Genomic DNA, 72,089 nt, shown 5'->3' with positions numbered 1-72,089 from the left:
GTTTAGGTATAAAAGTAATTGTGGCTTCGTAGAAGGAATTCGGTAGTGCTCCATCTGTTTCAATTTGGTGGAATAATTTGGATAATATTGGTACGAGGTCTTCTATGAAGGTCTGATAGAATTCTGCACTAAACCCGTCTGGACCTGGTCTCTTTTTGGTTGGAAGACCTTTAATGACTGCTTCTAGTTCCTTAGGAGTTATGGGGTTGTTTAACTGCTTTATCTGTTCCTGATTTAACTTTGGTACCTGGTATCTGTCTAGGAAATTGTCCGTTTCCTGAAGATTTTCAAGTTTTGTTGAATATATGTTTTTATAGTAAGATCTGATGATTTTTTGAATTTCCTCTGAATCTGTAGTTATGTCTCCCTTTTCATTTCTGATTTTGTTAATTTGGATACACTCTCTGTGTCCTCTCGTTAGTCTGGCTAAGGGTTTATCTATCTTGTTGATTTTCTCAAAGAACCAACTTTTGGTTCTGTTGATTCTTTCTATGGTCCTTTTTGTTTCTACTTGGTTGATTTCAGCTCTGAGTTTGATTATTTCCTGCCTTCTACTCCTCCTGGGTGTATTTGCTTCTTTCTGTTCTAGAGCTTTTAGGTGTGCTGTCAAGCTGCTGACATATGCTCCTTCCTGTTTCTTTCTGCAGGCACTCAGCGCTATGAGTTTTCCTCTTAGCACAGCTTTCATTGTGTCCCATAAGTTTGGGTATGTTGTATCTTCATTTTCATTAAATTCTAAAAAGTTTTTAATTTCTTTCTTTATTTCTTCCTTGACCAGGTTATCATTGAGTAGAGCATTGTTCAATTTCCACGTATATGTGGGCATTCTTCCCTTATTGTTATTGAAGACCAGTTTTAGGCCGTGGTGGTCCGATAGCACGCATGGGATTATTTCTATCTTTCTGTACTTGTTGAGGCCCGTTTTTTGACCAATTATATGGTCAATTTTGGAGAAAGTACCATGAGGAGCTGAGAAGAAGGTATATCCTTTTGCTTTAGGATAGAATGTTCTATAAATATCTGTTAAGTCCATTTGGCTCATGACTTCTCTTAGTCTGTCGACATCACTGTTTAATTTCTGTTTCCATGATCTGTCCATTGATGAGAGTGGGGTGTTGAAATCTCCCACTATTATTGTGTGAGGTGCAATGTGTGTTTTGAGCTTTAGTAAGGTTTCTTTTACGTATGTAGGTGCCCTTGTATTTGGGGCATAGATATTTAGGATTGAGAGTTCATCTTGGTGGATTTTTCCATTGATGAATATGGAGTGTCCTTCCTTATCTTTTCTGATGACTTTTAGTTGAAAATTGATTTTATTTGATATTAGAATGGCTACTCCAGCTTGCTTCTTCTGACCATTTGCTTGGAAAGTTCTTTTCCAGCCTTTCACTCTGAGGTAGTGTCTGTCTTTGTCTCTGAGGTGTGTTTCCTGTAGGCAGCAGAATGCAGGGTCCTCGTTGCGTATCCAGTTTTTTAATCTATGTCTTTTTATTGGGGAGTTGAGGCCATTGATATTGAGAGATATTAAGGAATAGTGATTATTGCTTCCTGTTATATTCATATTTGGATGTGAGGTTATGTTTGTGTGCTTTCATTCTCTTTGTTTTGTTGCCAAGACGATTAGTTTCTTGCTTCTTCTAGGGTATAGCTTGCCTCCTTATGGTGGGCTTTACCATTTATTATCCTTTGTAGTGCTGGATTTGTAGAAAGATATTGTGCAAATTTGGTTTTGTCATGGAATATCTTGGTTTCTCCATCAATGTTAATTGAGAGTTTTGCTGGATACAGTAACCTGGGCTGGCATTTGTGTTCTCTTAGGGTCTGTATGACATCAGTCCAGGATCTTCTGGCCTTCATAGTTTCTGGCGAGAAGTCTGGTGTGATTCTGATAGGTCTCCCTTTATATGTTACTTGACCTTTTTCCCTTACTGCTTTTAATATTCTTTCTTAGTTTTGTGCGTTTGGTGTTTTGACAATTATGTGACGGGAGCTGTTTCTTTTCTGGTCCAATCTATTTGGAGTTCTGTAGGCTTCTTGTATGTCTATGGGTATCTCTTTTTTTAGGTTAGGGAAGTTTTCTTCTATGATTTTGTTGAAGATATTTACTGGTCCTTTGAGCTGGGAGTCTTCACTCTCTTCTATACCTATTATCCTTAGGTTTGATCTTCTGATTGAGTCCTGGATTTCCTGTATGTTTTGGACCAGTAGCTTTTTTCGCTTTACATTATCTTTGACAGTTGAGTCAATGATTTCTATGGAATCTTCTGCTCCTGAGATTCTCTCTTCCATCTCTTGTATTCTGTTGGTGAAGCTTGTATCTACAGCTCCTTGTCTCTTCTTTTGGTTTTCTATATCCAGGGTTGTTTCCATGTGTTCTTTCTTGATTACTTCTATTTCCATTTTTAATTCCTTCAACTGTTTGATTGTGTTTTCTTGGAATTCTTTCAGGGATTTTTGTGTCTCCTCTCTATGCGCTTCTACTTGTTTATTTATGTTCTCCTGGAATTCTTTCAGGGATTTTTGTGTCTCCTGTCTATGGGCTTCTACTTGTTTATTTATGTTTTCCTGGAATTCTTTCAGGGATTTTTGCGATTCTTTCAGGCATTTTTGCGATTCCTCTCTGTAGGCTTCTACTTGTTCTCTAAGGGAGTCCTTCACGTCTTTCTTGAAGTCCTCCAGCATCATGATCAAAAATGATTTTGAAACTAGATCTTGCTTTTCTGGTGTGTTTGGATATTCCATGTTTGTTTTGATGGGAGAATTGGGCTCCGATGGTGCCATGTATCCTTGGTTTCTGTTGCTTGGGTTCCTGTGCTTGCCTCTCGCCATCAGATTATCTCTAGTGTTACTTTGTTCTGCTATTTCTGACAGTGGCTAGACTGTCCTATAAGCCTGTGTGTCAGGAGTGCTGTAGACCTGTTTTCCTCTCTTTCAGCCAGTTATGGGGACAGAGTGTTCTGCTTTCCGGCGTGTAGTTTTTCCTCTCTACAGGTCTTCAGCTGTTCCTGTGGGCCTGTGTCTTGAGTTCACCAGGCAGCTTTCTTGCAGCAGAAAAGTTGGTCTTACCTGTGGTCCCGAGGCTCAAGTTCGCTCGTGGGGTGCTGCCCACGGGCTCTCTGCAGCGGCAGCAACCAGGAAGACCTGTGCCGCCGTTTCCGGGAGCTTCAGTGCACCAGGGTTCCAGATGGTCTTTGGCTTTTTCCTCTGGCGTCCAAGATGTGTGTGCAGAGAGCAGTCTCTTCTGGTTTCCCAGGCTTGTCTGCCTCTCTGAAGGTTCAGCTCTCCCTCCCACGGGATTTGGGTGCAGAGAACTGTTTATCCGGTCTGTTTCCTTCAGGGTCCGGTGGTGTCTCAGGCAGGGGTCCTGCCGCTCCTGGGCCCTCCGCCACGGGAGCCCAGGGGCCTTATACAGTTTCCTCTTGGGCCAGGGATGTGGGCAGGGGTGAGCAGTGTTGGTGTTCTCTTCCGCTCTGCAGCCTCAGGAGTGCCCACCTGACCAGGCGGTTGGGTCTCTCTCTCACAGGGTCTCTTTGGTTTGTTTTTTAACCTTATCATATTTTACAGACACTAACACCTATAATACGTAGCATTAATCATATATATATTATATATAAAAAACTGAAATAAAAATGTATTTTATTACAAAGTCAACGTACTGCTATGTGTCTAGAGAAAACACAAATCATGGAATAGTGTATTTTTTGTATCAAAAGACACTACACGCATCAGTAGTTCAATTTGAAGAAGCTAACACATCAGACGGTATAATTTGAATTTGACATTTCTTAGAAACAATACCTTAATAAATCTATAGTCTAAAAATGGTTGCCAGCAAGTGAACAAAGAATATAAATATATTCGTATTTGATTTCCTTATTCTTTTTATAGTAAGGGTAGAATCAGTAGAGGACTTACACTTAATCTTACCTGAATTATGCTGGATAGATGTTTTCAGAATGGATTTTAGCTGTCTTGGTGATCTTACTCGACTGTGGGGTATTTTAAGAATGTTATGTTAATATTCATATTAAACATTAATCCAATGCATTGAATTACTTCTTGTTTGATTTCCTAACTTATATTACATTACAAGTCTGGGAATACTTTCCTTTCAACTTTTCCCCATGTGGAAAAAAGGGAAGGAATTTAGCAACACAAAATTAGCCTAATGAAACCATTACACAGTTACACACACACACACACACACACACACACACACACACACACACACCTTTCCAGCTTTTGCTCTCATAGCTATACCAAGTGATATTTTTAATCTGTAGATGCAATGGAATTAGTCCCCTGACTACATTAATCATAACAGTCTCTGCCCCTGATGCAACAAAGCACCTTTTCCCATGATACTTTGTGAATATTTCACTATCTATGATGGTATCACCCAAGTGGTTTGCTTGTCGAACATCAAGTAGATTTCTGTTGCTGCTAGAACTCTTCAAAACCCACCACTGCTTTTGTAATGTTCAAGCTGCTCCTTCTTAACTCATGCATGAATGAATCCTGAAGTCACAATATGCCTGTTTCTGTGCCATTTATGCATTAAGGTAATAACAGAAAAAAAGAACAATAAGACTAAGCGCATTGAGACTGTGAAACTGTTTGCACTTCCAAGTATAAGTTAAAATGCATATTTTGCAAGGAGTCTTTGAACAGTTTTAGTATGGAAAAGTTTGAATCTTGATTTTTGACATTAGCTTGTATGATTTAGGAAATTTTAAACATGGAGGAAATAAGTCATTTGATAGTATTTATAAAATGTTTTCCTGATGTAGAGCCCAAATAAAGAGAACAACATAATTGTCTTCTCTTGTGGAGGTAATTACTCTTAATGAGCACATAATTAGCTTGAAATACACCTTTTAATTTTCTACCGAACCAGTGTCTAACCTAGCATCCTGGACAGGAATGGATGGGCCTTCACCTGTATGTTCATGTCCAACTGATGTGGAAGGCAAAAACCCCTTTTATACAGAGATAAATAATTGTCACATGGTCATTTAGTTCTATACATTCAGCTAACCTATTGAGATTCAAAGGATCTGTTACTGTGGAAAGCAGATCATATGAATGGATAATTGACGGGTGGAACTTTCAGGAAGACATGGGACTTGTGGAATAATTAAAAGGTGAATGATTCCCTCGAGTTCCCATGCCAGGTGGAATCACATGCTCTAGATGTTTCTCTGTCCTCCATTTTCACACACTGTCTCCATAAAGGGTTGTTCCCAACCTGAAACCCACATCATGTTCCGTGGGCCATGCTAGTGTGGCCAAATGTCAAGCTAGCCCCAAGCATTCTATAGCCTAGCACGGATTCCTGACACAGACTCTTCTCACACTCCCAACAACCCAGTGAAGTCATGACTCAACAAACTGTAACCCAGCAACCAGAGTCATATGTTAATTACTTAATGAACAATACATTCGCACAATTAACTTATAACTAACTTATAAGGACATAAACCGCCCACCAAGATAAGATATAGTTTGTTCATCTAGACACACAAAATCCTGTACATATCCATCCCTTCAGAATAACCATAACACCCAATAAATGTACAGAGAGAATTCTTAACATCCATCTTCAAATTCTCTCAGCCTGTCATTGGATGGACTGCAACTCATGGGTGTCTTCCAACATCTATGATATATGCTGCACCTTTGCATTCATAGCTGGTGCCAAAGGAGGAAAGAAATTGTTGCCATCCTCTAGTAATGACTGACTGAGAATCATTCCAAATTATGTAACATGTCAGACAAGATGAATGACTGAAATGATAACTATGAGTGTGGGTCTTATTGCACAAGTATTTAGTAAGGCTTTGAAAAGCCAAAGAATCTTAAGTAGACACTAACTTGCACAGTTAATCCTAGCAGGCTCTTTTTAAAAACTGTATAGTTTGTTCTTGGAAATGGTGGGTGAGTATAATTTTCATTTTCCTATGAAATACACCGAACAAGTTTTCAACCTAAAATTATATTCAAAATATTGTGGGACCTGTAAGACACAAGTCTCAAAGTATACCCAAAATAATTTACTTATTATCTTTGCATTTCTCTAGTATTAATGTATTGTTAAACCTTACCGGGACAAAGGCCTTTCATCGTTAAAAACAAATACTTCTGAAAATAAAAAAAAGAATGTATTATTACAAGTATAGAAGAATATTACGAATAATCAGACTCATTATTAGTATCAATGTCTATAAGAGCAATCTAGAGAGTATTCTAGAGTAAATATTCATTTGTAGCCAATTACTTCACTTAGAACCAATCCATTCCCTATATATTTCAAATCAAGGATGACAGCAATTTATCAAACATTAATGTCTAGAAATAAATAGCCGTAAACAATTGCGATGATCCTAACTGAACTCTCTCAGAATGACAGGAAGCGCAATCCTTACCAGTATGAATATAATCAACTGTGATTCTTTTTACTCTGGGCTAATGATTCTGGAAAGAATAACAGATTGGGTCTGGTGGTGCATAACATGAATACCAACACTGAGGAAGCAAAAACACATTGATCACTGTGATTCCTTAGACAAACAGAACTACAATTTAGTGAGACAATGTCTCAACTTCACCCGTAAAAAGAGAAAAACCCAGAGCCCACCTCAGGACACTGCACCTGAAAAACACCCAGGGATAAACAGTTGGCTGAGGGCCAGCATGAGAATACATTCAACAGGAGCCAAATCAACATGACACATCCTGAGCCCAGATATCCTACTACAGCAAGACCTGGATATCCTAACACAATCAAAGCACAATGAAATTACTTTGAAACCAATCTTATTGATATGATAGAGGAATTTAAAGGAGAAATTAATAAATCCCTTAAAATGTACAGGAAAATATAATCAAACAGGTGAAAAATGAATAAAACATGTCAATACCTGCAAATGATAAAAAAAGAAATAAAGGAAACAAACTGATGGAACCTTGGAGATGGAAAATCTACAAAAGAGAACAAGAACAGAAGCACAGCCAACACAATAAAAGAATTGGAAGAGATGATCTCAGGCATAGAATATATACTTTAAGAAATTAATACATCATCCAAAGAAAAGGTTACCTAAAAAAATGACTGACCCAAAATGTTCAGGTAGTCTGAGACACTGTGAAATTTCCTACTAAGAATAATAGCCATGAACAAAAGTGGAGAGTACGAGCTCCAAGGATGAGAACATATGTTCAGCAAAATCATAGAAGATAATTTATACAACGTAAAGAAAGAATGCTTATGAACATAAAAGAACCTCACAGAACACCAAATTGATTAGTGTTCCCAACACATAATAATCTCTTCACAAAACGAGAATGGTAGGAATTAACACTCATTTGCTATTAATATCTCTCAATATAAGTGAACTCATCTTCCCCACTAAAAAGACACAGCCTGACAAGCAGGATGTGAAATTAGGACCAAATCTATGAAAAATAGGAATGGAAGAAGTTTCCCAGATTAAAGGCACAGAAAATATCCTCAACAACATCATAGAAGAAAACATCCCAAACTTCAAGAAAAAGATGCCTATCTACACACAAGAAGCTTAAAGTACAAATAATACTTTATTGTGCCAGAAAAGAAAATCCTCCAGCTACATAATAACCAAAACAGTAAATCCGCCAAAAAAGAGAGAAAATTAAAAAGCGGCAAGGAGAAAGAGGCAAGTAACATATTACATATAAAGGCAAACCAATCAGAAATATACCGAACTTCTCAACAGAGAATTAAAAGCCAGAAGAGCCAATGAGATGTCTTCTAGACCCTAAGAGACTACAACTGTCAGCCCAGACTACAACACTTAGCAAAATTTTCAAACAACATACATGGAGTAAAAAGATGTTTTGTGACAAAACCAAATACAAACTATATCTTTCTACTGATCCATACCTACCAGGGATGCTACAAGCAAAACTCCAAGACAAGTAGAGTAACTGAACTCAACAAAACAGAAGAAATTAATAATCACACAGCAAAACCAATAGAAGAGAAAGACATGCAAACCAACATCAAAATAATAAGTAAAAGCAATCGTTAGTCATTAATACCTCTGAACAGGAACAGATTCACTTGCCAAACAAAAAGACAGGGTCTAAGAGAGCAGATGTATAAACAGAATCTATCGTTCTGTTGCATATCGAAACGGAACTCAGCCACAAAGATAAAAACTACCACAAAATAAAGGGCTGAACAAAAGGACTTAAAAGCAAATGGACCCAAGACACAAGCTGAAGCAGTCAATCTAATAACTGGTAAAATAGACCTTCGATCAGAAATAATCAAAAGAGATGGGAAAGGACACTGCATACAAATCAAAGGAAAATACACCAACATGATGTCTCAATTCTGAACAATGCCTGAGATGCAAGGGCATCCTGCTTCATAAAAGAAACATTTACTTATTTGGCTAAAGCTTAAACCACACCTCAAACCTCACAAATTAAGAGTAGGGGGCATCAACCACATATTATCACTATTATGACCAAAGGACATGTCACCAAAAGAGAAACTAAACTGAAAAATTATGCAACTCATAGATGGCATGTACCAAATGGACCTAACAGATATCTACAGAACCTTTCACACAAATAAAAAATATGTACCGTCTCAGCATCTCATGGAATGTTCTCCAAAATTGAACATATATAGATACAGATCTACATCAACAGATGAAAGAAAAGGGAAAAAAAGAACCAATAACAATCCCCCCAAAAAACTCTTGCATCTAATAAGGTCACCATGGACTAAAGCTGGACTACATCAACAAGAAAACAACAGAAAGCATACAATCTGATAGAAACTGAACAATGCTATGCTCGGTGACCACTGGTGCAAGAAGGAATCGAAGACTTTCTAGAATTCAATGAAAATGAAGGCATAAACATCCCAACTTAGGGAACACAATAAAAGCAGTGCAAAAGGAAAGTTCATAGCACTATATCCCTTCATAAAATGGAGCGATTTCATAAAAGCAGCTAAACATCAAATCTGAAATATTGAAAAAAAGAAGCAAACAGGCTCAAGAGAAGATGGTATGAAAATTAAACATAGAAACATGGCAAACAATACAGAGAACAAAACCAAGGGCTGCTTACTCAAACCCACTGACATGTGATTTGACACCCATCACAAAACAAGGTGACAAACTCAAGTGAGAGTAAATGCTGGCAGGATGTGGAGCAAAGGGAAGTCTACTCCATCACTGGTGGGTGTCAACAACAACTGGATATCAATTGGGTGGTTTCTCAGAAAACTGAGAATAGTTCTACCTCCAGGGCCAGCTATAACTCTCCTGGGTGTAGTCAGAAAGATGTCACACGATACCAAAGAACCATATCTTAAACTATGTTCTAGTAGCTTTGCTCATACCAACCAGAAACTGGAAACAACCTTGATGTCCCTCTACTGAACAATGGATAAAGGAAAAGATGTGTACCTACACGATGGCATACTATGCAGCCATTAAGAACAAGGGCAGCATGAATTATACAGTCAAAGCAATGGAACGTGAGAACATCATCCTGAGTCCCAACAGGACATGTGTGGTATGTACTCACTTATAGATGGTTATTGGCCAAAAAGTGCAGGTACCATAGAACTATCCACAGACTCAGAAAAGCTACACAAGAAGGAATGCACAAGTGAGGATGCCTGAATCTCACTTAAATGAGTGTACAAAGCAGTCCTAAGAGGAAGTCGGAGGGAGTGAACTGGATAGAGAAGAGATACAGAGGGGTAGGGAGGGGTTCAGAATCAGGTGTGGGGAAGGAAGAGGAGTGATGGGTGGAAGGTTCTGAAAATGAATGGAAATCTGCAACTGACAAGGGTGAAGAGCAGGGGGCATCTCTGATGAGACAGAGACCTAGAATCATTGAGGCACCCAAGAAAAAACTGGGATGACCTTAGCTGTGACTGACCACGTTGGGGATATGGCACCCATAATTTATTTTGTCTACCAAAAATATTGCAAGTCCAAGGTTAGAGCAGAGACTGAGAGTATGGCCAACCAAGAGCAGCCCAAATTGAGACCAATCTCATGAGCAGGTACCAATCCCTGACATTATTAATGATATTCTTTAATGTTTGCAGGCATGAGCAAGCTGTCATCTGAGAGGCTCCATCCAGCATCTCACTTGGACACATAGATACAGATACCCACAGCCAAACAGTGGAGGGAACATGGGAATCTATGTGGAAGAATACAGGAAAGTACTGAGTACCCAAAATGGGATAGCAATTCCACAGGAAAACCAACAGAGTAAACTAACCAGGACCCTTGAGGCTCTTAGGCTAGGGACCACCAACCAAAGTACATACGTGGGCTGGGCCTAGGCCTCCCCGACCTACATAGCAGACATGCAGCTTGGTCATCATGTGGGTCCAAAGAACTGGAGCGAGGGCTATCCCAAAAGCTATTGCATATCCTTGGGATATGTTGTTCTAACTCGGCTGATTCGTCGGGACTCAATGGGAAAGGAAGCACCTAGCCTTGCAGACACGTCAAGTGCAAGTCTCCTACCCACTCAGGGGAGAAGGAGTGGGAGATGGAGGAAGGATTGTGTAAAAGGAGTGACCAGGAGACAATAGATGAGCTGAATTTAAAGTGAATAAGTAAAGAAAAATTATATTAAGTTAAGAATAATAATTTATAGACCTGAGATATGGGTCAGCATTTAAGCACACATGGTGCTCTTCCAGAGGACTACAGTTCAGTTCTCAGTCCCGTCTCTAAAACTCTTACTCCAACTCTATGAGAGTGACTACTTCTGGCTTCATAGGTCACATGTACACATACTTTTTTTTTATTAACTTGAGTATTTCTTACTTACATTTCGAATGTTATTCCCTTTCCCGGTATCCGGACCGACATCCCCCTAACACTTCCTCCTCCCCTTCTTTATGGGTGTTCCCCTCACCATCCTCCCCCCATTGCCGCCCTCCCCCCAACAATCACGTTTACTGGGGGTTCAGTCTTAGCAGAACCCAGGGCTTCCCCTTACACTGGTGATCTTACTAGGATATTGAATGCTACCCATGAGGTCAGAGTCCAGGGTCAGTCCATGTATAGTCTTTAGGTAGTGGCTTAGTCCCTGGAAGCTCTGGTTGCTTGGCATTGTTGTTCATATGGGGTCTCAAGCACCTTCAAGCTCTTCCAGTTCTTTCTCTGATTCCTTCAATGGGGGTCCTATTCTCAGTTCAGTGCTTTGCTGCTGGCATTCGCCTCTGTATTTGCTGTATTCTGGCTGTGTCTCTCAGGAGAGATCTACATCCAGCGCCTGTCGGCCTGCACTTCTTTGCTTCATCCCTCTTGTTTAATTGGGTGGCTGTATATGTATGGGCCACATGTGGGGCAGGCTCTGAATGGGTGTTCCTTCTGTCTCTCTTTTAATCTTTGCCTCTCTATTCCCTGCCAAGGGTATTCTTGTTCCCCTTTTAAAGAAGGAGTGAAGCATTCACATTTTGATCATCCGTCTTGAGTTTCATGTGTTCTAGGCATCTAGGGTAATTCAAGCATTTGGGTTAATAGCCACTTATCAATGAGTGCATACCATGTGTGTTTTTCTGTGATTGGGTTACCTCACTCAGGATGATATTTTCCAGTTCCAACCATTTGCCTATGAATTTCATAAAGGCATTGTTTTTGATAGGTAAGTAATATTCCATTGTGTAGATGTACCACATTTTCTGTATCCATTCCTCTGTTGAAGGGCATCTGGGTTCTTTCCAGCTTCTGGCTCTTATAAATAAGGCTGCTATGGGCTGGAGAGTTGGCTCAGCAGTTAAGAGCACTGTCTGCTCTTCCAGAGGTCCTGAGTTCGATTCCCAGCAACCACATTGTGGCTCATAACCATCTGAAATGGGATCCGATGCCCTCTTCTGTGTGTCTGAAGACAGCTACAGTGTACTCATATAAATAAAATAAATCTTAAAAAAATAAATTTTTAAAATGAAAAAAGACAATGTGGGATACCATTCACCTACTAAGGACAAAGATACTGAATTTTGCTGGTGAATGAATAGAACTTGAGAGTATCTTCCTGAGTGACATAACCCAGACCCAAAAGACATGGATGGTGTATACTCACTTATAAGTGGATATTAGCAATAAAGTACAGGATATCAATACTATACTCAGGACCAAAAGAAGATGAGCAAGAAAGAACCAAGAGAGGATTTTGAATCTAACTTAGAACATACTGTAAAATAGTCAGAGGAGGCAGAGGAAGGAAGAACCTAGGTGGGAGTGGGTAAATTTGGGACAATTGAGTGTTTCAGGATCGGGTCTGGGGAGATACAGAGGAGATGGCTTGACAGCCATGAAAATGAATGGATAGCTGCAGCTGGTAGGGGTGGGGTTATGGAAAAATTTTACTTGATCATCACATTAGATGCTGATAAAGCCATATAAAAACAAACACCCCTTCATGTTAAAAGTCTTAGAGACCTCAGTGATCAAATTTGCATACCTGAACCAGCCAATAGACAATAACAACTTAAATGCAGAGAAACTTAAAACCAGAGAGTAAGCAAAGCTGCCCACATACAAAGGAGACCTCGCAAAATCTACCAAAGTACACCTACACCAAAGGTGATAAACCCTTACAGAAAAGTGTCTGGATACAAGATTAACTCCGAAAACCAGCAGCCCTCCCTCATACAATAGTTAAAAGGGATAAGAAAAAATTTAGCCAAGCAAAACCCTTCACAGTAACCACAGGGAATATTAAATAGCCCAATACAACTCTAATCAAGCTACTTAAAGTCCTGTCTGTCAAAAACATTATGTCTCTGAAAAAGGAATTAACAGGACATCTGAAGATGGAAAGGTCTCCTATGCTACAGATGGATAGGATTAACAAGGTGAAAATGGCCATCTTATAAAAAGCATCATCACATTCACTGCACTTCCCATCAAAATTGCAAGACAGTTATTTACAGACCTTGAAAGAGCAATTCTTTCAAAAAAAAAAAAAAAACCCAAGATCGCTAAGACATAGATAGATAGATAGATAGATAGATAGATAGATAGATAGATAGAGTTAGATATCGATATAGATATAGATCTTGAATAATAAAATAATTCTTGGAGGTATCACCATCCCTGATCTCAAGACATATCACAAAGCAATCATAACAAAAGTTGTATAGTATTAGTACAGAAACAAAAAGTTGATCGGCGGAATCAAATCAAAGAAAAGACACACATATCTACCAACACATGATTATGACAAAGAAGGCAAAACCATACAATGGGGGAAAAAATGAAAGTATCTTCAACAAATGATGCAGGTGTAACTGGATGTCTGCATGAAGAAGAATGCAAATAGATGAGTATTTATCACCCTGCACAAAACTCAAGTTCACATGGATGAAAGACCTCAGCATTGAAGCAGAAACATTAATATCCTTGGAACATTAGTACAGTAGACAATTTCCTAAACAGAACACCAATGTCCCAGCCTCTAAGACCAACAACTGATGAATGGGGACTCATGAAACTGAAAACCTTCTGTAAAGCAAAGGAAACCATTAAAGGACAAAACAGAAGCCTACGCATTGGGAAAAGATCTTCACCAGTCCTGCACTTGAAAGAGAAATAATGGTCAAATTATATATAAAAACCCAAGGAGTTAGACACCAATAAACCAATTGGAAAATGAGGTAAAGTGGTAGATGGAGAATTCTCAACAGAGGAATCTCAGGAGGCAGAGAAATAGTAAATGTTCAGTCTTCAGTCATCACTGAATGCAAATAAAAAGAACTCTTAGATTCCATCCTACCCCAGTCAGAATGGCTAAAATAGAAAACACAAGTGACAGCACATGCTGGCAAGGATATTGAGCAAAGGAAACACTCCTCCATTGTTGGTGGGAGGACACATTTACAACCCCCTTTGAAAAGGAACTTGACAGTTTTTTTTCTAAAAATTAAGAATGGATGGGATTGGCAAACATCATAATGGATGAGGTAACTGAAACCGAGAAGGACAGGCATGGTATGTACTCACTTAAAGGTGAGGACCTTAGCAGCCATAAATTACAGAATAACCAGGCCACAGTGCACAGACCTAAAGAAGCTAAGTAATGAGGGCCCAAGTGAAGATGCGTGAATCTCATTCAGGAGAGAAAATGAAATAGATATCAGGATTCAATTGAGGGAGGGAAATTTGTGGGAGATGGGGAGGGGAACTAAGGTGCAGAGCAGGTGTGGTGTGGGAGCTGGGACAGAAGATACCAGTGGAGAGGCATCTCTGTCATGAAACAAAGACCAGGAACCATGGGGGCTCTTAGCAGTCTATCTATGGAGCTGAGACTCGCTGAGCCTACTAGCAGCAGGTGATATGCAGCTTTCAGTGGTCATCTTCTGTACACAGGGGAGACTTCCAGGAGAAGGAGGAGAACACCAAAGCACTCAGAAAAACATCAACCCAAAATTTATCCTACCAGCAAGATAGGCAGGTTAAAATGGAACGGACATTAAGGAGATACCAAACCAATAACTGGACCAACTTGAGACCCACCCTGTGGAAGAGAGCCAATCTTTGACTCCATTAATGATATTTTGCTATGCTTGCAGACAGAAACCTTGGATAATTCTTCTGAGAGTCTTCATCAAGCCCTGGATAGAAACAGATGTGCACACCCACAGCCAAATAAATATCAGGTGGAGATTGGGGCGTCTTGTGAAAGAGTTGGGGGAAGGATATTGAATTCAAAGGAGGACAGTGCCATTGAAGGTTCAGAAACACAACAAGAAAACCTACAGATTAACCAACGGGGGCCCATCAGGGCTTACAGGGACTGAACCACCGATCAAAGAGCACGTCAGGGCTGCACATAGACCCCATATTCACAGGTAGCAGACGTGCAGCTTCACGTGCTCTTCATGTGGACTCCTGGTTTACTGAAGTGAGGGCAGGTTCACATTCTGTTGCCTGCATTTGGTTTCCTTTCTGCTAGCTGGGCTGCCTTGTGTGGTCACAGTAGGAGAGGAGCTAAAATGTCCGCACTATTTTATCTAGGGTGAATAAGACCAGCTACAATATAGTAAATTTATATATGATATAAAAAATCTTACCTTCCAAAAATCTTACATGCTTCACTTCTTTTTTATGTGCTGGTCTTCTTGCACTGTGGCATAGATTTTAAAGTTATGGTTATCGTACTATTCATAAGAAAAACATTTAGCGAGCATTTGAAGCCCTTTATATTTGAGTCCCCTGTGTCTTAGTTTAGATGTTTACAAACATTCTTTTTTGAAACCGGATCTCACTATGTAGCCATGCTGGTCTGAAACCCACCCCATAGACCATGTTGGACTTAACTCACAAAGGTCTGTGTGTCTCCTACCTCCCACAGTCTGGGATGTAATTCATGGAACTACAGGTCTAGGCAAATAATCTTTAATTCATTTTTCAGCAAATGATTATGATTATTGAGTGGTATCCTCCCGAATTTCACAAGAGAAAACATGAGGCATGGTTAAGTTTTAAATAGAGCACAAACTAAAAGGCTCGAGAAAGCATACACACAATCTTTCCCTCTTTCCCTCCCTTCCTCCCTCCCTTCCTCCCACTTAAAAACTCTAATGACAAGATTTGCCTTGCTCAGGGATGTATGGCAGTAGACTCTTAGGGAACACTAGGAGGAAAGATTCCAGGTCTGCAAGGAGATAAGAACTCCAGAGGACAAACAACAGAGTGAAATAACCTGGACACCTGGGGCTCTCAGAGACTGAACCACCAACCACAGAAAATACACGGGCTGGACTCACACCTTCCCACTCATATGTAGCAGAAGAGCAGCTGGATTTTCATATAGGTCCCAGTCAACTGGGATGGGGCCTATCAAAAAGCTGTTCCTTATACATGGGATACCTCCTTCTAGCTGAGCTGCCTTGTCTGACCTTGGAGAGAGAGGAAGTGTCTACCCTTGCAGAGACTTGAAGTGCCTGGGTGTGGGGATATATAGGGGATCCATGACTGCTCAGAGGTGAAGGGGAAAGGGAACCGGAAAGGACTGTAGAATAGGGAGACTGAGACAGGGTCAGTGAGTTTGATGTAAAGTGAATAAGAAAAAATAAAATTAAATATTTCAAAGAGCATTAAAGTTTTGAAATGAGAGTGAGCTCTCTCTAGAAAGGCTCACCTTAAAGCACAGATCTGTTGTCTGGAAATAATGGCTCAACATAAACAATAGGTAAACATGTGTACTAAACAGGGAATTTCAGCATAAACAATTTTATTTCATATGGAAAGGAATATAGCTTTGTAAGATCATTTTGTAGAGCTAAACATTAACAAAGTCTAGGACAAGATTTATAATTCTACAATACCAGAATATGTGGAAGGAAATGAACTATTTATATATCCACATTGAAAGCTCCATCTGAAATATGACACAAAAATGTCTTGGACTGCAGTATCAAGAACATTGCTAGTTCATTACAGGATGAAAGTTGACAGAAAACCTCCTAGCAAAAGGTAGTTTTCTGCTGCATTGGACATTTCAAAACTCAAACAGATCATTAGGAAACACTATTTATTACCTGTGATTATGTATGTATAATTCTAAACATGTGGCTTATGCTGTCATTTTTAGAGTTAGAAATTATAAAATTTCAGACTCAGGGACTGGGGGTGTTTATTCATGGTAGAACATTTGCCAATGACACACATGACCTTTAATTCAGTGGCAAACTGTGTCAAAATAAAAAATACTGAAGTGGACCAACAGCTGATCTAGCTTATTCTTTGTCTTGGTTCATGACTCACGAACTGAACTACTGAACTATGTAGTAATCCTGGTACTGCTGTTCTTTTGTTGTGTTGGAACAGTCTCCGTATTTCCTGTGTCATAAGCTTTCTAAATATTTGTCCCTGAGTTTTTCAAATCATTTAATATCATTTTAATATTCATACTTAAGTAATTGTCACCATCAAGAACAACACTAAGATTGTAGGGAAGGGAGAGGTAGCAATGAATATCCTAGTAAGAGCACCAGTGGAAGGGGAAGCCCTGGGTCCTGCTAAGACTGAACCCCCAGTGAACTAGACTGGTGGGGGGAGGGCGGCAATGGGGGGAAGGTTGGGAGGGGAACACCCATAAGGAAGGGGAGGGGGGAGGGGGATGTTTGCCCGGATACCAGGAAAGGGAATAACACTCGAAATGTATATAAGAAATACTCAAGTTAATAAAAAAAAAAAAAGTACCTATTCTGCATACAGGCAACATCCTTTAGGATAACCCATGCTGTAATTGTTTGGGACTCACACAAAGATCAAGCTGCACATCTCCTACCTATGTGTGTGGAGGCTTAGGACCAGCCTCTGTATGTTCTTTGGTTGGTGGTTCAGTCTCTAAGAGCCCTAAGAGTCCAGGTCAGGTGATTTGGTTAGTCTTCCTGTGGCGTTCTTATCGTCTGAGGGACTGCAATCCTTCCACTTATTTTTCCATGACAGTCTTCAAGATCCATCCAATTTTAGCTGGGAGTGTTCATCTAAGTCAGCTTCTGGGTGAACCCTCTCATGGGACAGCTTATGCTAGACTCTGTCTGCAAGCATAACAGGATATCATTAATAGTGTCAGGGACTGTTGCTTGACAATGTGATGGGTTTCAAGTTGGGTAGGCTAGTGTTTGGCTTTTCCCTCAGTCTCTCCTCCAGTGTCCCGCGTGACCTCGCCAGCAAGAATACATGGGAACACACGAATCCTTACTGCAGCTAAACATTTTTTGAATCTTAAGGAGAGGCCCGGGACGCCGGCAGGGCGCGGCTTATATACACCCTAGCGCGGCACATCCACACCTGATTGGTCGCTTACCCAAGGTCTCATTAGGCACGCCCCGGAGTGGGCAAAGACCTGGCACGAAGGCACTCTTGCACATGCACACACAGTTAACTTCCTGAAAGGAAGTCGGCTGGCGCGGCGGAGGCCCGCGCCATCTTGTGGTGGCGAATGTTATTGCGGCCCTCTACACTCCAGCCCTGTTCCTTCATTGACTGTAGACAGGAAAAAAATTGGATGTAAAGTTTTGTGGTTGGGTCGATGTTCGAATTGCTCCAGTGGGCTTGCTGCGTAGCTAGAAGAGCCAGTCACCCCAGGTTCTGTATCCCCAAGGCTATGATTCACAACCTCCACTGATTCTTGTGTGCCTCCCCTATCCCATTCTCTGTCTCTCTCTCTGAGGTTGTACCCTCACTCAACACCCTTACAAGTTACAGATCTCCATGTAAGGTTTGTATGTAAGCTTGTGGACATGACCTGTGGATGATTAACAGACTATGGCCATTTTTTATGCGTGATTGACAGGCTGTGAAAATTTCTTCTGGATGACAGAGAGTTGAGAGTTGCTTGTAGATGACTGACAGGACAAGGAGGTTTCCAATGGATGATTGACAGGACTTAGCCAATTCTTATTGATGATTGCCAGGCTGTGGGATTTCCCTATGGATAATTGACAGACTATGGAGGGTTTGCGTACAGATTTTTTGATAAGCTGTGGGTCTTGTGGATGAGTGACAGGCTGTGGGTCTTAGGCTGGATGATTGACACAATGTAGACATGACCCACTGATGCAGTTTTCAGACCACGTGTATCTATGTAAATTCTTACCAACAAATGAACAAGGAAACCCCCAGTCACTAGTACTTTGATTTTTTTTTCATTTCCAAATTTCATTTTTTATGCCCAGGAGTAATGTTTCTGTATTTGCTTCCATCAGGATCACAACATGCTTCTTAGGTAATAGATAAAGTATCAATGGTAACACAGGGACTAAAAGGTAGCAAAGCAGGACTTCACGCTTTATGGTAAAATGGTCAGTGTGTGCCTGGACTTACACCAAAATTGGTAAATATCACTATGAGGTGAGAAACAATGGCACCCCAGCTCCTGGATTTTAGATTCAAAATGGTTTAAGCAAAATGAAATGAGGGTCCCAAAGACCAGGGTTCATTTCATAATATTTAAATTTATGAACTGTAAGGATCTTGACTGGCTAAAGAAACAAAAAGGTGTAAGAATGGGACAATCTTGAGAAATAGTAGAATGGGGATTCTACACAGTACATGTGGGAAGTTACATGTGGGGAGTAAATGGACTGACAGAATGAAAAACTACAGTTCATCAAGTCGGAGTATTTAAAGAATATGTTCAATAAACAGAGGAATATTTTGGAATTAGAATGCATAATTTATTATTTATATGAAACTGCAGCTTAAAGACTAATTAATTAAGCCTTTAGAACTACAAGATGATCAAGAAGCATGTGGACAATGGAATGTCTACTACTGTGCTACTGGTTCTCCTTCCTAAGCTAGTACAGCCTAAAAATAGGAAATAAGGGATAGAGACTGGGGTGCTTGGTAAAACTCAATTGGCAAAACACTTGTCCTGAAAACCTCATTGCAGATGTGGGTATAATGGGATCCCCAAAGCTTACTTTCCTGCAAGTATGAAGATAATTTTGCTCCAAGACAGAAAATCAAACACACTAGGGATTTGAGTGAGTGAACAGTCTCCAAAATGGAGGGACCAGGGGTGGAACGAAAATGAGGGTTGATGGTCTGTATTCAGTCCCTAGAACCCACAGTATAGCAGAACAGAACTGTAAAGTGGCATTGTCCTTTGGCCCAAACACAGTAATCCACGTGTGGGGGGTAAAGTGAGAGAAAGACAATATCAGTCTCTATCTTTCATATGTGGATCAATGCACAAACAAGATGTACACATGTGCACAATGTGAGTACTGGGGTTCAGGGTCATAGATCCAATTCAAAATGTCTTTGACCCATCTGCAAACACAGGTCATATTAGAGTAAAATGTTCTTAGTGAATTTTTTTTACATAAACTAGACAATGTATTGAAATTTCATAAGATTTTATGATAAAATTTACCATGTTGAGATATATATATATATATACCTTTAGAGATGGATGGGCTGTTAAGAGTTCTAGTTTTGACTGTAGAGCTCTCAGTTTTAATTGCTAGCACATTGCTGGTCACTCACAACTATCTGTAACTCCAATTCCAGGGGAACCAGTACTGAATTCTATCACACATACTGCATAGAAAATGCACAGCAGCAAAATCTCCTACATATAAATCTAATCAATTTAATGATATAAAAAAATGTAATTTCTTTAACTTAAACATGTTAAAGTGCTGAATAGATGGGCTCTAAAAGAAACATTGGAAAAGTATTTATGACTTAATTCAATGATTATGTTTTCTTATAGAAGGCCTAGGATTGGCTCTCTTTAGTTATACAGGCCTCTTATGCCTAGGAGCCCTAAATAGGAATGCAATCCAGTGGGGCTCAGTGAAAAGGAAGGTAAGCATGACCCCTCCCTCTCAGGAGGCAGCCCATAAAATACAGGATGCCCATGATAGACTCTACAGACCCAAGAAGGTAGAAAAAGAAGGGCACAAGAAAGGATATTTGAGAATATAGAATGGTCATGGAAGGCATATGGATGGATGAAAGGAGCTGATTAAGAAAGGAGATAGAAAGGGATAGGGTCAGGCAGGGTTCAGTGTGGGAAGGAGGAGGGAACCATGATAATGAATGGAGATCTGTAACTTGTAAGGGTGTTGAGTGAGGGTACAACCTCAGAGAGAGAGACAGAGAATGGGATAGGGGAGGCACACAAGAATCAGTGGAGGTTGTGAATCATAGCCTTGGGGATACAGAGCCTGGGGTGACTGGCTCTTCTAGCTACGCAGGAAGCCCACTGGAGCAATTCGAACATCAACCCAACCACAAAACTTTAAATCCAATTTTTTTCCTGTCTACAGTCAATGAAGGAACAGGGCTGGAGGAGAGACTGAGGGAAAAGCCAACCACCAGCCTACCCAACTTGAAACCCATCGCATTGTCAAGCAACAGTCCCTGACACTATTAATGATATCCTGTTATGCTTGCAGACAGAGTCTAGCATAGGCTGTCCCATGAGAGGGTTCACCCAGAAGCTGACTTAGATGAACACTCCCAGCTAAAATTGGATGGATCTTGAAGACTGTCATGGAAAAATAAGTGGAAGGATTGCAGTCCCTCAGACGATAAGAACGCCACAGGAAGACTAACCAAATCACCTGACCTGGACTCTTAGGGCTCTTAGAGACTGAACCACCAACCAAAGAACATACAGAGGCTGGTCCTAAGCCTCCACACACATAGGTAGGAGATGTGCAGCTTGATCTTTGTGTGAGTCCCAAACAATTACAGCATGGGTTATCCTAAAGGATGTTGCCTGTATGCAGAATAGGTTCTTCTAGCTAGATTGTGTCCTCTGACTCAGTGGGAGAGGAAGGGATTAGTCTCACAGAGACTTCATGTTCCAGGGTGGGAAGATAACCAAATGGCCCCTACCCACTGAGAGGAGAAGGAGAGTGGGGCACAAGGGAACAATTATGGGAGAGGCTGACAGGGAGGGGGCAGTGAGCAGGATGTAAAGTAAATAAGTAAATATTAAAATTGAAAATATTAAAATTGAAAATAATTGAAAAAAGTTTCCAGGAAGCATCACATGGCACAACTGAGACTCCAATGAAACAATCAATTTTTACTTCAGTCTACAATCAGACTGAACATTTTATTTTAAAATTTATATATATGATCAATTCTCCCACACAGACTGTGTTTTGATATTCCAATCGATCCTGGAGGAGCATCAAGGGTCTAGGGATCAGGAGCCGCAGCCACTAGAAGAAAAAGAAGAATTATTAACAGTATCATCAGGCACATCTCTGGTGATATTGTCATGCCCAGCATCAACAACATCAGTGTCATATTCATGTAGATATCAATGTAGACATATCAATGTAGAGAGAAACAGTGAGAAGGTGGATGCTTCTCTTGTTATTTTTAATCTCAGAAGTTGCTTCTTTTGGAATGTTGCGGTCAAAGGCTATGCTAACTTCAGAAGTCAGAGTTCAGAATGACAGCGATAAATAGACAATAACATTTAACAGGAAGTTTTCCCGGCTTAGTCATTCAGGAAACACATGTTTTCACTGGAAGTGACAATAATCTCCTCATTCTAGAATAGGAAACATCCAAGTAGGAAAAAATATTACCTGGTCAGTTGTATTTCTCTAAACTGGATTTGTTACATTATGAAAATTATTTTCTATAAATTGAGAAAAAATAAAGTTTTCAGGTTCTAGGTTATGCGTAAATAGCCCTATAGAAGTATGAAATTTATTAACAAAAGAGACCTAGGTTTCTAGTAAAACAATCTTAATCTATTTTAAGCTACTATTTTAGTTTAACTTACCTGGTCCGACTCTCTTCTTAGTGGGAGCTCCTTGGCCATTTTCTTCATGCCATGCTTGTTGAATTTGGATTTTCATCCATGTTATGATGGATAAGAGTGAGGATATAAGCCATATGAAGAGCAAAAAAGGTATGCGTGGTATCTCTGTTGCCCGAAGATATCCACTCTCCCTGAGAAGGATCAAGCTGTGGTTTATTGGTTCAGCTCGTGCGGAAGCATGAAAAATATCCTCAGCACCCTGAGTAGCAGGCAGACCTTCTTCTACGTCAGGAGTAAAAGAAGATTCCTCATCTGAAGTAGCAGAATCAAATATTTCTTCTTCACTAAGGGATATCAAAAGAGTCAGGTTAGTCATTTGAATGGAGTCAAGGGAATAACAAGTGCAGGAACCAGGAGTGGGCTCTGGGTCAGCATGGGGTTTGTACCTTGTACTCTCCTTGTAAAGAGGTAAATCAACTACATAATCCAATCCAATGTGACTAGCTGGTCCTGAGTCATGACTCTCAACTAACACACTACTGTCAGCAGCACATGTAACAGACAGCCGAGGTTCAAGAGCAGCCAGACAGTCAGCAACAATGGCAGGATCTGTAGGCTCAGCATCAATAGCAGCCATACTGTCAGCAGGGTGGGTGGACATACTGGACTCAGGCTGAACAGCAGGCAGACAGTCAGCAGTACTGGAGCAATTAGTATGTTCAGGCTCAACAGCAGTCAGAATGTCAGCATGGTGGGTGGACATAGTTGGCTCTGGCTCAGCAGAGTCCAGACAGTCAGCAGCTTTGGTGGAATTAGTCAGTTCAGGCTCAATAGCTACCAAACTGTCAGCAGGGTGTGGGGACATAGATGACTCAGGCTGAACAGAATCCAGACAGTCAGCAGGGTGGTTTGACCTAGTTAGCTCAGGCTGAACAGTAGCCAGACAATCAGCAGCTTTGGTGGAAAAAGTAGGCTCAGGCTCAACAGATGCCAAAGTGTCAGCAGGCTGGGTGGACATGGTTGGCTCAGCCTTGAGAGAAGCCAGACAGTCAGCAGCTTTATTGGCATGAGACAGCTCATGCTCAAGAGCAGCCAGACTGTCGGAACGGGGGGTGGGCATAGCTGGCTCTTGTTCAATAGAGTCCAGACCGTCAGCAGCATTGGTAGAATTATTATGTTCAGGCTCAACAGCTGCCAAACTGTCAGCAGGCTGGGTGGACATGGTTGTCTCAGTCCCAACAGAAGCCAGACAATCAGTAGCATTGGTGGAATTAATCAGCTCAGCCTTGAGAGAAGCCAGACAGCCAGCATCTTTGTTGGCATGAGACAGCTCATGCTCAAGAGCAGCCAGACTGTCGGCACGGTGGGTGGACATAGCTGGCTCTGGCTCAACATAGGCCAGGCAGTCAGCAGCACTGGAGGATTTAGTCGACTCAGGCTCAAGAGCAGCCAGACAGTAAGCAGCATTGGTGGAATGTGTAGGCTCAAGCTCATCAGTAGCCATATTGTCAGCAGGGTGGGTGGACATAGTTGTCTCAGTCCCAACAGAAGCCAAACAATCAGAAGCATTGGTAGAATCAATTGACTCAGCCTTCTGAGAAGCCAGACAGTCAGCAGTGTTGTTGGAATTAGTCAGCTCATGCTCAAGAGCAGCCAGACTGTCGGCACGGTGGGTGGGCTTAGCTGGCTCTTGTTCAACAGAGTCCAGACCGTCAGCAGCATTGGTGGAATTATGTTCAGGCTCAACAGCTGCCAAACTGTCAGTAGGCTGGGTGGACATGGTTGTCTCAGTCCCAACAGAAGCCAGACAATCAGTAGCATTGATGGAATTAATCAGCTCAGCCTTGAGAGAAGCCAGACAGTCAGCATCTTTGTTGACATGAGACAGCTCATGCTCAAGAGCAGCCAGACTGTCGGCACGGTGGGTGGACATACCTGGCTCTGGCTCAACATAGGCCAGACAGTCAGCAGAATTGGAGGATTTAGTCGACTTAGGCTCAAGAGCAGCCAGACAGTAAGCAGCGTTGGTCGAATTTGTAGGCTCAAGCTCATCAGTAGCCATATTATCAGCAGGGTGTGTGGACATAGATGACTCAGGCTGAACAGAGTCCAGACAGTAAGCAGGGTGGTTTGACCTAGTTAGCTCTGGCAGAACAGTAGCCAGAAAATCAGCAGCTCTGGTGGAAATTGTAGGCTCAGGCTCAACAGCTGCCGAACTGTCAGCAGGCTGGGTGGACATGGTTGGCTCAGCCTTGAGAGAAGCCAGACAGTCAGCAGCTTTGTTGACATGAGACAGCTCATGCTCAAGAGCAGCCAGACTGTTGGCACGGTGGGTGGACATAGCTGGCTCTGGCTCAACGGAGTCCAGACTGTCAGCAGCATTGGTAGAATCATTATAGTCAGGCTCATGAGCAATAGGAATATCAGCAAGGTGGGTAGACATGGTTGTGTCAGACCCAACAGAAGCCAGAATATCAGCAGCATTGGAGGAATTAGTCGACTGGGGCTCAAGAGCGGCCAGAAAGTAAGCAGCATTGGTGGAATGTGTAGCCTCAAGCTCATCAGTAGCCATATTGTCAGCCGGGTGGGTGGACATAGTTGTCTCAGTTCCAACAGAAGCCAAACAATCAGTAGCATTGGTAGAATCAATTGACTCAGCCTTCTGAGAAGCCAGACAGTCAGCAGTGTTGTTGGAATTAGTCAGCTCATGCTCAAGAGCAGCCAGACTGTCGGCACGGTAGGTGGGCTTAGATGGCTCTTGTTCAACAGAGTCCTTACCGTCAGCAGTATTGGTGGAATTATGTTCAGGCTCAACAGCTGCCAAATTGTCAGTAGGCTGGGTGGACATGGTTGTCTCAGTCCCAACAGAAGCCAGACAATCAGTAGCATTGGTGGAATTAATCAGCTCAGCCTTGAGAGAAGCCAGACAGTCAGCATCTTTGTTGGCATGAGACAGCTCATGCTCAAGAGCAGCCAGACTGTCGGCACGGTGGGTGGACATAGCTGGCTCTGGCTCAACATAGGCCAGACAGTCAGCAGCATTGGAGGATTTAGTCGACTCAGGCTCAAGAGCAGCCAGTGTGTCAGCAGGGTGCTTGGACATAGTTGGCTCTGGTTCCACATCAGGCAGACTGTCAGCAGGGTGGGTGGACATGTTTGGCTCAGGCTCAAGGTCAGCCAGACAGTCAGCAGCTTTGGTATAAGTATTATGTGCAGGCTCGTCAGCAGTCAGAATGTCAGCAGGGTGGGTGGACATAGTCGGCTCAGGCTCAACAGCTACCATACTGTCAGCAGGGTTGGTGGACATAGCGGGCTCTGGTGCAACAGCAGCCCGACAGTCAGCGGCATTGGGAGAAATAGTCGGATCAGGCTCAAGGTCAGCCAGACAGTCAGCAGTGTTGTTGAAATTAGTCAGCTCAGGCTCAAGAGCAGCCAGAGTGTCAGCAGGGTGGGTGGACATAGTTGGCTCTGGTTCCACATCTGGCAGACAGTCAGCAGGGTAGGTAGACATAGTTGGCTCTGGTGCAACAGCAGCCTGAAAGTCAGCGGCATTGGTAGAAATAGTCGGATCAGGCTCAAGGTCAGCCAGACAGTCAGCAGTGTTGTTGAAATTGGTCAGCTCAGGCTCAAGAGCAGCCAGAGTGTCAGCAGGGTGGGTGGACATAGTTGGCTCTGGTTCCACATCAGGCAGACTGTCAGCAGGGTGGGTGGACATGTTTGGCTCAGGCTCAAGGTCAGCCCGACAGTCAGCAGCTTTGGTAGAAGTATTATGTTCAGGCTCGTCAGCAGTCAGAATGTCAGCAGGGTGGGTGGACATAGTCGGCTCAGGCTCAACAGCTGCCATACTGTCAGCAGGGTTGGTGGACATAGCGGGCTCTGGTGCAACAGCAGCCCGACAGTCAGCGGCATTGGTAGAAATAGTCGGATCAGGCTCAAGGTCAGCCAGACAGTCAGCAGTGTTGTTGGAATTAGTCAGCTCAGGCTCAAGAGCAGCCAGAGTGTCAGCAGGGTGGGTGGACATAGTTGGCTCTGGTTCCACATCAGGCAGACAGTCAGCAGGGTGGGTGGACATAGTTGGCTCTGGTGCAACAGCAGCCTGAAAGTCAGCGGCATTGGTAGAAATAGTCGGATCAGGCTCAAGGTCAGCCAGACAGTCAGCAGTGTTGTTGAAATTGGTCAGCTCAGGCTCAAGAGCAGCCAGAGTGTCAGCAGGGTGGGTGGACATAGTTGGCTCTGGTTCCACATCAGGCAGACTGTCAGCAGGGTGGGTGGACATGTTTGGCTCAGGCTCAAGGTCAGCCAGACAGTCAGCAGCTTTGGTAGAATTATTATGTTCAGGCTCATCAGCAGTCAGAATGTCAGCAGGGTGGGTGGACATAGTCGGCTCAGGCTCAACAGCTGCCATACTGTCAGCAGGGTTGGTGGACATAGCAGGCTCTGGTGCAACAGCAGCCTGAAAGTCAGCGGCATTGGTAGAAATCGTCGGATCAGGCTCAAGGTCAGCCAGACAGTCAGCAGTGTTGTTGGAATTAGTCAGCTCAGGCTCAAGAGCAGCCAGAGTGTCAGCAGGGTGGGTGGACATAGTTGGCTCTGGTTCCACATCTGGCAGACAGTCAGCAGGGTAGGTGGACATAGCAGGCTCTGGTGCAACAGCAGCCTGAAAGTCAGCGGCATTGGTAGAAATCGTCGGATCAGGCTCAAGGTCAGCCAGACAGTGAGCAGTGTTGTTGGAATTAGTCAGCTCAGGCTCAAGAGCAGCCAGAGTGTCAGCAGGGTGGGTGGACATAGTTGGCTCTGGTTCCACATCAGGCAGACAGTCAGCAGGGTGGGTGGACATAGTTGGCTCTGGTGCAACAGCAGCCTGAAAGTCAGCGGCATTGGTAGAAATAGTCGGATCAGGCTCAAGGTCAGCCAGACAGTCAGCAGTGTTGTTGAAATTGGTCAGCTCAGGCTCAAGAGCAGCCAGAGTGTCAGCAGGGTGGGTGGACATAGTTGGCTCTGGTTCCACATCAGGCAGACTGTCAGCAGGGTGGGTGGACATGTTTGGCTCAGGCTCAAGGTCAGCCAGACAGTCAGCAGCTTTGGTAGAATTATTATGTTCAGGCTCATCAGCAGTCAGAATGTCAGCAGGGTGGGTGGACATAGTCGGCTCAGGCTCAACAGCTGCCATACTGTCAGCAGGGTTGGTGGACATAGCAGGCTCTGGTGCAACAGCAGCCTGAAAGTCAGCGGCATTGGTAGAAATCGTCGGATCAGGCTCAAGGTCAGCCAGACAGTCAGCAGTGTTGTTGGAATTAGTCAGCTCAGGCTCAAGAGCAGCCAGAGTGTCAGCAGGGTGGGTGGACATAGTTGGCTCTGGTTCCACATCTGGCAGACCGTCAGCAGGGTAGGTGGACATAGCAGGCTCTGGTGCAACAGCAGCCTGAAAGTCAGCGGCATTGGTAGAAATCGTCGGATCAGGCTCAAGGTCAGCCAGACAGTGAGCAGTGTTGTTGGAATTAGTCAGCTCAGGCTCAAGAGCAGCCAGAGTGTCAGCAGGGTGGGTGGACATAGTTGGCTCTGGTTCCACATCTGGCAGACAGTCAGCAGGGTAGGTGGACATAGTTGGCTCTGGTGCAACAGCAGCCTGAAAGTCAGCGGCATTGGTAGAAATAGTCGGATCAGGCTCAAGGTCAGCCAGACAGTCAGCAGTGTTGTTGAAATTGGTCAGCTCAGGCTCAAGAGCAGCCAGAGTGTCAGCAGGGTGGGTGGACATAGTTGGCTCTGGTTCCACATCAGGCAGACTGTCAGCAGGGTGGGTGGACATGTTTGGCTCAGGCTCAAGGTCAGCCAGACAGTCAGCAGTGTTGTTGAAAGTAGTCAGCTCAGGCTCAAGAGCAGCCAGAGTGTCAGCAGGGTGGGTGGTCATAGTTGGCTCTGGTTCCACATCAGGCAGACAGTCAGCAGGGTGGGTGGACATAGTTGGCTCTGGTGCAACAGCAGCCTGAAAGTCAGCGGCATTGGTAGAAATCGTCGGATCAGGCTCAAGGTCAGCCAGACAGTCAGCAGTGTTGTTGGAATTAGTCAGTTCAGGCTCAAGAGCAGCCAGAGTGTCAGCAGGGTGGGTGGACATAGTTGGCTCTGGTTCCACATCAGGCAGACTATCAGCAGGGTGGGTGGACATGTTTGGCTCAGGCTCAAGGTCAGCCAGACAGTCAGCAGTGTTGTTGAAAGTAGTCAGCTCAGGCTCAAGAGCAGCCAGAGTGTCAGCAGGGTGGGTGGACATAGTTGGCTCTGGTTCCACATCAGGCAGACAGTCAGCAGGGTGGGTGGACATAGTTGGCTCTGGTGCAACAGCAGCCTGAAAGTCAGCGGCATTGGTAGAAATCGTCGGATCAGGCTCAAGGTCAGCCAGACAGTCAGCAGTGTTGTTGGAATTAGTCAGCTCACGCTCAAGAGCAGCCAGACAGTCAGTAGCATTTGTAGAATTTGTTGGGTCAGGCTCGGCATCATCCAGGCTGTCAGCAGTAGAGGTGGAAGCTTCACGATCAGCAGTAGCCTTAGGAATAGAATTTCTATGCTCAGAAGACACCGCATAGAAATTATCTGTTTCATATTTTTCATCCTAAAACGAAAATTAGCAGTGATACTTTTGATTGAAAATTTACTGATTTTATTCATTCTATCACCCTTCTGATAATGTCAGAACCTGGATTCATAGTCCCCAAACTATTTGTGTATTCTGTCGAAAGTTAGCACGACATTCAGTGACATTCAGTGAAGTCTGCTTCCTGTCTGCTTGAGTAATTGGCCCAGAGTTTTTCAAAGTCTTTACTGTGGATCTCTTTAGGTTTATACTTAGATTTCTTCTGCTCTTTGCTACCTGAAGTCATTTTTCCTTGTAAGATGGAAATATATAAATAGAAAGGACAAAATGTGACTCTTGGCCTCTGATGTTTTGCTCTACTCTTCCTCTAAATAGTGATTTTGTAATATTCTCTTTCCTTCATATTCTATGGTTCATTCTGCACTGTTTCTCTCTAAAACTCTCCAAGTAAAAAGGCCACCTCCCTCCCTCCGCCCCTCCCTTCCTCCTCCCTCCTTCCTCTCTCTCTCTCTCTCTCTCTCTCCCCCCGTCTTTTTGTACTTTCTGCTGCACTACCCCTCAAGTAGCCACTTTTCTTATTCCTTCGTGAGAGAGATGGGAATATTCTTTATACCAAATCTTTCTCTGGATAATCACCTTCTCTTTCATGCAATTAAGCATCACGTTTAAACGAGGTGCTTCATTCTATAAACTAAGGTTACATTGATTACTTAGCATTAAGGGTGGGTACTAAGGAAATGTCTACATTCCAGTTTGAGAGATTAAAGGTCTGTGCAAAGGCTGAACCACAGCAATTAGTAGAAATTTGTTTATAAGTAAACAACGCAATCTGGGAGGAGGGCACAGTATCGTCAACTATTCTGTAACATCATGACTATTGCTACACTTACAGGATGTATATTAAGACCTCATCCAGCACCTCTGTGGTGGCTTGAATGTCAACAGCCCCATAGGCTCACATTATGCTTGCTGTGCAGAGCGCTGAATTATTTTCAATAGGAGTAGGTGGTGGGGCTGTTTTGTAGTAAAACTGTTGCCAGGATGAGGTTTAAGATTTCAATAGAGAGACAGAGCTGGAAACAGAGTAGAACAACAGTGCTTTCTTTTGGCATCTGAGACACCGCCAGAACCTGAAGGGACTGACCATATAAACAGTTCTCTACACCCAAATCCTGTGGGAGGGAGAGCTAAACCTTCAGAGAGGCAGACATGCCTGGGAAACCAGAAGAGACTGCACTCTGCACACATTACTGACTCCAGAGGAAAACACCAAACGCCATCTGGAACCTTGATGCACAGAAGCTCCCGGAAAGGGCGGCTCAGAACTTCCTGGTGGCTGCCGCCGCGGAGAGCTCATAAGCAACACCCCATGAGCAACCTTGAGCCTCCGGATCACAGGTAAGACCAACTTTTCTGCTCCAAGTGACCTGCCTGGTGAATTCAGGGCACAGGCCCACAGGAACAGCTGAAGACCTGTAGATAGGAAAAACTACACGCCCCAAAGCAGAACACTCTGTTCCCATAACTGGCTGAAAGAAAACAGGAAAACAGGTCTACAGCACTCCTGAAAAACAGGCATATAGGACAGTCTAGCCACTGTCAGAAATAGCAGAACAAAGTAACACTAGAGATAATCTGATGGCGAGAGGCAAGCACAGGAACCCAAGCAACAGAAACCAAGACTACATGGCATCATCGGAGCCCAATTCTCCCACCAAAGCAAACACAAAATATCCAAAAACACAAGAAAAGCAAGATCTAGTTTCAAAATCATATTTGATCATGATGCTGGAGAACTTCCAGAAAGACATGAATAACTCCCTTAGAGAACAAGTAGAAGCCGACAGAGAGGAATCGCAAAAATCCCTGAAAGAATTCCAGGAAAACATAAATAAACAAGTAGAAGCCCATAGAGAGGAGTCACAAAAATCCCTGAAAGAATTCCAGGAAAACACAATCAAACAGTTGAAGGAATTGAAAATGGAAATAGAAGCAATCAAGAAAGAACACATGGAAACAACCCTGGAAATACAAAACCTAAAGAAGAGACAAGGAGCTGTAGATACGAGCTTCACCAACAGAATACAAGATATGGAAGAGAGAATCTCAGGAGCAGAAGATTCCATAGAAATCATCAACTCAACAGTCAAAGATAATGTAAAGCAGAAAAAGCTACTGGTCCAAAACATACAGGAAATCCAGGACTCAATGAGAAGATCAAACCTAAGGATAATAGGTATAGAAGAGAGTGAAGACTCCCAGCTCAAAGGACCAGTAAATATCTTCAACAAAATCATAGAAGAAATCTTCCCTAACCTAAAGAAAGAGATACCCATAAGCATACAAGAAGCCTACAGAACTCCAAATAGATTGGACCAGAAAAGAAACAGCTCCCGTCACATAATAGTCAAAACACCAAACGCACAAAATAAAGAAAGAATATTAAAAGCAGTAAGGGAAAAAGATCAAGTAACATAAAGGCAGACCTATCAGAATCATACAGACTTTTCGCCAGAAACTATAAAATCCAGAGATCCTGGACAGATGTCATACAGAACCTAAGAGAACACAAATGCCAGCCCAGGTTACTGCATCCTGCAAAACTCTCAATTAACATAGATGAAGAAACCAAGATATTCCAGGACAAAACCAAATTTACACAATATCTTTCTACAAATCCAGCACTACAAAGGATAATAAATGGTAAAGCCCAACATAAGGAGGCAAGAGATACCCTAGACGAAGCAAGAAACTAATCGTCTTGGCAACAAAACAAAGAGAAGAAAAGCGCACAAACATAACCTCATATCCAAATATGAATATAACAGGAAGCAATAATCACTATTCCTTAATATCTCTCAACATCAATGGCCTCAACTCCCCAATGAAAAGACATAGATTAACAAACTGGATACGCAACGAGGACCCTGCATTCTGCTGCCTACAGGAAACACACCTCAGAGACAAAGACAGACACTACCTCAGAGTGAAATGCTGGAAAACAACTTTCCAAGCAAATGGTCAGAAGAAGCAAGCTGGAGTAGCCATTCTAATGTCAAATAAAATCAATTTTCAACCAAAAGTCATCAAAAAAGATAAGGAAGGACACTTTATATTCATCAAAGGAAAAATCCACCAAGATGAACTCTCAATCCTAAATATCTATGCCCCAAATACAAGGGCACCTACATACATAAAAGAAACCTTACTAAAGCTCAAAACGCACATTGCACCTCACACAATGATGGTAGGAGATTTCAACACCCCACTCTCATCAATGGACAGATCATGGAAATAGAAATTAAACAGAGACCTAGACAGATTAAGAGAATTCATGAGCCAAATGGACTTAACGGATATTTATAGAACATTCTATCCTAAAGCAAAAGGATATACCTTCTTCTCAGCTCCTCATGGTACTTTCTCCAAAATTGACCATATAATTGGTCAAAAAACGGGCCTCAACAGGTACAGAAAGATAGAAATAATCCCATGCATCTTATCAGACCACCATGGCCTAAAGTTGGTCTTCAATAATAATAATGGAAGAATGTCCACATATACGTGGAAATAAAACAATGCTCTATTCAATGATAACCAGGTCAAGGAAGAAATAAAGAAAGAAATTAAAGATTGCTTAGAATTTAATGAAAACGAAGGTACAACATACCCAAACTTATGGGACACAATGAAAGCTGTGCTATGAGGAAACTCATAACGCTGAGTGCCTGCAGAAAGAAACAGGAAAGAGCATATGTCAGCAGCTTGACAACACCCCTAAACGCTCTAGAACAAAAAGAAGCAAACACACCCAGGAGGAGTAGAATGCAGGAAATAATCAAACTCAGAGCTGAAATCAGCCAAGTAGAAACAAATGGACCATAGAAAGAATCAACAGAACCAAGAGATGGTTCTTTGAGACAATCATTAAGATAGATAAACCCTTAGCCAGACTAACTAGAGGACACAGAGAGTGTGTCCAAATTAACAAAATCAGAAATGAAAAGGGAGACATAACTACAGATTCAGACGAAATTCAAAAAATCATCAGATCTTAGTATAAAAGCCTGTATTCAACAAAACTTGAAAATCTGCAGGAAATGGACAATTTCCTAGACAGATACCAGGTACCAAAGTTAAATCAGGAACATATAAACCAGATAAACAACCCCATAACTCCTAAGGAAATGGAAGCAGTCATTAAAGGTCTCCCAACCAAAAAGGGCCCAGGTCCAGACGGATTCAGTGCAGAATTCTATCAGACCTTCATAGAAGACCTCATACCAATATTTTCCAAACTATTCCACAAAAATGAAACAAACGGAGCACTACCGAATTCCTTCTATGAAGCCACAATTACTCTTATACCTAAACCACACAAAGACCCAACAAAGAAAGAGAACCTCAGAACAATTTCCCTTATGAATATCGACACAAGAATACTCAATAAATATCTGGCAAACCAAATCCAAGAGCACATCAAAACAATCATCCACCATGATCAAGTAGGCTTCATCCCAGGCATGCAGGGATAGTTTAATATACGGAAAACCATCAACGTGATCCATTATATAAACAAACTGAAAGAACAGAACCACATGATCATTTCATTAGATGCTGAGAAAGCATTTGACAAAATTCAACACCACTTCATGATAAAAGTCCTGGAAAGAATAGGAATTCAAGGCCCATACCTAAACATAGTAAAAGCCATATAGAGCAAACCAGTTGCTAACATTAAACAATATGGAGAGAAACTTGAAGCAATCCCACTAAAATCAGGGACTAGACAAGGCTGCCCACTCTCTCCCTACTTATTCAATATAGTTCTTGAAGTTCTAGCCAGAGCAATCAGACAACAAATGGAGGTCAAGGGGATACAGATGGGAAAAGAAGAAGTCAAAATATCACTATTTGCAGATGATATGATAGTACATTTAAGTGATCCCAAAAGTTCCACCAGAGAACTACAAAAGCTGATAAACAACTTCAGCAAAGTGGTTGGGTATAAAATTAACTCAAATAAATCAGTAGCCTTCCTCTACACAAAAGAGAAAAAGCTGAGAAAGAAATTAGGGAAATAACACCCTTCATAATAGATCCAAATAATATAAAGTACCTCGGTGTGACTTTATCCAAGCAAGTAAAAGATCTGTACAATAAGAACTTCAAGACTCTGAAGAAAGAAATTGAAGAAGACCTCAGAAGATGGAAAGATCTTCCATGCTCATGGATTGGCAGGATTAATATAGTAAAAATGGCCATCTTACCGAAAGCAATCTACAGATTCAATGCAATCCCCATCAAAATACCAATCCAGTTCTTCAAAGAGTTAGAAAGAACAATTTGCAAATTCATCAACAAAAAGCCCAAGATAGCTAAAACTATCCTCAACAATAAAAGGACTTCAGGAGGAATCACTATCCCTGAACTCAAGCACTATTACAGAGCAATAATGATAATGAGCATGGTATTGGAACAGAGACAGGCAGATAGACCAATGAAACAGAATTGAAGACCCAGAAATGAACCCACACACCTATGGGCACTTGATTTTTGACAAAGGAGCCAAAACCATCCAATGGAAAAAAGATAGCATTTTCAGCAAATGGTGCTGGTTCAACTGGAGGTCAACATGTAGAAGAATGCAGATCGATCCATGCTTATCACCCTGTACAAAGCTTAAGTCCAAGTGGATCAAGGACCTCCACATCAAACCAGATACACTCAAACTAATAGAAGAAAAACTAGGGAAGCATCTGGAACACATGGGCACTGGAAAAAATTTCCTGAACAAAACACCAATGGCTTATGCTCTAAGATCAAGAATCGACAAATGGGATCTCATAAAACTGCAAAGCTTCTGTAAGGCAAAGGACACTGTGGGTAGGACAAAACGGCCACCAACAGATTGGGAAAAGATCTTTACCAATCCTACAACAGATAGAGGCCTTATATCCAAAATATACAAAGAACTCAAGAAGTTAGACCGCAGCGAGACAAATAACCCTATTAAAAAATGGGGTTCAGAGCTAAACAAAGAATTCACAGCTGAGGAAGGTGAAATGGCTGAGAAACATCTAAAGTAATGTTCAACATCTTTAGTCATAATGGAAATGCAAATCAAAACAACCCTGAGATTTCACCTCACACCAGTGAGAATGGCTAAGATCAAAAACTCAGGTGACAGCAAATGCTGGCGAGGATGTGGAGAAAGAGGAACACTCCTCCATTGTTGGTGGGAAAGCAGACTGGTGCAACCATTCTGGAAATCAGTCTGGAGGTTCCTCAGAAAATTGGACATTGAACTGCCTGAGGATCCAGCTATACCTCTCTTGGGCACATACCCAAAAGTTGCCCCGACATATAAAAAAGACACGTGCTCCACTATGTTCATAGCAGCCTTATTTATAATAGCCAGAAGCTGGAAAGAACCCACATGCCCTTCAACAGAGGAATGGATACAGAAAATATGGTACATCTACACAATGGAATATTACTCAGCTATCAAAAACAATGACTTTATGAAATTCGTAGGCAAATGGCTGCAACTGGAAAATATCATCCTGAGTGAGGCAACCCAATCACAGAAAAACACACATGGTATGCACTCATTGATAAGTGGCTATTAGCCCAAATGCTTGAATTACCCTAGATGCATAGAACAAATGAAACTCAAGACGGATGATCAAAATGTGAATGCTGCACTCCTTCTTTAAAAGGGGAACAAGAATACCCTTGGCAGGGAATAGAGAGGCAAAGATTAAAACAGACACAGAAGGAACACCCATTCAGAGCCTGCCCCACATGTGGCCCAATCATATACAGCCACCCAATTAGACAATATGGATAAAGCGATGAAGTGCATGCCGTCAGGATATGGATGTAGATCTCTCCTGAGAGACACAGCCAGAATACAGCAAATACAGAGGCGAATGCCAGCAGCAAACCACTGAACTGAGAACGGGACCCCCGTTGAAGGAATCAGAGAAAGAACTCGAAGAGCTCGAAGGAGCTCGAGACCCCTTATGAACAACAATGCCAAGCAACCAGAGCTTCCAGGGACTAAGCCACTACCTAAAGACTATACATGGACTGACCCTGGACTCTGACCTCATAGGTAGCAATAAATATTCTAGTAAGATCACCAGTGGAAGGGGAAGCCCTGGGTCCTGCTAAGACTGAACCCCCAGTGAACGTGATTGTTGGGGGGAGGGCAGCAATGGGGGGAGGATGGGGAGGGGAACACCCATAAAGAAGGGGAGGGGGAGGGATTAGGGGGATGTTGGCCTAGAAACCAGGAAAGGGAATAACATTCGAAATGTAAATAAGAAATACTCAAGTTAATAAAAAAAAAAAGATTTCAATAGACTGGTGTCATTTCCACTAAGTTCTCTCTTTCCTGTGTAGGTCAAGATGTGATCTCTCAGCTGCTGCTTCATCGTCATGCTTGTCTGCCTGAATCATGATGGTGATTTCTGTATCCAATCTAACCAAGAGACCCACTTCACACCATCTCTTTCTTCTAAACATTTTCTTTCCCATGATATTTTTTACAACTATAGAAAGTGACTAACATAAGCATCAGCTAGTTACAATAAGAGTGTATTTAACAGAGTCTGAAGGATTCATTCAAAGCTGTGAAGTGGTGTTACCCAGGGGATTTGGTCACAAAATGTGTTATCAAATTCCATAAAGCTAGCTTAGATAGGATGCCCGGAACACTCGTTGATTTAAATAGATAAATTCAGGAAGTTGGGCTTGTGAATGGGTTTGATGCTGCATTGTAAATGGGAAGCCTCATTGACTCATACTGCATAAGAAATAAGATCTTCACATGTTTGTTCTTCCTTACACCTCAGGGAAACCCATAACATGGCAGTCTACTTTTGACTTTCAGTGCCAGGTTTGAGGATGATTTACGTTTCTTACTTGCAAAACTGACATGTCAAACATTCTCTGCATCAACAAGCAATATATCACAGAGAAGATTCAACAGAACAGGTGAAGGAGCACTGTTGATCAAAGAATAATGTTGAAGAAGCATGCATTTCCTCTTAGTGTTCACACTATTAAAATGGATCATGAGAGAATTTAAGTTCCTTGGATTTCCTGAGAAAGACAGACTTGAATATAGCAAACCATGGGGTATGTTACACACATAGTCATGTTTTCATATGCAATGTGTTACCAGACTACTTATCACTACCCCATTGAACCATCTGGCTGGCAAATATGCATATACACATGTGTGTGCACTTATACGCATGTATGTATTTGTAACTACATATGTGTACGTGAGAAGATGTGTATACATGCATATATATGCAAGTATATGTATATATGTATATATATGTATATATATTTACTGCTTTTAAAATAAAAGGAGAAAGATTGGTGTATAGCCGTTTAGAATAAAAATGAAATGTAGTAAGTGTGAATTTCTCATTCATGTGATCTTTTTCTTTCAGCCAAACTAGGCATCACCTTTGAAATGTGCCTGTGTCATTGTAAATCCTGCTGGCTGTACTTGTTTATAATGACTTATACCTGGTATTCCGCTAGCATGGGGTAGAGAACTGGTATTAACTAGCTAAGGTCTTTCATTTTTTTATTTTATACTCATTACACTGCATTTCCCATGTAGTCTTGTGGGAAGTCTTGTGTTCGTTTGGTTTTATTCAAATTTAACATCATAAATGATGTTTAGTTTTACTTCAGTGACATTTATTCCTTGGAAGAATGGAAACTACCTTTGTCTTAGTTGTCTCTGTAAGATCCCACTGCTGTAATGATATTGTGGATTGTATTCTAATCATGGGCATATAAAATTTAGTTACTATATTCATCACCATTATTTGTACATTCCATAGCATCATAAAATTCTAGTTAGGATAAAATGTGTTTGCATTAGAAATTTTAGTTTAGAAAATTCTAATGACTTTTCACTGCAATAGAAGGTGATTGCCGAGTGAATTTCTGTTTATTAAAGTACCTGAGTTCTATGTCTTTGCTAAGTTCTTCCTAGAATAAAAATTACTCAGGTTCATCACCTGTAGTAGTTAATTGGAAACCAAATTGATCTAGGCATAAAGGAAGAGCATTTGAGTTTGGTTTCTGTAAATTACAGTTTCTAATGATTCCATTATGTGTAATAATTATATCTGAACTTCCTCTTTCCTAATGATGAAATTAGAGGTCTAGAGGAAGGTAGTTAGCTACGTGTTGACAGTATGCAGTGGAGTAAGGAGTAAGTAGTGTGTGTAAGATCAGCAGACACACCCTTCTGCTTGCTTTGTAACTTCTGAAAGGGGATTTAAACAGGAAAGATGGCTGTTACTTTTGAATTTGTTTCTGTACTTTCTGTGACAAAATATCTGATGGGGAAAACCAGTCACTTATTTCAAGGAAGGAACAGGGAGGCCTGACTTTTGGCAGTACATTGTTGGTTCTCACATGCTGGTAGACCGGGAAGCAGATAACACAGTACTGGTACCACAAGTAGTCATAGCCATTAAAATCTACCACTGAAAACCTTCTGCTAGCAAGGCCAGACCCCGAAAGTTAAACAATCTCCCATCAGTGGCCAAGTGTTCAATCACATGAACTCCCATCTCTTTGTCTGATCCTCCCATGCACTGCTTAGCATTTGTGTTAATGTTAAATAACCCCCCCACACACACATGCAGAGTTTATCTACTGTTTGTCTGTTAATGCTAACCAAAGTGTAAATCATACTACCAATGTGATAAACCTACTTGGCAGCCTGACTGACAACTTGAATTTGATACCTGAGACTGGAAACAGAGGAAGGGAAAGATTGATTCATACAAGTTATCTTTTGATACCTACAATTCAACTTACATTCTCCTACTCCCCAAATAAATTAAGTACAGAATGTCCTTGAACTGACAGAGACCATCCTGCCTGATTTATGAGTTCATGAATTAACTGTGTACACCAACATACCCAGCCTCCTGTTGTGGGCACCCCGCCTATAAGTACTTTGGACTTCAATGGGTAAAACCAGAATGCTGAGGTCCTGTCCAGGAAGTTAAGAAATATCAGAAGACTGACTTCTTATTTCCCCTGATGATAATTTTAATCTTTTTGCCTATCAAACATATTAAATCTGTGTGCTGGAAAAGGGGCTGAGGAGTTTAAAACATTCATTGCTCCTCCAGGACACCTGGCTTTGCTTTGTAAAACACATAATATTGGTTGACAAAATTCTGGAACAACAAGAACAAAGGATGAAATGACCTCTTCTGATTTTTGTGGGAAGCACACGCACATGGTATACAGACAGAATACACGCAAAACATTCACACACATAAAGTCAGTCAATCCAAAGTAAATGAAGCACAACTATGGTGGTCGCTTTCATGTTGACTGTACCTATTTCCAGGAGCATGTACTATTTGGTTTCTGTATTTTTATGACTTCTCCTCAGTGAGTTAAAAACATGCTCATTTTCTGTTTTTTCTTCTGTTTCCATAGTCTAATTTACTATTATTACATTTTATGACAGTGATTCTCAACCTGTCTGTCATACCCTATTGGAGGAGGGCATAGAACAGTCTCACACAGGTTGGCAAAGACCTTCTGAAAATACCAATACGACATTACAGTTGATGATATTATCAATCTGACACTGATGCAGTAGCAACAAAACAGTTGTATGGTTGGGAATCACCACAGCATGAGGAACTGTATTAAAGGTCACAGCGTTAGGAAGGTTGAGAAGCACTGCCTAATGCAGTGACTGGCAAGGAGTGAGGATATGGAGAGTGTGAAGGGAATGCTCAAGGCTGATCTTTCTCTACTCGTTCACTACTTGCACTAGGAAGGCATAGGCACAAACACCCATCACTCCCCTTCACAAAAGGAAATAGGTTACTTCTCACATCAGTGGGGATTACTGTTGCAGATGTATTTTCTTCCCATACTTCAAGAATTGGGTCTACCCGAGAAGACACATAAACTCCAGATTTTCTAAAAATATTTTGGATCTTCTTAGGTATTATATGGAATTTTCTTCCCGATTCTCCCTGCAATGCAGAGAAGAGAGTTTACTTTTTATTTGGTCTTGAAATTAACTCTATTCTTTTAGGATGCATGCTTTCAAATCAACAATGTTCTTTAGGAATTACAGGATATTGACACATGAAAATCAAAATTATTAAATATAAAATATCTTCTTATATGCCTATTTACAACTTAATAGGATACCATCAAGAAGTTAAAATATTTATGCTAGCCTAGATTAAGAGAAAATCATTAACTGACAAACTTGACCTTGTTCTTGTTGAGACTAAGCTTAATTCATTATCAGTCAATTATTCTGCTTCTAGTTTAAGATGATTATTAATATTAATGAGGCCCCTTCTAACAGTCTTACTCTTCCATTGTGGGGAATCACAAAATGCACAGTTTTCATTTACAAATAAATGGCAATTTAATTGCTAGCACTGTCCATACCATAGAACCGGTGAAACTGCTTTATAGAAACACATTGGTCCACTGAGTCACATTCAAAAATCATTAAATTGCCACTCTTCATTCACACAGCCCCTCACTATAGGGCTATAGGTTATATAGAAACAGGTTTCTTAACCTGGAGCAGCTCACAGTGATAAAGCAGCCTCAGACTGGATATGGATATATCTAAGTAAAGCACTACAATATTTTAACTGTTTGAATGTGGCACAAAGAATATAAGTTTATATTATTTTAAAATCCATAAAGAAGAACTTAAATGGAAATATACAGTAATTGACTCCCTGCATCTAAAAATGCTGGATAATTGGGAAAAACACTTGTTGTTTTTCTAGATGAAGAGCTTTCAACATACCCTCATAGAATCAAATAGAAAATGCTCTATTCTCATAAGACAAACTTGATGAACATATTACAAACTGCTACATAGCCACAATTTCTCCTTAGTGTAAATACACATGAAATAGAGAAACCAAGGAGATGCTCTCATACAGGATCCTAAAATAGCAGTGTCCAAAGGTAGATAAAAATTGCATGCATTTTCCTGAGGGTAAAGTCACTTAGGAGATTCATGGATTATAGAAATGTCTGGACTTACTAAGAAGTACTTATTATATATAAGTATACAGTAGCTATCATCAGACACACCAGGAGAGATCATCATATCTCATTATAGATGGTCGTCAGTCAACATGTGGTTGCTGTGAATTGGATTCATCAAGACCTCTGGAAGAGCAATCAGTGCTCTTTTTTTTTTTGTTTTTTTTTTTTTTTTGGTTCTTTCAGTCAGTGCTCTTAACCACTGAGCCATCTCTCCAGCCCAGGAAAACCGATATGGGAGAGGGTGAGGGGAAAGGGATGGGGGCTCATGGACCGGAAACCAGGAAGGGGAAAAACATTGGAAAAGTAAGTAAAGAAATATATCTAATAAAAATTTTTTAAAAAAGAAATATTATGGTCTAGTAACAGTCACATTTTAAAATCAGTCGAACATGTACTCATTTCTGCAAACAATACTTGTCAAACATCAGACATCTTCTATTGTACGAGGACTGCGCTCAGTCTTCCACTCACTATGTCTTTTGAGTCCATTCTCTTATTGACCACCACTACCCACAAGGACTTACTGCTCACTTGCAGTTTGTAGAAATCTCCACATCTACAATGTGGACTCCCTTGAGCAATCTTTCCATATAAAACTGGGATAGTTACACTATTGCTGAATTGTAACAAAATTCATAAGAAAATTAAATTCACAAAGAAGAATTTTACCTTCACAGAGGAGGTAGAGCTGACATTATCCACATTCACACACCTAGGAACAAGAAAGGAGGGCTTGTCAGGGAGCCTTTAGAATAACAGCATGCAACATTCTTCCAACCTTGGTTTTGTGGCTCAATCCCTTCTTCATGAATAAGAAACCCAGGCAAACTAGCCAGTAAACTTCAGGGGATTCTCTCTCACCACCTCCTGCCTCACCATAAGTGCCCCAGGATTCAGATGCACATGAGATCCTCAAGACCTCATGTGGATTCTGAGAATCCAAACTTCCATTCTCACAGACTCATGGCAAGCACTTTATCCACTGAATCATCTCCCTTCCTAAGGATGTTTGTCCATAACTCATGCTGTGTGGGAGATAATTGTTCAGCTTGTGATTATAGAAGAAATAAAGAAGCTGAAATCGGAGTACACAGAGGCAAAGAGAATGTCAGGTTCTGAACATTATACTTTTTACAGATTAATTGTAAAATGCACACATTCTTACCATGGTGATGTTCCTGTAAGTCTCTTACCAGCTTCTAAAGAGGGAAGCAAAATTTGTCACAAAACAACTATAGGAAACATGACAATAAGTACAAAGGCTAATATTTGTGACCCTATATCCTTTGGCACCATTTATGAAAAGCCTTTAAAGTGAATAATTATTGGTAAATAATAAATATATGCAAAAACCTTTCTTCCCATTTCCTAGTATATTTTAAAGACAAAGAGAAAATTTCATCAAAAGTTACTACTTATAAAAATTGTTGTGCAAATTACCTATGATCCTGATCACTATCAGACACAGAAATTATCATCTTAGCCTGAACTGTTGTCCCATAGTGAAGGGTTAAAAGGACAGCGTCATGTTGCCACTGCTGCTTTTTGCCTCTGGACTAGGGATGTTTGCAGCGCTCTAGGTGAGCATGCTCATCTCGTACAGCAGTGAAAGGGGCTGCTACAAAGGTCGACTTGAACTTCCTTCACTGTAGGGGAACATTCATTGCTACCACCGGGAAGCACAGTCTCTGGTGACTGTCGTTGCAGCATAGTCAAATATAGGAGACCCAGAGACCTTTACAAAGTATTTCCAGCTGCAAGTGTGACAAAGCTCTTGAGAGATCAGTGTGTTACTGTAGTCGAGATCTTCTGAAGAAGATGTTAAGGGCCCTCAGATCTAGCATTGACCCCTAGCTCATTTCCAGCAAAAAGAAGTTCAACATCAACTTCCATTGCTGGCCATGGCAAGAGCAACTGGAAAGACTTCCTTAGTAGTTATGCAACATGAATTATTACTCCAGAGAGAAGCATGAAAGAAACTTGCAGATAGAGCAGCAATCTTACATAAAACATTTTAAAAATATATTTCCACATATAAACCATAGTGTGTCTCATGTTTCACTCTCTGGATAAAGCCTGCCCTCGAAACATGCTTCAGAGAATGAACAACCCTAGTTCATTTCCTTTACAGTATGTAAAACTCCACTGCACACCCCTTGGCATTGCCCATGACCAGAGCAAGTTTTTGTCCTATCAACAAATGGGCTGAGAAAATGTCTCTATGGTGGACCATATGCTCAGCATGTGTGGGGCCTCTTTCAGTCCTCGACAACAGAAACAAAACTCCAGAGCTGAAATACATTTAAAAAAAAGACACCCACATTATGATAATTCTGTTTCTCTCAGGGTTATGTGAAGAGGGTCATTTAGGTTCCTCTACACTATTCTCTGGCTGGCTCTCTCCAAAGGCACAGTAGGTATGAGAGATGCTGTGGTGTAGGTTGCTGAAAGGATAAATTCTGTGGTGCTTCTCCCCCTGTTGGAATCTAATCTTATTCAGACTCAATCAAGGGATCATTCAGTGCTGTGTACTGGAGAATGATGTGGTTTTTCAACCTTCCATCTACTGTGTCAATGTTGTTTTTACTGGAAATTATGTCTTGCAGCATATAAATCAAGTATCACTATATCTTTTGCTAATTAATAGAACTACAGGGAAAAGGTGCTGTCAGAGTAGCCCATATGGAGGCTGCTTTCATTGAATGCTAAGAATATCAGTTTTCATTCCCCAGCACTACCTACAAATCTCACACACCATTCACTTCTCCAAAGGTTCCTGAGTGAGCCAGATATTTATAATATCAAGATATTCACATTAAATGGAAGACAACTAAAAATAACTATAAGATAATCTGTGAATTATAAAATAAGTATGATTGAAATATTATGGAGGGAAAAATTCCAGATTATGCTAATGATATTTAGTCTCCAAAACATAATGAAATTAATTGAATACTGTTTTTGGTTTGCTTTTTAATATGATCATATTTTCACACACTGACACCTATGACATGTAGCAATAATCATATATATAGTATATATGCTAAAACCTGAAATAAAAATGTATTTTATATCAAAGTCAACTTGCTGCTATGTGTCTAGAGAGGACACAAATCATGGAATAGTTTTTTTTTTTTTATCAAAGGTCACTACATGCATCAGTAGTTCGATTTGAATATAGTAGCATTGCAGATGATATAATTTGAATTTGAAATTTCTTAGAAGCTCTGGTTGGTTGGCATTGTTGTTCATATGGGGTCTCAAGCCCCTTCAAGCTCCTTCAGTCCTTTCTCTGATTCCTTCAACGGGGGTCCCGTCCTCAGTTCAGTGGTTTAATGATGGCATTTGCCTATGTATTTGCTGTAGTCTGGCTTTGCCTCTCAGGAGAGATCTACATCCGGTTCCTGTCGCCCTGCACTTCTTTGCTTCATCCATCTTATCTAGTTTGGTGGTTGTATAAATTTTTAAAAATCCCATAAAAGAAAAAAGGAAAAAAAAGAAAAAAAAAGAAATACAGGGTAAAAAATGGAGCAGAGAGGAAAGGAAAGGCTGTCCAGTGACCGGCCTAACTTGGGATCTATCCCATGCATAGGCACCAAACCCTGATACTATTACTGATGCCATGTTGTGCTGGCAAACAGGAGCCTAGCATGGCTGTCCGCTAAGAGGCTCTACCAGAAGCTGACTAAGACAGACGCAGAGACAGCCAACCACTGGATTGATGTCTAGAATGCCTATGGAAAAGTTGTGTAAAGAAATAAAATGTAATTCAATAAAAAGAATGCAAATACATAAAACAACTTTAAAAGAAAAAAAGAAATTTCTTAGAAACAATATCTTAAGTAAATCTGAATTCTAAAAATGGTTGCCAGGAAGTGAAGAATGGATATAAATATATTCATATTTGATTTCCTTACTTTCCTAGCACAAACAAAGTTCTTTCTATAGTTAGGGTAGAATCAGTAGAGGACTTACACTTAATCTTACCTGAATTATGCCGGTTAGAGTTTTTCAAAATGCATTTTAGCTGTCCTGGTGGTCTTACTCCACTGTGGTGTATTTTAAGAATGTTATGTTAATATTCATACTAAACATTAATCCAATGCATTGGATTACTTCTTGCTTGATTTTCTAACTTATATTACATTATAAATTGTTTTAAAAAGCTATTCATTTGTTCTTTAACCAGTTGAGTATGTCTGGGAATACTTTACTTCCAACTTTTCCCCATGTAGAAGAAAGGGAAGGAAATTAGGCCCAAAAATTAGCCCAATGAAACCATTATACAGATACATATATACACACAACCACCTCTCTAGCTTTTGCTCTCATAGCTATACCGAGTGATATTTTTAATCTATAGATGCAATGGAATTAGTCCCCTGACTACATTAATCATAACAGTCTTTGCCCCTGATGCAGTAAGGCACCTATTCCCATGATACTTTGTGAATATTTCACTATCTATGATGGTACCACCCAAGTGGTTTGCTTGTCGAACATCAAATAGATTTCTGTTGCTGCTAGAGCTCTTCAAAACCCACCACTGCATTTGTAATGTTCAAGCTGCTCCTTCTTAACACACGCATGAATGAATCCCGAAGTCACAATCTGCCTGTTTCTGTGCCATTTATCCATTTTTATGAACATAATAAGGTAATAACAGAAACAAAGAACAATAAGACTAATTGCATTGAGACTGTGAAACTGTTTGCACTTCCAAGTATAAGTTAACATGCGTATTTTGCAAGGAGTCTTTGAACAGTTTTAGTATGGAAAAGTTTGAATCTTGATTTTGACATTAGCTTGTATGATTTAGGGAATCTTAAACATGGAGGGAATAAGTCATGTGATAGTATTTATAAAATGATTTCCTGATGCAGAGCCCAAATAAAGAGAACAACATAATTGTCCTCTCTTGTGGAGGTAAGTAATCCTAATGAGCACAGAATGAGCTTGAAATACACCTTTTAATTTTCTACCAAACCAGTGTCTAACCTAGCATCCTGGACAGGAATGGATGGGCCTTCACCTGTATGTTCATGTCCAACTGATATGGAAGGCAAAAACCTCCTTTATAGAGAGATAAATAATAGTCACATGGTCACTTAGTTCTATACATTCAGCTAATCTATTGAGATTCAAAGGATCCATTCCTGTGGAAAACTGATCATATGAATGGATATTTGATGGGTGGAGCTTTCAGGAAGACATGGGTCTTGTGGAATAATTAAAAGGTGAATGACTGGTTCCCATGAGTTCCCATGCCAGGTGCAATCACATGCTCTAGATGTTTCTCTGTCATCCATTTTCACACACTGTCTCCATAGCGGGTTGTTCTGTGGGCCATGCTAGTGTGGCCACATGCCAAGCTAGCCCCAAGCATTCCATAGCCTAGCACCGCTTCCTGTCACAGACTCTTCTCACACTCCCAACAATCCAGTGAAGTCATGACTCAACAAACTGTAACCCAGCAACTGTAACCCAGAGTCATATGTTAATTACTTAATGAACAATACATTTGCACAATCAACTTACAACCAATTGATAAGGACATAAACCACCCACTTAGGTAAGATATAGTTAGTTCATCTAGACACACACAAACCAGTATATATCCATCCCTTAAGAATAGCCATAACAACCTATAAATGTAAAGTGAGAAATGTTAATATCCACCTTCATGGAATCTCAGCCTTTCATTGGATGGACTGCAACTCATGGGTTTCTTCTAAGATATATGATATATGCTACACCTGACAAAATGTTCCTTTGCCTTCATAGCTGGTGTCAAAGGAGGAAAGAAATGCTTGCCATCTTGTAGTAATGACTGACAACTGAGAATCATCCCACATTATGTACCGTGTCAGAGAGATGAATGCCTGAAATGATAACTATGAGTGTGGGTCTTAGTCCACAAATACAATTTAGTAAGGCTTTGAAAAGCTGAAGAATCTTAAGTGGACATTAACTTGCAGAGATAATCCTAGCAGGCTCTTTTTAAAAACTGCATAGTTTTTTCTTGGAAATGGCATACTTGTGAGCATACTTTTCACATTCATATAAAGTACACTGAACAAATTTTAGGCTAAAATTATATTCAGAATACTGTGGGACCTGTAAGACACAAGTCTCAAAGTATACCCAAAAAGAATTTGCTTTTTATCTTTGCACTCCTCTAGTACTAATGTACTGTTAAGCCTTACCAGGACAAAGGCCTTTCATCTTTAAAAAACAAGACTTCTGAAAATAAAAACAAAATGTGTATTATTACAAGTATAGAAGAATATTACAAATAAAATTATGAAACTCATTTTTAGTATCAATGTCTATGAGAACAATCTATTGAGTACTCTAGAGTAAATATTCATTTGTAGCCAATTACGTCACTTAGAACCAATCCATTCCCTGTATATTTCAAATCAAAGATGGCAGTAATTTATCAAACATCAATGTCTAGAAATAAATACCCGTGAACAATTGTGATGATCCTAACTGAACTCTCTCAGAATGACAGAAAACCCAATCCTTACTAGTATAAAAACAATCAACTGTGATTCCTTTTACTCTGGGCTAATGATTCTTGAAAGAATAACAGATTGGGTCTGGTGGCGCACAACATGAATCCCAACACTGAGGAAGCAAAAGCATATGGATCACTGTGATTCCTTAGACAAAGAAAGCTACAATTTAGTGAGACCATATCTTAACCTAACCCCTAAAAAGAGAAAAACCCAGAGCCCACTTCATGACTCTTGCACCAGTAAACACCCATGGATAAAGAGTTGGCTAAAGGCCAGCATGAGAATACACTCAACAAGAACAAAACAATATAACACACCTGGAGCCCAGCTATCCTACTACATCAAGACCTGGATATGCGAATAAAATCAAAACACAATAAAATGACATTGAATCCAATCTTATGAATATGATAGAGGAATTTAAAGGAGAAATTATCAAATCCCTTAAAATATACAGGAAAATACAATCAAACAGGTGAGCAAAATGAATAAAATATGTCAACACCTGCAAATGATTAAAGAAGCAATAAAGGCAACCCAAAATGATGGAACCTTGGAGACAGAAATACTCCAAAAGAGAACAAGAACAGAAGCACAGCCAACACAATAAAAGAATTGGAAGAGATGATCTCAGGCATACATGATATACTCAAAGAAATTAATACGTCAACCAAAGAAAATATCACCTAAAAAGTTACTGACTCAAAATATTCAGGTAGTCTGAGACACTGTGAAATTTTGTACTAAGGATAATAGGAATTGTTCAAAAGTGAAGAGAGTACCAGCTCCAAAGATGAGAACACATGTTCAACAAAATCATAGAAGGAAATTTATACAACATAAAGGAAGAATGCCTATGAACTTAGAGGAACCTTACAGAACACCAAATTGATTGGTGTTAACAAAAATAAATAATAATCACTCATTCACAAAATGAGAATGGCAGGAATTAACACTCATTTGTTGTTAATATCTCTCAATATCAGTGAACTCATCTTCCCCATTAAAAAGGCACAGCCTGATAGGCTGGATGTGGAATCAGGGCCAAACTTAAGAAAAATAGGAACAGGAGAAGAAGATTCCCAGATGAAAGGCCCAGAAAATATCTTCAACAACATCATAGAAGAAAACATCCCAAACCTCAAGAAAAAGATGCCTACATACACACAAGAAGCTTACAGTACAAATAAGAGTTTACTGTGTCAGAAAATAAATCCTCCAGCTACATAATAACCAAAACATTAAATCCCCAAAACAAAGAGAGAAAATTAAAAAGCCACAAGGAGAAAGAGGCAAGTAACATATTACATATAAAGACAGAACAATCAGAATTATACCAAACTTCTCAACAGAGAATTAAAAGCCAGAAGAGCCAGAGAGATGTCTTACAGACCCTAAGAGACTATAGCTGTCAGCCCAGACTACAATACTTAGCAAAATTTTCAATCAATTTTACTCAAGATGGAGTAAAAAGCTATTCTGTGACAAAACCAAACGCAAACTATATCTTTCTACTAACCCATCACTAATCAGGATGCTACAAGCAAAACTCCAAGACAAGGAGAGTAACTGAACTCAATGAAACACGAGAAACTAATAATCGCATAGTAAAACCAACCAAGAGAAACACATGCAAACCAAAATCAAAATACCAAGTAAAAGCAATCATTAATTATTAATATCTCTGAACAGGAACAGATTCACTTACCAAATAAAAAGACATAGTCTAAGAGAGTAGATGCATAAACAGAATCTATAATTCTGTTGCATATAGAAATGCAACTCAGCCACAAAGATAATCACTGCCACAGAATAAAGGACTGGACAAAAGGTCTGTAAAGCAAATGGACCCAAGAGTCAAGCTGCAGCAGCCAATCTAATATCTGGTAAAATAGACTTTCAATGAGAAATAATTAAAAGAGATGGGAAAGGACACTGCATATAAATCAAAGGAAAATCCAACAAGATGGTGCTTCAATTCTAAACATCAATGCTTGCGATACAAGTGCATCCTCCTTTACAAAAGAAACATTTACTAATTTTGTTAAAGCTTAAACCACACCTCCAATTCCACACATTAATAGTAGGGGACATCACCTACATATTATCACGTTAATGACCAACAGGCATGTCACCAAAAGAGAAACTAAACTGAAATGTAATGCAACTAGTAGATGACATGAATCAAATGGACCTAACAGATATCTGTGGTGGTTTGCCCTGAAGTTTCTGTATTTTGATGCTAATTCCACTGCCCCAAGGACAGCTGCCTAGTCACATACTCAGAACTCAGATGACTTCACCAGAACCACCTCCCCATTGAATTTGTAAAATACAGGTGAGGGGCAGGTACAGGATAGTAGGAGACCTGACACTGGAGGAGAAGCAAGGATGGGCAGGAGAGAAGCTTGAAGGAAGAGAAGGGGATTAACACAGAGAAGAGGAGAGAGAGGGGGGAGGAGCCATGGCAGGTGATGTTAAGATTCTGCTCTGTGTATTTACAGGTTGTTATCAATCTTCCTAAGGGATGGATGGTACCAGGCCTTGTATGTTTAAGTGGCAACTATACCTTACCAATTGGATCAAAGATTATTGTGTTGTGTGTTCTTTTATGTGAGGGTTTGAGTGTAGGAAAATGTGCGGCTGGGCTGTGTTTCCGCCAAGATATCTAGCAGATATCTTGGGGCACCGAGGTGCGGACCTAGCGGGGTAAAAGACAACTTTTACTTTTTTATTTTAATATTTTTACAACAACATATATCTATAGAAGCTGTCACTCAAATAAAAAAATATGTATCTTCTCAGCACCTCATGGAACCTTCTCCAAAATTGAACATGTACAGATACAGATCTACAACAGATACAAGAAAATACAAAAACAACAACAACAAAAGAACACCAAAATGCTTTTGTGTCTGATAAGGTCACCATGGACTAAAGTTGGACTATGTCAACAACAAAAACAATGGAAAGCCTACAATCTCATGGAAACTGAACAACTCTATGCTAAGTGACCACTGTTGAAAGAAGAAAAGTCTTTCTAGAATTCAATGAAAGTGAAGGCACAAATCATACAAACTTAGGGAACACAATAAAAGCAGTGCAAAAGGAAAGTTCATAACACTATGTCCCTTCAAAAGAAATGGAGAGATTTCATAATAGCAGCTAATCAGCACATATGCAATATTAAAAATAAAAACAAGCATACACGCTCAAGAGAAGATGGTATGAAAATTAAACATAGAAACATGGGAAACAATACAAAGAATGAACAAAACCAAGAGCTGCTTACTCAAAACCACTCTGACATGTCATTTGACACCCATCACAAAAGCAAAGATGAAAAACTCAAGTGAGAGTGAATGCTGGCAGGTTGTGGAGCAAAGGGAACACTAATCCATCACTGATGGACGTGAAACTTTGAACAACAACTTTGGAAATCAATTGGGTGGTTTCTCACAAAACTGAGAGAAAAAAACTGTTCTACCTCAAGGGCCAGCTATAACGCTCCTGGGTGTGTAGTCATAAAGATGTCACACTGTACCAAAGAACCACTTGTCAAACTATGTTCATAGTAGCTTTGTTCATACTAACCAGAATCTGGAAACAACCTGGATGTGCCTCTACTGAACAATGAATAAAGAAAGTGATGTATGGCTCCCAAACCCCGTGGGAGGACCGGACACTTCCAGTTTTTAGCGGGAGTCCGAATCTCGTGCTCCCTGCCTCCAGCTCACTGCTCCCAAACCCCGTGGGAGACAGAGCTCCCCGCCCGGACAGGTGGGCACTCCTGAGACTGCAGAGCAGAAGAGACCACCAACACTGCCCACCCCTGCCCATATCCCTGGCCCAAGAGGAAACGGTCTCTGGGTTCCCGTAGATAAGGGCACAGGAGCAGCAGGTCCACTGCGTCTGAGACACCGCAGGAACCTGAAGGGACCAGCCAGATAAACGGTTCTCTGCACCCAAATCCTGGGAGAGGGAGAGCTAAACCGTCAGAGAGGCAGACACGACTGGTAAACCAGAAGAGACTGCACTCTGCCCACATCTCTGACTCCAGAGGAAAACACCAAACGCCATCTGGGACTCTGGTGCACGGGGGGCTCCCGGAAAGGGCAGCGCAGGTCCGCCTGGTTGCTGCCCCTGAGGAGAGATCATTAGCAACACCCCACGAGCAATCTTGAGCCTTGGGACCACAGGTAAGACCAACTTTTCTGCTGCAAGTGACCTGCCTGGTGAATTCAGGGCACAGGCCCACAGGAACAGCTGAAGACCTGTAGATAGGAAAAACTACACGCCCCAAAGCAGAACACTCTGTTCCCATAACTGGCTGAAAGAAAACAGGAAAACAGGTCTACAGCACTCCTGACACACAGGCTTATAGGACAGTCTAGCCACTGTCAGAAATAGCAGAACAAAGAAACACTAGAGATAATCTGATGGCGAGAGGCAAGCACAGGAACCCTAGCAACAGAAACCAAGACTACATGACATCATCGGATCCCAATTCTCCAACCAAAGCAAACACGGAATATCCAAACACACCAGAAAAGCAAGATCTAGTTTCAAAATCATATTTGATCGATGCTGGAGGACTTCAAGAAAGACATGAAGAACTCCCTTAGAGAAACGCAGGAAAACATAAATAAACAAGTAGAAGCCTACAGAGAGGAATCACAAAAATCCCTGAAAGGATTCCAGGAAAACACAAACACTTGAAGGAATTAAAAATGGAAATAGAATCAATCAAGAAAGAACACATGGAAACAACCCTGAATATAGAAAACCAAAAGAAGAGACAAGGAGCTGTAGATACGAGCTTCACCAACAGAATACAAGAGATAGAAGAGAGAATCTCAGGAGCAGAAGATTCTATAGAAAACTATCGACTCAACTGTGAAAGATAATGTAAAGCAGAAAAAGCTACTGGTCCAAAACATACAGGAAATCCAGGACTCAATGAGAAGATCAAACCTAAGGATATAGGTATAGAAGAGAGTGAAGACTCCCAGCTCAAAGGACCAGTAAATATCTTCAACAAAATCATAGCAGAAAACTTCCCTAACCTAAAGGAAGAGATACCATAAGCATACACGAAGCCTAGAGAACTCCAAATAGATTGGACCAGAAAAGAAACAGCTCCCGTCACATAATAGTCAAAAGACCAAACACACAAAATAAAGAATATTAAAAGCAGTAAGGGAAAAAGGTCAAGTAACATAAAGGCAGACCTATCAGAATCACACCAGAAACTGTGAAAGCCAAAAGATCCTGGACAGATGGCCTACAGACCTTAAGAGAACACAAATGCCAGCCCAGGTTACTTTATCCTGCAAAACTCTCAATTAACATAGATGGAGAAACCAAGATATTCCAGGACAAAACCAAATTTACACAATATCTTTCTACAAATCCAGCACTACAAAGGATAATAAATGGTAAAGCCCAACATAAGAAGGCAAGCTACACCCTAGAAAAAGCAAGAAACAAATCGTCTTGGAAACAAAACAAAAAGAAGAAAAGCACACAAACATAACCTCACATCCAAATATGAACATAACAGGAAGCAATAATCACTATTCCTGAATATCTCTCAACATCAATGGCCTCAACTCCCCAATAAAAATACACAGATTAACACACTGGATATGCAATGAGGACCCTGCATTCCCTACAGGAAACACACCTCAGAGACAAAGACAGACTCTACCTCAGAGTGAAAGGCTGGAAGTCAACTTTCCAAGCAAATGGTCAGAAGAAGCAAGCTGGAGTAGCCATTCTAATATCAAATAAAATCAATTTCCAACTAAACGTCATCAAAAAAGATAAGGAAGGACACTTCATATTCATCAAAGGAAAAATCCACCAAGATGAACTCTCAATCCTAAATATCTATGCCCCAAATACAAGGGCACCTACATACGTAAAAGAAACCTTACTAAAGCTCAAAACACACATTGCACCTCACATAATAATAGTAGGAGATTTCCACACCCCACTCTCATCAATGGACAGATCATGGAAACACTAATTAAACAGAGACGTAGACAGACTAAGAGAAATCATGAACCAAATAGACTTAACAGATATTTATAGAACATTCTATCCTAAAGCAAAAGGATATACATTCTTCTCAGGTCCTCATGGTACTTTCTCCAAAATTGACCATATATTTGGTCAAAAAACAGGCCTCAACAGGTACAGAAAGATAGAAATAATCCCATGGGTGCTATCAGACCACCACGGCCTAAATCTGGTCTTCAATAACAATAATGGAAGAATGCCCACATATACGTGGAAGTTGAACAATGCTCTACTCAATGATAACCTAGTTAAGGAAGAAATAAAGAAAGAAAATAGAGACTTCTTAGATTTAATGAAATCGAAGGTACAACATACCCAAACTTATGGGACACAATGAAAGCTGTGCTAAGAGGAAAACCCATAGCTCTGAGTGCCTGCAGAAAGAAACAGGAAACAGCATATGTCACCAGCTTGACAGCACACCTAAAAGCTCTAGAACAAAAAGAAGCAAATACACCCAGGAGGAGTAGAAGGCAGGAAATAATCAAACTCAGAGCTGAAATCAGCCAAGTAGAAACAAATGGACCATAGAAAGAATCAACAGAACCAAAAGATGGTTCTTTGAGACAATCATTAAGATAGATAAACCCTTAGCCAGACCAACTAGAGGACACAGAGAGTGTTTCCAAATTAACAAAATCAGAAATGAAAAGGGAGACATAACTACAGATTCAGACGAAATTAAAAAAATCATCAGATCTTACTATAAAAGCCTACGTTCAACAAAACTTGAAAATCTGCAGGAAATGGACAATTTGCTAGACAGATACCAGGTACCGAAGTTAAATCAGGAACAGATAAACCAGTTAAACAACCCCATAACTCCTAAGGAAATAGTAGCAGTCATTAAAGGTCTCCCAACAAAAAAGAGCCCAGGTCCAGACGGGTTCAGTGCAGAATTCTATCAGACCTTCATAGAAGGCCTCATACCAATACTATCCAAACTATTCCACAAAATTAAAACAGATGGAGCACTACCAAATTCCTTCTATGAAGCCACAATTACTCTTATACCCAAACCACACACAGACCCAACACAGAAAGAGAACTTAGACCAATTTCCCTTATGAATATAGACGCAAAAATACTCAATAAAATTCTGGCAAACCAAATCCAAGAGCACATCAAAACAATCATCCACCATGATCAGGTAGGCTTCATCCCAGGCATGCAGGGATGGTTTAATATACGGAAAACCATCAACGTGATCCATCATATAAACAAACTGAAAGAACAGAACCACATGATCATTTCATTAGATGCTGAGAAAGCATTTGACAAAATTCAACACCCCTTCATGATAAAAGTCCTGGAAAGAATAGGTATTCAAGGCCCATACCTAAACATAGTAAAAGCCATATACAGCAAACCAATTGCTAACATTAAAATAAGTGGAGAGAAACTTGAAGCAATCCCACTAAAATCAGGGACTAGACAAGGCTGCCCACTCTCTCCCTACTTATTCAATACAGTTCTTGAAGTTCTAGCCAGAGCAATCAGACAACAAAAGGAGGTCAAGGGGATACAGATTGGAATAGAAGAAGTCAAAATATCACTATTTGCAGATGATATGATAGTACATTTAAGTGATCCCAAAAGTTCCACCAGAGAACTACTAAAGCTAATAAACAACTTCAGTAAAGTGGCTGGACATAAAATTAACTCAAATAAATCAGTAGCCTTCCTCTACACAAAAGAGAAACAACTGAGAAAGAAGTTAGGGAAACAACACCCTTCATAATAGACCCAAATAATATAAAGTACCTCGGCGTGACTTTAACCAAGCAAGTAAAAGATCTGTACAATAAGAACTTCAAGACTCTGAAGAAAGAAATTGAAGAAGACCTCAGAAGATGGAAAGATCTCCCATGCTCATGGATTGGCAGGATTAATATAGTAAAAATGGTCATCTTACCAAAAGCAATCTACAGATTCAATGCAATCCCCATCAAAATAACAATCCAATTCTTCAAAGAGTTAGACAGAACAATTTGCAAATTCATCTGGAATAACCAAAAACCCAGGATAGCTAAAGCTATCCTCAACAATAAAAGGACTTCAGGGGGAATCACTATCCCTGAACTCAAGCAGTATTACAGAGCAATACTGATAAAAACTGCATGGTATTGGTACACAGACAGACAGATAGACCAAAGGAATAGAATTGAAGACCCAGAAATGAACCCACACACCTATGGTCACTTGATTTTTGACAAAGGAGCCAAAACCATCCAATGGAAAAAAGATAGCATTTTCAGCAAATGGTGCTGGTTCAACTGGAGGTCAACATGTAGAAGAATGCAGATTGATCCATGCTTATCACCCTGTACAAAGTTTAAGTCCAAGTGGATCAAGGACCTCCACATCAAACCAGACACACTCAAACTAATAGAAGAAAAACTAGGGAAGCATCTGGAACACATGGGCACTGGAAAAAATTTCCTGAACAAAACACCAATGGCTTATGCTCTAAGATCAAGAATCGACAAATGGGATCTCATAAAACTGCAAAGCTTCTGTAAGGCAAAGGACACTGTGGTTCGACAAATCGGCAACCAACAGATTGGGAAAAGATCTTTACCAATCCTACAACAGATAGAGGCCTTATATCCAAAATAAACAAAGAACTCAAGAAGTTAGACCGAAGGGAGACAAATAACCCTATTAAAAAATGGGGTTCAGAGCTAAACAAAGAATTTACAGCTGAGGAATGCCGAATGGCTGAGAAACACCTAAAGAAATGCTCAACATCTTTAGTCATAAGGGAAATGCAAATCAAAACAACCCTGAGATTTCACCTCACACCAGTGAGAATGGCTAAGATCAAAAAGTCAGGTGACAGCAGATGCTGGCAAGGATGCAGAGAAAGAGGAACACTCCTCCATTGTTGGTGGGATTGCCGACTGGTACAACCAATCTGGAAATCAGTCTGGAGGATCCTCAGAAAATTGGACATTGAACTGCCTGAGGATCCAGCTATACCTCTCTTGGGCATATACCCAAAAGATGCCCCAACATATAAAAAAGACACGTGCTCCACTACGTTCATAGCAGCCTTATTTATAATAGCCAGAAGCTGGAAAGAACCCAGATGCCCTTTAACAGAGGAATGGATACAGAAAATGTGGTACATCTACACAATGGAATATTACTCAGCTATCAAAAACAATGCCTTTGTGAAATTCATAGGGAAATGGTTGGAACTGGAAAATATCATCCTGAGTGAGCTAACCCATCACAGAAAAACACATATGGTATGCACTCATTGATAAGTGGATATTAGCCCAAATGCTTGAATTACCCTAGATGCATAGAACACATGAAACTCAAGATGGATGATCAAAATGTGAATACTTCACTCCTTCTTTGAAAGGGGAACAAGAATGCCCATGGCAGGGAATAGAGAGGCAAAGATTAAAACAGAGACTGAAGTAACACCCATTCATAGCCTGCCCCACATGTGGCCCATACATATACAGCCACCCAATTAGACAATATGGATGAAGCAAAGAAGTGTAGGCAGACTGGAGCCGGATGTAGATCTCTCCTGAGAGACACAGTCAGAATACAACAAATACAGAGGTGAATGCCAGCAGCAAACCACTGAACTGAGAACAGGACCCCCGTTGAAGGAATCAGAGAAAGGACTGAAAGAGATTGAAGGGGATGAGATGCCATATGAACAACAATGCCAAGCAACCAGAGCTTCCAGGGACTAAGCCACTACCTAAAGACTATACATGGACTGAACCTGGACTCCGACCTCATAGGTAGCAATGAATGGCCTAGTAAGAGCACCATGGAAGGGGAAGCCCTGGGTCCTGCGAAGACTGAACCCCCAGTGAACGTGATTGTTAGGGGGAGGGCAGCAATAGGGGAGGAATGGGAGGGGAACACCCATAAAGAAGGGGAGTGGGAGGGGCTACGGAGATTTTGGCCTGGAAACTGGGAAAGGAATAACACTTGAAATGTAAATAAGAAATACATAAGTTAATAAAAAAAAGAAAGTGATGTATACTTTCAAAATGGCATATTATCCCACTATTACAAACAAAGGCAGAATGAATTTTGCAGGTAAATCAATGGAACTTGAGAATATCCTCCGGAGTTCAAACAGGACATGTGTGTTATGTACTCACTTATAGATGGTTATTGGCCAAAAATACAGACACCATGCTATTATCCACAGACTCAGAAAAGCTACACAAGAAGGAATGCACAAGTGAGGATGCCTGAATCTCACTTAAAGGAGTGCATAAAGCAGTCCTAAGAGGAAGACGGAGGGAGTGAACTGAATAGAGAAGAGATACGGAGGGCTATGGGATGGGTTTGGAATCAGGTGTGGGTAAGGAAGAGGAGAGATGGATGGATGGTCCTGAAAGTGAATGGAAATCTGCAACTGACAAGGGTGAAGTTTTTTTTTTAATGAAAAAAGACAATGTGGGATACTATTCACCTACTAAAGACAAAGACATAATGACCTTTGCAGGTGAATGAATAGAACTTGAGAATATCTTCCTGAGTGACATAACACAGACCCAAAAGACATGGATGGCGTATACTCACTTCTAAGTGGATATTAGCAATAAAGTACAGGATATCAATACTATACTCAGGACCAAAAGAAGATGAAGAAGAAAGGACCAAGAGAGGATTTTGAATCTAACTTAGAACATACCGGAAAATACTCAGAGGAGGCAGAGGAAGGAAGGAACTAGGTGGGAGTGGGTAAATTTGAGACAACTGAGTGTTTCAGGATCGGGTCTGGGGAGATACAGGGGAGATGGCTTGACAGCCATGAAAATGAATGGATAGCTGCAGCTGGCAAGGGTGGAGATGTCAAAAAAATTCACTTGGTCATCACATTAGATGCTGATAAAGCCGTTGATAAAATCAAGCACCCCTTCATGTTAAAAGTCTTAGAGACCTCAGTGATCAAATTTGCATACCTGAACCAGCCAATAAACACTAACAACTTATATGCAGAGAAACTTAAAACCAGAGAGTAAGCAAAGCTGCCCACATACAAAAGAGACCTCACAAAATCTACCAAAGAACTCCTACACCAAAGGTGATAAACCCTTACAGAAAAGTGTCTGAATGCAAGATTAACTCAAATAACCAGCAGCCCTTCCTCATGCAACAGTTAAAAGGGATAAGAAAAATTTAGTCAAGCAAAACCCTTTACAGTAACCACAGATAACATTAAATAGCCCAGTACAACTCTAATCAAGCTACTTAAAGACCTGCCTGTCAAAAACTTTATGTCTCTGAAAAAGGAATTAACAGGACATCTGAAGATGGAAAGGTCTCCTATACTACAGATGGATAGGATTAACAAGGTGAAAATGGCCATCTTACAAAAAGCATCTTCACAGTCAATGCATTTCTCTTCAAAATTGCAAGACCATTATTTACAGACCTTGAAAGAGCAATTTTTTAAAAAACAAAAAACCCATGATAGCTGATAGATACATAGATGATAGATAGATAGATAGATGATAGATACATAGATGATAGATACATAGATAGATAGATAGATAGATAGATAGATAGATAGATAGATAGATATCTTGAATAATTAAATAATTTTTGGAGGTATCATCATCCCTGATATCAAGACATATCACAGAGCAATCATAACAAAAGCTGTATAGAATTAGTATAGAAACAAAAAGTTGACCGATGGAATCAAATCAAAGAAAAAACACACATACCTACCAACACATGATTTTGACAAAGGCAAAACCACACAATGGGGAAAATAGGAAAGTTTCTTCAACAAATGGTGCAGGTGTAACTGTATGTCTGCATGAAGAAGAATGCAAATAGATCTGTATTTCTCAACCTGCACAAAACTCAAGTTCATGTGGATGAAAGACCTTGACATTGAAGCAGAAACTTCAATATACTGAGGACATCGGTACAGTAGACAATTTCCTGAACAGCACACCACTGTCCCAGCCTCTGAGATCAATGATTGATAAATGGGGACTCACAAAACTTAAAAACCTCTGTAAAGCAAAGGACACCATCAAAAGGACAAAAGAGAAGCCTACATTTTGGGAAAAGATCGTCATCAGTCTTACACTTCACAGAGAAATAATGGTTAAAATATATAAAAAGCCCAAAAAGTTAGACAGCAATAAACCAATCTGAATATGGTGTACAGTGGTAAACGAAGCATTCCCAGCCGAGGATGCTCAGGAGGCCGAGAGACATCAAATGCTCATCTACAGTCATCACTGAATGCAGATCAGAAGGACCCTGAGTCCATCCTACACCAGTCAGAGCAGCCAGAATCAAAACCTCAAGTGACAGCCATGCTGACAAGGATATTGAGCAAAGGGAATATTCCTCCATTGTTGGTGGGAGAGACATTAAAATCCCTTTTCTTTTTTTTTTCTTTTTTTCAGAGCTGTGGACCGAACCCAGGGCCTTGCGCTTGCTAGGCAAATGCTCTACCACTGAGCTAAATTCCCAACCCCTAAAATCCCTTTTGAAAAGCAATTTGGCGGGTTTTTTTTCCAAAAATTTTGAAATAGTTTTTACCTTAAGACACAACTATGTCAATCATGGGCATATACCCCAAACTTGCTCCACCATACCACCCAAGCACACTTGCTTAACTATGTTCATAAAACCTCTCCTTGTAATAACCATGGACAGGAGACAACTGAAAAACTGATTAAGGAAATGTGGTATATTTGCACAATGAAATAATACTCGGCTATGAAAAACATGGAATTTGAGAAAATTGCAGGCAAATGGATGGGATTGGCAAACATCATACTGGATGAGGTAACTGAAACCGAGAAGGACAGGCATGGAATGTACTCACTTAAAGGTGAGGACCTTAGCAGCCATAAATTACAGAATAACCAGGCCACAGTGCACAGACCTAAAGAAGCTAAGTAATGAGGGCCCAAGGGAAGATGCGTGAATCTCACTCAGGAGGGAAAATGAAATAGATATCAGGATTCGATTGAGGGAGGGAAATTTGTAGGATGGGGAGGGGAACTAAGGTGCAGAGTAGGTGTGGTGTTGGAGCTAGGACAGAAGATACCAGTGGAGAGGCATCTCTGTGGTGAAACAAAGACCAGGAACCATGGGGGCTCTTAGCAGTCTATCTATGGAGCTGAGACTTGCAGAGCCTACTAGCAGCAGGTGATATGCAGTTTTCAGTGGTCATCTTCTGTACCAGGGGAGACTTCCAGGAGAAGGAGGAGAACACCAAAGCACTCAGAAAAACATCAACCCAAAATTTATCCTACCACCAAGATATGCAGGTTAAAATGGAACGGACATTAAGGAGATACCAAACCAATAACTGGACCAACTTGAGACCCACCCTGTGGGAGAGAGCCAGTCTTTGACTCCATTAATGATATTTTGCTATGCTTGCAGACAGAAGCCTTGGATAATTCTTCTGAGAGTCTTCATCAAGCCCTGGATAGAAACAGATGTACACACCCACAGCCAAATAAATATCAGGTGGAGGTTGGGGTGTCTTGTGAAAGAGTTGGGGGAAGGATATTGAATTCAAAGGAGGACAGTGCCATTGAAGGTTCAGAAACACAACAAGAAAACCTACAGATTAACCAACAGGGGCCCATGAGGGCTCACAGGGACTGAACCACCTATCAAAGAGCACGTCAGGGCTGCACATAGACCCCATATTCAGAGGTAGCAGACGTGCAGCTTCACGTGCTCTTCATGTGGACTCCTGGTTTACTGAAGTGAGGGCAGGTTCTCATTCTGTTGCCTGCATTTGGATTCCTTTCTGCTAGCTGGGCTGCCTTGTGTGGTCACAGTAGGAGAGGAGCTAAAATGTCCGCACTTTTTTATCTAGGGTGAATAAGACCAGCTACAATATAGTAAATTTATATATGATATAAAAATCTTACCTTCCAAAAATCTTACATGCTTCACTTCTTTTTTATGTGCTGGTGTTCTTGCACTGTGGCATAGATTTATAAGTTATGGTTATTGTACTATTCATAAGAAAAACATTTAGCGAGCATTTGAAGCCCTTTATATTTCAGTCCCCTGTATCTTAGTTTAGATGTTCACAAACAATGTTTTTTGAAACCGGATCTCACTATGTAGCCATGCTGGTCTGAAACCCACCCCATAGACCATGTTGGACTTAACTCACAAAGGTCTGTGTGTCTCCTCCCTCCCACAGTCTGGGATGTAATTCATGGAACTACAGGTCTAGTCAAACAATTTTGAATTTATTTTTCAGCAATTCACTATGACTGTTGACTGGTATTCTTGCGACTTTCTCAAGAGAAAACATGAGGCATGGTTAGCTTTTAAATAGAACACAAACTAAAAGGCTCAAGCATGCATACACACAATCAGTCAATCAATCTCTCTCTCTCTCTCTCTCTCTCTCTCTCTCTCTCTGTCTGTCTCTCTCTCTCTCTGACTCTCTGTCTCTCTCTGTCTCTCTCTCTGTCTCTCTCTGTCTCTCTCTGTCTCTCTCTGTCTCTCTCTGTCTCTCTCTGTCTCTCTCTCTGTCTCTCTCTCTCTCTCTCTCTCTCTCTCTCTCTCTCTCTCTCCTCCCTCCCTCCCTCTTAAAAACTCTAAAGAGAATATTTGCCTTGCTCAGGGATGTATGGCAGTAGACTCTTAGGGAACACTAGGAGGAAAGATTCCAGGTCTGCAAGGAGATAAGAACTCCAGAGGACAAACAACAAAGTGAAATAACCTGGACGCCTGGGGCTCTCAGAGACTGAACCACCAACCACAGAACATACACGGGCTGGACTCACACCTTCCCACTCATATGTAGCAGAAGAGCAGCTAGGTTTTCATATGGGTCCCAGTCAACTGGGATGGGGCCTATCAAAAAGCTGTTGCTTATACATGAGATACCTCCTTCTAGCTGAGCTGCCTTGTCTGACCTTGGAGAGAGAGGAAGTGTCTACCCTTGCAGAGACTTGAAGTGCCAGGGTGTGGGGATACATAGGGGATCCATGACTGCTCGGAGGTGAAGGGGAAGGGGAACCGGAAAGGACTGTGGAATAGGGAGACTGAGACAGGGTCAGTGAGTTTGATGTAAAATGAATAAGAAAAAATAAAATTAAATATTTCAAAGAGCATTAAGTTTTGAAAGGAGAGTGAGCTCTCTCTAGAAAGGCTCACCTTAAAGCACAGATCTGTTGTCTGGAAATAATGGCTCAACATAAACATTAGGTAAACATGTGTACTAAACATGGAATTTCAGCATAATAATTTTATTTCATATGGAAGGGAATATAGCTTTGTAAGATCAATTTTTTTAGAGCTAAACATTCACAAAATCTAGGAGAAGATTTATAATTCTAAAATACCAGAATATGTGGAAGGAAATGAACTATTTATATATCCACATTAAAAGCTCCATCTGAAATGTGACACAAAAATGTCTTGGACTGCAATATCACCAACATTGCTAGTTAATTACGGGATGAAAGTTTACCGAACACCTCCTAGCAAAAGGTAGTTTTCTACTGCATTGGACATTTCAAACAGATCATTAGGAAACACTATTTATTACCTGTGATTATGTAACATATAATTCTAAAGATATGGCTTATACTGTCATTTTTAAGGTCAGAAATTATAAAATTTCAGACTCAGGGACTGGGGGTGTTTATTCATGGTAGAACATTTGCCAATGACACACATGACCTTTAATTCAGTGGCAAACTGTGTCAAAATAAAAAATACTGAAGTAGACCAACAGCTGATCTAGCTTATTCTTTGTCTTGGTTCATGACTCACGAACTGAACTACTAAGCTATGTAGCACTCCTGGTACTGCTGTTCTTTTGTTGTGTTGGAACAGTCTCTTTTCTAGCTCATATTTCGTGTGTAATTAGCTTTCTAAATATTTCTCTGAGTTTTTCAAATCATTTAATATCATATTAATATTCCTGACTTAAGCAATTCTCACCATCAAGAACAGCACTAAGATTGTAGAAGAGAAGAAACTGTACCTGTTTGACACTTGCACGGCCTGTGCATCTGCACTCATTGATTCTAAGAAGTTTATCATTTCAGTCTGATTTTCATATGTTGCAAGTTGCAGTGGTGTCAAGCCATACTGTAAAGAAAACAATATTACATTTTATAAAACAACTTGTTTCTCAACTGAAAGTTCATCACAGATTTTGTGAACATAAACACACACTGTACTGAGTCACAAGGCATCATTTTTCCTACAACACCTGCTGTGCTTTCCACACACAACTCTCTTCTTCCCTTTGACACATCTTTTGTCTACACAACACTGCATATGAACACCAATCCCTTCCAGAATTTTCCCCAAACACTCAATGGTTCCAATCTTCTTAGCTCCAAAGACTAGGACCTCCATGGACACAACCCCAAAATATAAAGTTTGGTATGCCCCTGTTGAAGGAGTGTGCTCAAGAGGTATCTGGAGCAGAGTTTCTCAATCTGCACTCCAAATATATTTCTTTTCTAAACTAAAAATTATCTCCCAAGGGCAATAGCATCTTCTATGAATACCAAAACTTTTGAAAATCATAAAAATGTTTTGTATATTTTCTCAATGATCAGATTTTCTAATTTGCCTGACACCTCTCTCCTTTCCCAGTCTGCCCTCATCCCTGAGCCAAACACACATCAATACCTTCTTAGCAGCAACCCAGTTCTATATATTCTATAATCATTAAACTTGAAATGTATTTCTTTTTCTTGTTGGTGTAGATGTGATGTGATGTGTGTGTGTATGTGTGTGTGTGTGTCTGTGTGTGTCTGTGTGTGTCTGTGTGTGTCTGTGTGTAATCCTAAAGCCTATAATCTTGAATTTCAAACTTAAAGTCAACGCTGAGACAAAATATGCTATTCTGTGGGGTTTTTGGCACTAATTATAAATACACACACACACACACACACACACACACACACACACATATTTAAAGAGAAAAAGCGTTCCTCTGAACACATTCAGTGAGAATGCTTGAGGTTCTGCATGTAGAAAATAGGTCTGAGTGTCCCAGCTAGAAGTAGCTAGAAGTGCATTGGGAATGAAGTTGAATGACCTTTACCTCTGTTTTGGCTTCAATATCTACGTTGTACTCCAGGAGCATCTTTACAATTGCTATGCTGCCCCTGGAAATGGCATGGTGAAAGGCTGTATTCCCACTGTAATCCATCAAATTTGGATTAGCATTGTGCCTGAGCAATACACAAACACAATGTGTGTTGTCCCGCTGCGCAGCCTGTGGAAATTGTACAAAGAAATACATCTTCACTTCAAGGAAGCCAAGGGAGACATTTCTACAATGGCACTGAATAGTTTCTCTGAAATCAGACAGAGTTTTAGTTATTCATATTTTCCCTCCATTTTGACACAAGGTCTTCTTAAATACTCCAGGCTTGACTCATTTAATGATCTCCCCACCACATCTTTTTCCAAGTGGTAGAATTAAGGGGTTCTACCAACCCACCTAGATGTCCTAAGCACTCAGGTCTGTGCTGGTTGGCTGTCACAATGCAGAGATTGCTTGTTTGCTTAGATTTTGTTCTTTTTGCCAATGTGATACATGCTTAATACACCTGGAAAGATCCTCACTTGAGGAATTGGACTGGCCTCTGGGGCACTGTGTGGAACTATTTTTTTTTTATTTAGACAGAAGTAGGAAAGCCCAAGGTCTTGTGGTAGGGGCATGCCTGAGTTCAAAGTTGTATAAAAAAAAGCTGAGCAAACCTGGGTAAAAGCCATGGAAAGCTGCATTCTCCCCTGATCTCTAGTTTAGTTCTTCCCCCCAGTTCCTGATTTGAGTTCCTGACCAGGTTTCCCATGAGGATCAACTGGGATGAATAAATGTAAGCTAAATAACTTTTTCCTCTCCTGAGTAAGTTTTGGTCTGTGTTTTCTCACAACAACAGAAACCAAACAAGGACACCTCTAATCCATTTCATACCAAAACAGATGGCCAATAGCTACCTTAATCAACGGTGTGCAGCCTTCATCATCCTGGATGTTAATGTTGGACTTATTTTCTAATAACAGTGTCACTACATCTGGATGGTTGTGGGCACTCGCATAATGCAGCGATGTCCTGCAAATTGAAAACACATTTAGCAACATCTCTGAATTCCCAGTAAGACTATCATCACCTGTAAGTACTACATAATATGAAGGTGATTTCTATCTGATGGAAGAAAGTAACTACAATGTTCTTATTTATTGAGGTCTACTCGAATGTTCATTTACTGTGCTAGGGATATGGTACATGACTCTTCCTATTTAAGGCAGGTGTTCTATCCTGACCTTCTTCGCTGCTCAAAGCAGCCTGTCTGAATCCTAGAAAAGTTCCCAAATTGATCTCAGCTTGAATTTAAATCATACTCTAATATCTGGAACTTACTAGTTACTCCTCGGTATTTTCAGGAGCTCCATGACTCCATGTCCCCATCCAAGGGATGAACATTAAACATATCTTAATAGGGGCTACTCTGATGTTTCAGTTCGAATGGGGAAGAAATCTGCTACAACACTACAAGCATTTCCAGCTCCTGAGAGCTCAGCATTTCCTGATCATGGTAATGATTTCTCTTCCTAGTGATAACAAACAGAACTATTCTGTGAGAGAAAAACAGGATTTTATCAGCAGTACACATAAAAAAATTCATATAAAAGAAGTTTACATTTCTTAATCCTCCTATCTTATCTATTGTGGTTACCTTCATTTTCATTCACATTTTACCCTCTCTAAGAATGGAAGGTCATTTATCCTTTTTATTATTTTACAACTATAATTAGCAATACTTTTAGCACTTTACAAAATTAAAGGTAATTATCATGCAACCCATTGTGGCCTACATTAAACAAAATATGTCACAATCAACAGGTAAGTGGCAATTTTACCGGTCACTTGCATCTATGTACATTTTTAACAGTGAACAAAATATAAGCCCTCAGTCCTCAATACTTTCTTTTATTTTTATTTTCACATTTCATTTTTTATGCCCATATGTAACACTTCTATACTCGGTATAGAAACCAGGACCTCATGCTTTGCCGTATATTGATCAATGTGCCCATGGACTCACACCAAAATCAGGTAAATATTGCTACAAGGTAATAACCTATGGTGGCATAGCTGCCTTGCTTGAGATTCATAGAGGTTCAGTAAAATGAAAGAAGGGTTCCAAAGAGTAATGTTCATTTCATGTTATATTTAAATTTATAGAATGTAAGGAAGCTTGACTGGGCAGAGAAATGAAGTTTTACAAATGGGAAGATCTTGAGAGATATTAGAACGTGTATTCTACACAGGGGATATCTAAGTTACATGTGGGGAATAAATGGACTGACAGAATGAAAAATTACCATTGGACAATTCAGTGTTTTTAAAGAAAATATTCAATGAACAGAAGAATATTTTAAAACTAAACTTCATTCTTGTATTCTTTATATGAAGCTCCACCTTAAAGACTAATTAACATCTTAGAATAACAAAATGATCAAGAAGCATGTGAACTAGGGAAAATATGCTGGTGTGTCATCGATTCCCCTTCAACCATAAAGACAGGATATAAGAATGAGGTGCTAACCTTTAAAAGTCTTGGAAAAATCAGGAATTCAAAGCTTACTATAAACATAGGAAAAGCAATATACAGCAAACCAATAGCCTACATCAAACTAAATTGAGAGAAAGTTGAAGGAATACCACTAAAATCAGGGAGTAGTCAAGGATGCCCCCTTAAACAAATTCAGCAAAGTGGCTGGATACAAAATTAACTCAAACAAATCAGTAGCCTTTCTCTATTCAAAGGATGAATAGGCTAAGAAAGGAATTAGGGAAACAACACCTTCAGAATAATCACAAATAAAATAAAATAACCCAGTGTGACTCTAACCAAGCAAGTGAAAATCCTGTTCGGTAAGAACTTCAAGTCTCTGAAGAAAGAATAGAAGATCTCATAAGATGGAAAGATCTCCCATTCTCACAGATTGGCAGGATTAACATTATAAAATTGGCCATCTGTCCAAAAGCAATCTACTGATTCGACGCAATCTCCATCAAAATTCTAACTCCATTCCCCATGGAGGTAGAAAGAGCGATTTGGAAATTCACTTGCATTAACAAAAAAACAGGATCCTGAGAACTATACTCAACAAGAAAAAAAAATTCTGGGGGAATCACCCTCCCTAACCTTAAGCTGTATTACAGAGCAATAGTGATAAAAATGTTATGATACTGGTACAGCGATAGGCAAGTAGATCAATGGAATAGAATAGGAGACCCAGAAATGAACCCATACACCTACCTATGGTCAATTGATTTTTAACAAAAGAACTAAAACCATCTAGTGGGAAAAAGATAGCTTTTTCAACAACTGGTGCTGAATCAACTGGCACTCAGCATGTAGACTGCAAATCAAACCTTTCTTATCACCCTGTACACAGTTAAAATCCAAGCAAATCAAGGATCTCCACATAAAACCAGATATACTCAACTTAAAGGAAGAAAACATGGGGAAGAGCCTAGAATACATGAGCCTGGAATACTTGGGAAAATTTCCTGAACAGAACAGCAATAGTTTATTCTCCAAGATCAAGAATCAACAAATGGGACCTCATCAAATTGCAAAGCTTCTGTAAGGCAAAGAGTACTGTCATTAGAAAAAAATGGCTACTAACAGATTGGAAAAGATTTTTATGAATCCTACATCTGATAGAAGGCTTACAACCAATATACACATAGAATTCAAATAGTTGGACTCCAGAGAATCAAATTACTCTATTACAAAATGGGGAGCAGAGCTAAACAAAGAATTCTCAATTGAGGAATATCAAATGGCCAAAAAGAACCTAAAGGACTGGTCAACATCTTTAGTCATCAGAGAAAATGCAAATCAGTACCACCCTGTGATTCAACGCCACACCAGTCAGAATGGCTAAGATCAAAACTCAGGCAACAGAGGTAGGCGAGGATTTGGAGAAGGAGGAACACTCCTCCTTTGTAGGTGGGAGAGCAAGCTGGGACAACTCTGGAAATCTGTTTGGAGGACCCAGCTTTACACACTCCTGTGCATATACACAAAAAGGGCTCCAACATAAAACAAAGAAACATATTCCATTACATTCACAACAGCCTTATTTACAATAGCCAGGAGCTGGAGAGAACCCAGATATCCGTTCATCTAAAGAGTTCACATGGAAAGACCCCTGGCTTCAACTGCATATGTAGCAGAGGATGGCCTTGTTGGGCACCAATAAGAGGAGAAGCTCGTGGTCCTGCCAAGGCTCTAGCCCCAGTGGAACGGAATGCTAAGGCAGGGAATCCGGAAGGAGTGGGCAAACGGGTGGGGGTGAACCCTCATATAAGAGGAGGAGGGACGATGAGCAAGGGGGTTCATGGTAAGAACCCACACACACACAGAGAAAAAGGAATGAGGGGCTGGGGTAGTTGTTAAAACTCAACTGGTAAAGCATTTGTCCTGAAAACCTGACTGCTGATCTTGGGATAAGGGGATCCGCAAAGCTCACTTGCCTACAAGTGTGAGGATCAGTGTGCTCCAAGACAGTAAATAAAGCACACCATGGACTTGCTTGAGTGGAGTCTCCAGAACAGAGGGACGATGGGCTGGAACCCACAGGGAGGCCTGCTTGCCTGAGCTCAGGCCTTAGAACCCCATGGTGGTACAACATAACTAGCAGTCGACATTGTCTCTGACCACCACACCCTAAGCTCCACACGTGTGGGGCACAGGAAGTGAGATGAGGACAATCTCTGTCCTTCACATGTGTATCGATGTAAAAACAACAGTACAGAAGGTGATTACATGGGAGCATGGTCACAGTTCCAGTTCTAAATGTCTTTGATCCATTATTATTTTATACTATATTATTATATTGTATCATATACATTATATTATATTATACATTATTATATTGCATCATATTATGTATTAAGAAAGTCGTCATAGAATCAGGGGGAGTGGGAAGTGGGATGGAAGAGGCAGGACAGGATATAACATTGAAATGTAAATGTATGAACTATCTAATAAAAATGAAAAAACAGAAAACAACAACAACAACAAAGAAGAAAGAAAATCTAGATAGGGGTCTTGGCAATAACAGCTCTAGTTTTGTTTAGTAGAGAACTCAGTTTGATTGCTAAGACACACAGGGCAGCTCACAACTGTCTATAGCTGCAGTTCCAGGGGATCCTGCACCAGGTTCTATCACAATGGTACACAGAAAATACACAGAGGCAAAACAACGGTATTTATGTGTGTGAGTGTGTGTGTGTCTTTTTGTATGTTTACAAAATGTAAGGGTTAACATAAGAATAAAATTATGTAGTTTCATTAAGGCCTAGGAGCTGCTGTTCCACAGTGTGGAGGTCTCATACGACTAAGAGCATTTAGCAGGTATAAAACCCAGGGGTCCCCAGTGAAAATGAGCCTATGTATGACCACTCTCTACCCTCAGATTGTAGCCCTGGAAGTTGATTTGTCTTCCTCCTTAGCCCTGAGTGTCCCTAACAGTTCCCACCCTCCTCCTTTCACTCCCCTCATCAATTTGAAGCCCCATTACCTGCCCCTCCAATCAGATTCATCCACATGATGATGACACTCATGGATCATACTTTCAATTTTCTCCACGTCCCCAACACAGGCCGCTGTTTGTAATCGACCCACGGGATCATACCCGATCAGATAGAGGGGAAATTTCGTCGTTTTCTTTTGACGCAGGCATCCAAAACCAGGACAGGAGCGCCACAGACGGGTGTACCAGCGTCCCCTTCTGGGGAACTTCAATGCCAGAGCATCATATTCAAAATCTTCCTCCATTATGGAGCGCTAGGGCCGCCCAGGACCTTCTTACCCTCTCTTCCCTCCCATTTAGCTAATCTCCACCTCCCAAATTATACGATAAGAGTTTGCTAAAATCACCAATTCTTGCCAAAGAAGTGTAGGCAAGACCTGCTCGTTCAGGGTTAACTGAACTATACTTCATCACCTAGTAACACAGCTGCACTGGCACCACCATAGTGACATGCTCTGAGCTCACAATGGAGCTGGCTTACGGACTGTACCCTATGCTTATGCTCCATGTGTGCCCCCCTCAGACTCCACTGTTAGGAGCCCAGCCCCCTCAGTGCTTGTTCAAAGCTCTGTCAATGTTGACGCTGAAGTAGATCTATTTGCATGGCCTTCAAAGGGAGTACTGAGGGCAGTTAGGGCAGCCATTGCAATCTGTAACCCTAAGACTGGCCTGATGGACCTAAAAAAATCATCCTGATTTGGCAAACCCAGACCCAAAACAACAAACATTTCATGTGTCTGCTGTTAAGGATGTTAGGTTTTAAGTATCTGATATGAGAACTACAATCTGGATAACCACACAGGATTCCTGACTATCTACTAGGGAACTAGGGAGCAGAAGAATATCGCCCCAGGAAGAGGAAGGAGTGTATAGTGTTGGGAAGAGATAAAAGCTAGAATAGGAGGGGTTAATGAGAGGGAACCGGGAGAAATGGGTAGAGGCAAAGGGTACACACTTCTACCTCCCTCGCATTTTTCAAGCCCCATTACCCTCCTTTCATATTCATCAACATGATGTTGACTGGAGTTGATCACTCTCTCCAGTGTATCCTGGTCACCTGCTGGCTGCATGTTGGAATGGGCATACAGATTCATACTTGATAAGGAAGAGGGTCAGTTTCTTTTTCTTAACCAGGCACCCACAGCCCTGGCATGCAAGCCTAGGTAAAGTAGGAAATAAGGGGAGGGACAACAAACACTAAAGTCCCTTTGAAAAAATTAAATGGAAATCTGCTACTCTATTAGCTTCCTATATGTATGGAATACATATGGAGCCAAAAACTAACATGACACGAGGCTCCACTTAGACATCTTGTGCCACCAAGTTACAAATCCAGCAACAGGAATGGGTGACAACCTGTTGAGTCATTATCCAAAGGGTCCTATAGAAAACCTTGACCATCACAAGCCAGTGCCAAGACTATTGGTTGCTCTACACAATCTGATGTTCAGGACTGACTTCTGAAGATAACATTTCTGTCATCACAGGGGGGGGGGATAGGTTGAGCCGGGGTCTAACTAGACTCTTCACACTACTAACCAGAGTTCATAATACTGGAAGGTAACCTGTCTGCTACTGGAGGGCAAAGGTAATCCTCAACATCAGTCAGCTTCAAACCCTGAAACCTACAGTAACACCTACAAAGAAGCTCAAAGGCATCTTCAAATCTAATTATAGGCGATCTAGAACTCTCATATCTTCACAGGCCCAGACATACATATAGTGCACACACAGACACGTAGGCAAAACATTCATACATGTGAAAGAAGCATTATCTTTCAATAATAACATGTTTACAGGTATGTAATACACTTATGCAGCAAATTCATCTTTTTCAAGTATATAATCTAGGAGTGCATTCTTACTATGTCATTAAATTATGCATCCCTTATACTATTGGTTTTAAAAATATTTTAAGT

At 40.7% G+C, this 72,089-nt stretch overlaps 1 protein-coding gene and 1 pseudogene across 1 annotated transcript; both read right to left on the bottom strand.

The window, feature by feature from the left end:
* LOC148000449 (uncharacterized) overlaps positions 1-6,545 on the bottom strand; it is a 19,655-nt pseudogene extending 13,110 nt beyond the window's left edge.
* A 15,045-nt stretch (positions 6,546-21,590) lies between these two features.
* On the bottom strand, positions 21,591-65,770 carry LOC134482333 (mucin-16-like). The gene is made up of 12 exons (XM_087589345.1): positions 65,554-65,770; positions 64,652-64,825; positions 63,575-63,681; positions 61,494-61,546; positions 47,185-47,221; positions 44,966-45,027; positions 42,144-42,177; positions 41,648-41,690; positions 39,799-39,927; positions 28,733-28,894; positions 22,312-27,916; positions 21,591-21,736 (listed from the first exon to the last, which is right to left on the bottom strand). Exons 1-12 carry the CDS (start codon positions 65,695-65,697, stop codon positions 21,714-21,716), a joined length of 6,573 nt encoding a protein of 2,190 aa, XP_087445471.1. The 5' UTR covers positions 65,698-65,770; the 3' UTR covers positions 21,591-21,713.
* Positions 65,771-72,089: the final 6,319 nt, after the last annotated feature.

Source organism: Rattus norvegicus, chromosome 16, assembly GCF_021556685.1.
Source record: "Rattus norvegicus strain SHRSP/BbbUtx chromosome 16, alternate assembly SHRSP_T2T, whole genome shotgun sequence".
Classification (NCBI taxonomy): domain Eukaryota; kingdom Metazoa; phylum Chordata; class Mammalia; order Rodentia; family Muridae; genus Rattus; species Rattus norvegicus.
The sequence above is the reverse complement of the archived record's forward strand: the minus strand, read 5'-3'. Positions and strand labels throughout refer to the sequence as shown.

What these genes read in the sequence shown, in the direction of transcription:
- LOC134482333 (XM_087589345.1), bottom strand. Translation starts at nt 65,697, where the DNA reads ATGTTGCTAAATGTGTTTTCAATTTGCAGGACATCGCTGCATTATGCG. An exon ending in ATATTGAAGCCAAAACAGAG is followed by an intron (nt 63,682 to 64,651) that starts GTAAAGGTCATT and finishes TTTTCTTTACAG; the next exon opens with TATGGCTTGACACCACTGCA. An exon ending in CTCTAACCGGCATAATTCAG is followed by an intron (nt 42,178 to 44,965) that starts GTAAGATTAAGT and finishes TTCCCTCTTTAG; the next exon opens with AAGCTGGTAAGAGACTTACA.